This window comes from Podarcis erhardii (assembly GCF_964252035.2).
Source record: "Podarcis erhardii genome assembly, chromosome: 7".
Lineage (NCBI taxonomy): Eukaryota > Metazoa > Chordata > Lepidosauria > Squamata > Lacertidae > Podarcis > Podarcis erhardii.
Genome location: NC_138511.1, coordinates 10175789 through 10247406, shown reverse-complemented (window position 1 = coordinate 10247406; position 71618 = coordinate 10175789). Strand labels below are relative to the sequence as shown.

The 71618-nt window shown below is 45.3% G+C and overlaps 1 protein-coding gene across 2 annotated transcripts; it reads right to left on the bottom strand.

Annotated features, from left to right (window-relative positions):
* Positions 1-22495: 22495 nt before the first annotated feature.
* On the bottom strand, positions 22496-45861 carry LOC309347769 (maestro heat-like repeat family member 5). Of its 2 annotated transcripts, none has more exons than XM_081872541.1 (19): positions 45560-45861; positions 28879-28946; positions 28565-28733; positions 27345-27486; positions 27148-27266; positions 26885-27034; positions 26329-26471; positions 26061-26175; positions 25817-25953; positions 25506-25625; positions 25260-25374; positions 24858-24992; positions 24533-24697; positions 24081-24240; positions 23868-23972; positions 23645-23750; positions 23344-23406; positions 22915-23097; positions 22496-22825 (listed from the first exon to the last, which is right to left on the bottom strand). In XM_081872541.1, the coding sequence occupies exons 3-15, from the start codon at positions 28634-28636 to the stop codon at positions 23905-23907; spliced, it is 1641 nt and encodes a 546-aa protein (XP_081728667.1). In that variant the 5' UTR covers positions 28637-28733; positions 28879-28946; positions 45560-45861; the 3' UTR covers positions 22496-22825; positions 22915-23097; positions 23344-23406; positions 23645-23750; positions 23868-23904. The 2 variants fall into 2 exon arrangements, with proteins under 2 accessions (XP_081728667.1, XP_081728666.1); XM_081872540.1 differs by lacking the exon at positions 45560-45861 and adding an exon at positions 29319-29347 and having other exon boundaries at positions 28879-29117.
* Between the last annotated feature and the right edge of the window lie 25757 nt (positions 45862-71618).

Genomic DNA, 71618 nt, shown 5'->3' with positions numbered 1-71618 from the left:
CAAGGAGGTTTGAATCTGCAAGGGTGTACCAAATACAGACCCTTCCATCGGGGTTTGGCTCTGCTGGTGGCACCTCCCGTTTCGCTCTGAGGTGGCATCTATTCTCCTACTTTCCCCAGTGGTGAAGAGGATCATTAAAAGATGCCTGCAATCTTGCCACGTGGGCAGATGGGTTACCACGATTGAGGCCATTAGGTCCTGCATAGCTTGAGGCTTTTCAGAAAAAGGCAGGGTATGGGTTTGCCAGTTTAGCAGGTCAGGAGTAGTGAATGGCACATATTGCATGGTAACAGGCCTAGACCAGTACAAACCTGCCTAGACTGGTTCACACTGCCTAGACCAATTCCAACCAGCTTGAACCTGTTTCTAACAACTTGGCCTGGTTTAAACCAGCCTAGACCTGTTCCAACCAGTCTGGGCCAGTTCCAACTGGTCTGGGCAAGTTGGAACCTGCCTGGGCATATTCCACCCTCTACCACAAGGATGGCATGCATCTTTCCAATGCGGGAAACAATGTTTGGTTGGCTGACATATCTGCGGGGATTAGGGATTGATTGCAGGTCTGAGGGTACTGGCGGCGAGCTTGCTCCCCCGGATATTGAAGGGTAGTCCGACAAAGGATTCTGGTTTTTTTTTTAATAATGTTTATCGAGCCTTGAATGTCCTACTGTATGTGGACGATGCCGCCCTATTAGCTACCTCCCCCATCAGATTAAGGAGGATGCTTCGAGCTCTTCATGAATATGAGACCCAACACGAGCTCCAACTAAATTATGCCAAGACCAAAATAATGGTCTTTGCTGCTCGACTGAAACCTAATTTATGGTCAATTAATGGTATTCCTTTAGAGCAGGTCAGTTGCTTCAAATACCTGGGTGAAGCCTTTAGGTATGTGGCCCTGAAAGCGAAGTTATGGCTATGGCTCAAGCTCTGTTTCAGACCGGTGGGTTTGGCCCCCTTGATTCTGAGGGATAACCTTAAATCTCCATGGGAAGGGGAGATAGTGGAGGAAGTGCAGAAGTGCGGGTTGTCCTCCCTTTATATAGAGTCCATGACATATAGCCGCGCAAAGGCAGTGATCGCCCAAAGATTAAGGGATATTGTCAGACAGGAGGACATAGCCTGTGTGAAACCTGGGTTGTTTCTTGGGGAGCAGATGTATCGGGCTGCTCCAGCTCGCTACCTGGCGGATATCCACTACGTGGAATACCGCAGACTATTTACTGCGGCTAGGCTGAATGTTCTTGACTCGGCGGTTCTGAAGGGAAGATATGGAGGAGTCCCATATGACCAGAGATTATGCCATTGTGCGTTGGGTGAGGTAGAATCCACAGAGCACATTTTACTGAGTTGTCCCTTCTACGACGATTTAAGACAGTATCTTATAACTCCATACTTACCCCAGCTCAGTCCCCGACAAAGAGGAAAGCAGACAGCATATCTGCTAAATAAGTCTTCTGGGGAAACAACTTTGTCAGTGGCTAAATTCCTTTTCCTGGCACTCAAGTGTCGGAAACGTATAACTGAATGCTTTGATGTGGGTTATCTGAGAGAGGTTTAGTACTGTGGCCCTATCTTATTTATGTACCCCTATGATGTTTTAGTCGATAATTCTGTATTGTGTTTTATCTCTGACTATCGGTCAAATAAAGGAAATTGATTGATTGATTGATTGAAGCAATAATGTTTATTCAGAATTTAAGAATTACAAAAAGAAAGAAGAAAAATACAAAAAAACAAAAAATACAAAGAAAAAATATAATCATTAAAAAAGGGAAGAAAACCAGATTAAACCTTAACTTAACTTTCTTCCTTTACTTATTTCCTTGACCTCCTCACACCTCCCATTTTTGTATTCTAGTTCAAATTGTTATTTCAGCAAATCCTTCCAACCTTGTTTTTAACTTAATAATTTATCTTAATATATTATTATTTTACATTCTCTCTTTCATCAATTTCATCAATTCATTTTTACTTAATCCTTTATATCATTTCTACCAAAACCATATAATTTTCTTTTTCCAGCATCCTTCTAACAATCCTTAATTTTACAATATTTTTGAAGATATACTTTAATTTTTTTCCAATCTTCTTCCACCGACTCTTCTCCTTGGTCCCGGATTCTGGGGGGCATGGCCCCGTCCGAAGCCTATGGCGGCCAGGATCCAAGGCACGCCCCCGAGCGGTGACCCTGGGGGAGTGCCTAGTTGATGTGCATCAGCAGGGCTCCCCCTGCTGGTGTTAACCTTTCTGGATTTTCAAACAAGCAGGCTGAAGCCAGATGGTGGGATAGGATTAATGCCTAAGCCAATAGCACTCATCACCTGTAACCAATAAAGTTGTGGCCAATTTTAGCCCATTAACCTTAAAATAACGGTGTCATGTGTCTTTATTCCTACTGGTGGGAGGCGGGAACTCGCCACGCAACCTGGCTTGGCCAATTCAGCTCACAATGCGTTCTCAAAGTCTCTGGGGTCAGTTTGACACCATAGTCCCCTGAGAAAGCCCTTTTGAAATTTGCTATCATACAGCCTGGTGGAGTGCTTGAATTACAAGCTGTTGAACACTCCTCCCACATCGCTATGTCCCTTGCGAAGTGCTTCTCACCAGATTATCAGAGATTCGCTTCCCTTTGTTCCCGATCAAAATGCAGTCACCTGATTTGGAAATGCGGTACTGAAAGGTCCACATTCAGTGCCCTGGCGCCCTGGTACCATCAATTCTGTTGGAACTAGTCCAAGCCAGTTGGAACCACCTGAAACCAGTTGGGAAAAGTCCATGCGGATTCTAACTTGCCCAGACCAGTTTGAACTGGCCCAGACTGGTTGGAACTGGCTCAGATTGCTTGGAACAGGTCTAGGCTGGTTTGAACTGGTCCAAGTCAGTTGGAACAGGTCCAAGCCGGTTGGAACCAGTCTAGGCCAGTATGAACCGGTCTAGGCAGGTTTCTGCCGGTCCAAGCCAATTTGAACCAGTCTAGGCAGGTTTGTACCGGTCTAGGCTGGTTTGAACCGGTCCAAGCTGGTTGGAACTGGTCTAGGCCAGTTTGAACCGGTCCAGGCTGGTTTCTGCTGGTCCGAGCCAGTTTGAAGGGGTCTAGGCCGGTTGGAACAGCTCTGTGTCACTTGGAAGCAGCCCAGACCTGCTGGGTGTTGGAAAACAAGCCCCCTCGAGAGAGGCTGGGCCCCCTCGTTGGTTCCCGGAACTTGTTTACCGGTGATCTGCCCTGGCTGGCATCCCCGAAGTCAAGGAAGATCTTGATAGGCAACATTTCCCAGCATGGAAAATGCACACACCCTCCCTCCTTGCTTCCCTAGCAGGGAAAAGAGATAGTCAGAAAGTCTATTTACATCTCTTTATTTCTGACTTTGCAGCACTACAGAAAACATGTCCGAAGAGTTCAGTGTTCAGCAAGCAAGTGACAAAGACGTCCTTCACATACGCAACTGGAAGGTCTCATATTACACACTGCACAAATCTTTGTGAAGCCTGTGAACTTCCGGGAAGATTCTTTCCCACAGCTAGCCACATCATGTGATGTTTTCACCAAGCTGCAAGTTTGCAGCTGCATTGCTCTCATATCGTAACATCCTCTCCCATATGAATCAACGTTAGCTGCAAACAAAGCTTGATCCAGAGAAGAAAACAAACAGTTGTTATACACGTAACAATCCCCTGTTGTTTCAGTTCCACCATTGGAACTACCCGCCACTGTTTTCACCAATGTAACTCTCTGGTTGTCTGTTTTCCAAGGAATGAGTGCATCTGCATTACCTTGGCTAGGGAAGGTAGTGTTACGCTTAGCAACTCCCTGTCGTGTCTTTGTCTCTGACTTAGACACACTTTATTATTATTATTATTATTATTATTATTATTATTATTATTATTACCAGGCTTGAGTTGTCAACAATAGTAACACATGCAACAGCTGAATTAGCAAACTCTTGAGAATACCTCTTGGGTGGTACGCCCTTTGTGATTCTCTCAGACCTGCGAATGAGGTGCTGATCCTCTCTGCTGACTGGTTCATCTTCAGGACCTTTTGGAGAACCAGTTCCAACAGTAAACAGTGGTTCAACCTTAACCTGTGAAGGTCTAGCCGTTGTGTGTGAACCTCTCTCAATGACTGTGTCAACAGAACTTCCTGAGCTTTCTGTGTCACTCTCAGTACCAGAATAATCATAATCATCATAATCATCATCTGAATTGTCATCAGTGGGAAATGTGTGAAAAACCTCTGTCTCCTGTCTCGGAGTGCTCTCTAGAAACTTTGTGAGAATCACCTGACCAGATTCAGACAAAATTACTCTGTAGAGACCCTTTTCATAACCCACAAAAAATGCCTCTGGCATTCTTTATCCCATCTGGAGTTTCTGTCTGGATGTGAGATCCAAAAACCTTAAAATGCGTTACAGAAGGTTTCCTGTGGAATAGCCTCTCAAAAGGAGAACTTTCCATACCTTTTGAAACCTTTCTCACCCAAGTATAACAAAATGCCAATAAAGATTCAGCCCAATACTCACGTGGCAAATGTGAACTCAGCAATTGTGCATCCATGCCATTTTTCAACTCTTTGTTCACCTTTACACACACGCTTTTGTTCCATGCAGCTCCTGAGACAGCAATCTTATGCTCTATCCCTTGTCTTTTGAGGAAATCCTGAAAATCCTGTGAAAGAAAAATTGGCTTCTCATCTGTGAAAAGATAATCAATATTAGCATCATGAACACTCTTAACCTTATCACAAAAATCCTTAAACCTTGCTAAGGTTTCTCTGGGTGATTCCAATATATATAGCCATACATATTGAGAATAGTGATCAACCAATACAAGGTAGTATTTTGCATTGCCTCTAGATGGTGCTAGAGGACCAATTACATCAGCATACACTCACTGAAAAACACTGGTAATCTTAGGTGCCTTTTTATCCATGGCTCCGTCCGATATACCTACAAGAGAAAGCATTTTAGACTCACATGCAGTACAACTTTTGTAATCATTCTTATCAAAAGTTAAGAGATACAGTCTGTCTTTCTCTGTGGCAGAAAGATACAGTTCTCCATCTTTAAAGATTTTGCAACTCTGCTTATCATAGGACAACAGTCCTTTCTTTGTCATCTGAGATACACTCAACATATTGAACTTTAAATCAGGAACAAAATACACATTGTTTATAGTCAAGTTTAGGCTTTCCAAATATACAGTCCCGATCCCTGTCGCTTCCATCTCCTGGCCATTGGCCTGTTTCACAGTGAAGCATTGCTTCTCAAACGTAGAAAACAATTCCCGGCGCAATGCCATGTGCTGGGTCGCTCCCGTGTCCAAAACAAATGCGTTTTCCACCGAAAATGCGGCTTTTGTCGACAGCAAAGCCTTAGCTGGTTCTGCCTGGGACTCGGCTTGACCTTTGCCTGAAGCCTCAGGCTTTGCAGAGCTCCCTCTAGCTCCTTTCTGTTGACATGGCTTCTTACAGTTCCTCCAAATATGCCCAGTCTGGTCACAATTGTAACAATGAACAGCGTTCAGAGCTACAGCTTGCTGCTCTGTAGCAAAAGTAGTGGGGGTGCTTGATTTCTGAGCTTCACTCCCCCCATCAGCAACAGCTATTGCAGCAAGAACAGGAACAGCAACAGCAACAGCAGCAACAGTCCCTTCACTCCCTCGTGGGGGCTCAAAGCTCCTCCCAGCTTTTGATGAGCTCTCAAGAATCTGGCCAGCGCCATCTTGGCTCTCCCCCTCTGGTGCAACCAACTCTCGGCCCTTGCTTCCCACTCCAGGTTCACAAGCTTTCCGGAGGGATTCCCAAGCAACCCTTGGTTCTTTGGCACCCTGTAGGACTGGCACAAGATAAGCTTCCACACTTTCAGTCAGAATTCTGATCATACGCTCCTCCAGCTCACTTTGAACTGCAGCCTTCTTCCCCTGTGCTTGCACAGCAACAGGCTGTGGGGGTTGCACTAAGTGCCAAAGCTGCTCTCCCACCAGCAGGTATTCCATTGCAAAACACCATTCTTCCCAGTTTTGCCCACTCAGTTTCTGAGAGAACAGAGCCATCTTAATTCCAAGCTTCAGCTTTCAGCTACGAGCTGGAAAATCCAAAAGTCTATAAGCTGTTTTCAAACTGCAAGCATCTGGCAGCTAGCTCAGCTTGGAAAGTCTCTTCCAACAGTTCTTTGCAGCCTCTGAGCTAATTTTACTGCTCCGGCTTGTTTCCCTTTGCCTTTGAAGCTAACGAGCTCATAAATCAGCCCCAGAAAGTACTCACGTCGTCGCTAGGCAACGGCAGTTATCAGCTCTCCCCTGGAATGCTTGGTATGTGGCTCCGTTTTAATCCAAAAACAGCATCCCTTTTGAGTGAACTGGAGAATTTTTAATCCGCGTACACCATCCAGCCATCAAACAGCAACCGTCAGAGGTCCGTGGAACATTGTAAGTCATCAAAACACGTTTCCACCAGCCGTCCTTAGTCGTTGCTTTGTAGCCACCATCCGCGTGCTACCACATTCTTTGCAGAGGATGTTTACGATCCATCGACCATCCTCTGCTACCACATGTTGGAAAACAAGCCCCCTTGAGAGAGGCTGGCCCCCCTTGTCGGTTCCCGGAACTTGTTTACTGGTGATCTGCCCTGGCTGGCATCCCCGCAGTCAAGGAAGATCTTGATAGGCGACATTTCCCAGCGTGGAAAAAGGACACCCCCTCCCTCCTTGCTTCCCTAGCAGGGAAAGGAGATAGTCAGAAAGTCTATTTACATCTCTTTATTTCTGACTTTGCAGCACTACAGAAAACATGTCCGAAGAGTTCAGTGTTCAGCAAGCAAGTGACAAAGACGTCCTTCACATACGCAACAGGAAGGTCTCATATTACACACTGCACAAATCTTTGTGAAGCCTGTGAACTTCCGGGAAGATTCTTTCCCACAGCTAGCCACATCATGTGATGTTTTCACCAAGCTGCAAGTTTGCAGCTGCGTTGCTCTCATATCGTAACACTGGGACCCATTCATACTGGTTGGTTCCAGTCCAAGCCAGTAGGAACCAGCCCAAAGCAGTTTGAAAAAGTCCAGGCGGATTCCAAGTTCCCAAGACTGGTTTGAATGGGTGGAACAGATCCAAGCCGGTTTGAACCAGCTGAAACCAATTGGGGAAAGTCCAGGCAGGTTCCAACTTGCCCACACCAGTTTGAAATACCCCAGACTCGTTGGAACTGGCTCAGACTGCTTGGAATAGGTCTAGGCTGGTTTGAACCGGTCCAGATCGGTTGAAACAGGTCCAAGTCGGTTGGTTTAGGCCACTTTGAACAGGTCTAAGCCGGTTTGTGCTGGTACAAGCCAGTTTGAACCGGTCTTGGCTGGTTTGAATAGGTCTAGGCCAGTTTGAAATGGCCCAAGCCAGTTTGAGCAGTTCTAAGTGGGTTGGAACTGGCCTAGACCTGTTCAAACGGGCCTAGACTGGTACAAACTAGCCAAGACCGGTTCAAACCGGCTTGGACCAGCACAAACTGGCTTAGACAGGTTCAAACGGGCCAAGACCGGTTTTAACCGGCTTGGACCTGTTTCAACCGACTTGGACCGGTTCAAACCAGCCCAGACCTGTTACTAGGCAGCAAGGTGACCCTCTACCACGAGGATGGCGTGCATCCTTCCAATGCGGGAAACGATGTTTGGTTGGTTGACAGATCTGCAGGGATTAGGGATTGGTTGCAGGTCTGAGGGTACTGGCGGCGAGCTTTGCTCCCCCGGATATTGAAGGGTAGTCTGATAAAGGATTCCAGGGGCATGGCCCTATCTGAAGCCTATGGAGGCTAGTGCCTAAGGCACGCCCCCGAGCAGTGACCCTGCGGGAGTGCCTAGTTGATGTGCATCAGCAGGGCTCCCCCTGCTGGTGTTAACCCTTTCGGATTTTCAAGCAAGCAGGCTGAAGCCGGATAGTCGGATAGGTGGGAGGTGGAAACTCGCCAAACAACCTGGCTTGGCCAATTCAGCTCACAATCCGTTCTCACAATCCGGTCCAGCTCACAATCCGGTCCAGGTCGGTTGAAACAGGTCCAAGCCAGTTGGAACCGGTCTAGGCCGGTTTGAGCCGGTACAAGCCAGTTTGAACCAGTCTTGGCTGGTTTGAATAGGTCTAGGCCAGTTTGAAACAGCCCAAGCCAGTTTGAGCAGTTCCAAGTGGGTTGGAACTGGCCTGTTCAAACTGGCCTAGAACGGTACAAAACAGCCAAGACCAGTTCAAACCGGCATGGACCGGCACAAACTGGCTTAGATAGGTTCAAACGGGCCAAGACCGGTTTTAACCGGCACTGGTTCAAACTAGCCTAGACCTGTTTCAACCAGTCTGAGGTCTAGGCTGGTTTGAACAGGCCCAAGCAAGTTTGAACAGTTCCAGACAGCTTCAAGCAGGTCCAGGCCAGTTGGAACAGATGGATGCCATTTGAAACTGGCCCAGGCTAGTTAGATTTGGCCTACCGGAAGGGCGTGGACTTAATGTGGAACATTTTCAATGATTTTGATGATCTGAGGATTTCTTTCCCAAATTTAGTCATAATTTGGTCACCACTGTTGGAAAGGCGCACTTGGAGGGACTGCCAATGTCCTATTGCTATAAACAAATCCAGAAAGATCCTGGAACGCTCAGTGGCTCAAAGAGTGGCAGCACTGGGGGGGGGGGGCAGGACATTGACCAGCCCAACATCCAGTTCAGGAAGGTGACCCTCTACCATGGCGTGCATCTTTCCAATGCAGGAAACGATGTTTGGTTGGCTGACAGATCTGCGGGGATTAGGGATTGGTTGCAGGTCTGAGGGTATTGGCGGTGAGCTTTGCTCGAGTGGTGGTTAGGCACTGGTATGTGTATTATTATGTAGATGTATGGGGGGGAGCGCCATCACCTCCCCCGGATATTGAAGGCTAGTCCGGTAAAGGATTCGGGGGGGTGGCCCCATCCAAAGCCTATGGAGGCCAGGGCCCAAGGCACGCCCCCGAGCGGTGACCCCGGGGGAGTGCCTAGTTGATGTGCATCAGCAGGGCTCCCCCTGCTGGTGTTAACCCTTCCGGATCTTCAAGCAAGCAGGCTGAAGCTGGATAGTCAGATAGGACCAATGCCTAAGCCAATACTGCTCATCACCTGTAATCAATAAAGTTGCAGGCAATTTTACAAGTACTATTACAAATATTGTATCAGAAGGAAAGTCTGTAGAGAACCCTGTGGACATAAGAAGATGCTTTCAGAACTGTATAAAAAGGGTAAAGAAGATAAAGCTAAAATTGAGCAATTTATCAGAACTAATGGTTTGCAGACGATTCCCAAAGGTAAAAGGATCCTACTAAATGGTTTAATCACAAGACAGGAGGTGGAAAGCGCAATAAATTTAATGCAACTTGGCAAGGCCCCAGGACCAGATGGTTTATCAGCAAAATACTATAAGACATTGAAAGACTGGCTTATCCAGCCATTGTTAGAAGTTTGCAATAAGATTATAGGAGGGGACAAAGCACCCGAAACCTGGAAGGAAGCCTATATTACTCTGATTGCAAAACAAGATCAAGATAGATTGAACGTCAAAAATTATAGACCAATTTCCCTACTTAATGTGGATTACAAAATCTTTGCCAATATATTGGCCAACAAGCTTAAGAAGGTCTTATACATGAGAACCCGACAGGTTTTCTGCCTGGAAGACATATCAAAGATAATATCAGGAATATAGTAGATATTATGGGAAAATTGGAAGCAAAAAAATCTGTAAAGCAATGTTAATGTTCATTGATGCGGAGAAGGCCTTTGACAATGTATCTTGGAATTTTATGACACAAAATTAAGAAAGTATTGGGGTGGGTCGGGAATTCTTAAATGGTATCAATGCAATTTATCATGAACAAAAAGTTAAAATTAAAATAAATAATGTGGTATAGGAGGAAATTAAAATTGAGAAGGGAACCAGGCAAGGGTGCCCACTTTCCCCTCTGCTTTTTATCTCGGTCCTTGAGGTCTTGTTAAGTATGATAAGGACAGAAGAACAAATTAAAGGTATAGTAGTAGGATCCTAACAATATAAATTAAAAGCCTTTGCTGATGACTTGGTGTTGACGCTTCAGTATCCAGACTCCAGTGCAGTAAAAGCACTGGAGATGATACAGGAGTTCAGACAGGTAGCAGGATTTAAGTTAAATGAGAGCAAAACCAAAGTATTAGAGAAAAGTCTGGACAATGAGGAAAGAAAATTATTACAAAAAAAGACAGGCCTAGTCTTTGTGAAAAAAGTTTAATATCTGGGGGTTAATTTGTCGGTGAAAAATTTGAACTTCTACAAAGATAATTATGAGAAATTATGGAATGAAATCAAGAGAGATCTGGAGATTTGGTCAAATGTAAAATTGTCATTAATAGGTCGGATTTCTGTGGTTAAGATGGATGTATTGCCAAAGATGCTGTTTTTGTTTCAAGTCCTCCCAATTATTGAGAATGTGAAATGTTTTAAAGAATGGCAGAAAATTTTATCTAGGTTTATCTGGCGGGGGGGAAACCCAGAATTAAGTATAAACTACTAACGGACTCAAAAGAAAGAGGGGGATTCTCCCTGCCAGATTTGAAGATTTACTTTGAAGCTGCAGCTCTTTGTTGGGTTAAGGAATGGATACAACTGGTCGAGGCCAGTTTGTGCCGGTCCAAAGTTTAAACTGGCCCAGACTGCTTGGAACAGGTCCAGGTCAGTTTGAACAGGAGTCTCTTGGAACCAGCCCAGACCTGTTGGAAACAGTTGATAATAGTTAGATCCAATCCAAGACGTTTGGAACCAGACCAAACGAGTTGAAAAATTCCAGGCGGGTTGCAACTTGCCCAGACTGGTATGAACTGGCCCAGATTGGTTGGAACAGGGCCAAGCCGGTTGGAACAGGTTTATGTCACTTGGAACCAGCCCAGACCTGTTGGAACCAGGTCATACTGGTTGGATCCGGTACAAGCCGGTAGGAACCAGCCCAAACCAGTTTGAAAAAGTCCAGGCAGACTCCAACTTCCCCAGACCGTTTGAAGTGGTTGAAACAGGTCTAGGCTGGTTTGAACCGGTCAAAGTTGAGTGCAACAGGTCCAAGCCAGTTAAAACCGGTCCAAGCCAGTTTGAACCAGCTCAAACTAGTTGGAGAAAAGTCCAGGCAGGTTCCAACATGCCCAGACCAATTGGAACTGGCTCAGACTGGTTGGAACTGGTCTAGGCTGTTTTGAACCGGTCCAAGTTGGTTGAAACAGGTCCAAGCTGGTTGGAACCAGTCTAGGCCAGTTTGAACCGGTCTAGGCCGGTTTGTGCCTGTAAAAGCCAACATCCAGTTCAGCAAGGTGACCCTCTACTGCGAGGGCGGCGTGCATCTTTCCAATGCGAGAAACGATGTTTGGTTGGCTGACATATCTGCGGGGATTAGGGATTGGTTGCAGGTCTGAGGGTATTGGCGGCAAGCTTTGCTCGAGTGGTGGTTAGGCACTGGTATGGGTATTGTTATGTAGATGTCTGGGGAGAGGAGCGCCATCACCTCCCCCAGATATTGAAGGCTAGTCCAGTAAAGGATTCCGGGGGTGGGGGGTGGCCCCGTCCAAAGCCTCTGGAGGCCAGGGCCCAAGGTACATCCCCGAGCGGTGACCCTGGGGGAATGTCTAGTTGATGTGCATCAGCAGGGCTCCCCCTGCTGGTGTTAACCCTTCCGGGTCTTCAAGCAAGCAGGCTGAAGCTGGATAGTCGGATAGGACCAATGCCTAAGCCAATAGCACTCATCACCTGTAACTAATAAAGTTGCAGGCTATTTTAGCCCATTAACCTTCAAATAACGGTGTCATGTGTCTTTATTCCTACTGGTGGGAGGCGGGAAATCGCCACGAAACCTGGCTTGGCCAAATCAGCTCACAATGCGTTCTCAGTCAGTTTGACACCATAGTCCCCTGAGAAAGCCCTTTTGAAATTTGCTATCATACAGCCTAGTGGAGTGCTTGAATTACAAGCTGTTGAACACTCCCCCCGCATCGCTATGTCCCTTGCGAAGTGCTTCTCAACAGATTCTCAGAGATTCGCTTCCCTTTGTTCCCAATCAAAATGCAGTCGCCTGATTTGGAAATGCGGTACTGAAAGGTCCACATTCAGTGCCCTGGCGCCCTGTTACCATCAATTCTGTTGGAACCGGTTCAGACCGGTTGGAACCGGTCCAAGACAGTTTGAACCAGCTGAAACCAGTTGGGGAAAGTCCATGCGGGTTCCAACATGCCCAGACCAGTTTGAACTGACTCAGATGGGTTGGAACTGGTTCAGACTGCTTGGAACAGGTCTAGACTGGTTTGAACCGGTCCAAGTCGGTTGAAACAGGTCCAAGCCGGTTGGAACCAGTCTAGGCCAGTATGAACCGGTCTAGGCAGGTTTGTGCTGATCCAAGCCGGTTTGAACTGGTCAAGGCAGGTTTGTACCGGTCTAGGCTGGTTTGAACCGGTCCAAGCCGGTTGGAATTGGTCTGGGCCAGTTTGAACCGGACTAGGCCAGTTGGTGCTGGTCCAAGCCAGTTTGAACAGGTCCAGGCTGGTTTCTGCTGGTCTGAGCTGGTTTGAAGAGGTCTAGGCCGGTTGGAACAGCTCTGTGCCACTTGGAAGCAGCCAAGACCTGCTGGGACCTGTTCATACTGGTTGGATCCGGTCCAAGCCAGTAGGAACCAGATCAAAGCAGTTTGAAAAAGTCAAGGCGGATTCCAAGTTCCCAAGACCAGTTTGAATTGGCCCAGACTGCTTGGAACTGGCTCAGACTGGTTTGAACAGTTCCAAGAGTGAGACGGGTGTGCGTCTACCCACGCCGACACATGCGCAGTTCTGCTTGCACCTGGCTTTAGAGCTACTACAATTGGTGGTAGTTTCAATTCTGCCTATTTAGGCGTGAAAGCTATTTGAGCTTGAATTTTAGATAGAAAATCACATCCCAAAAGGGAAATTGGACATTCTAGTACATAAAGAAACTGATGAGTGAGGGTCCTCCCTGCAATCTGGCACTCTTGGAGTTGCTGAAAGGCTTTTAGGGTTTTATTGGCGGCTCAGACTGGTTTGAACAGGTCTAGGCTCGTTTGAACCAGTCCAAAACCGGTTCGAAGTGGTTCAGACCGGTTGGAACCGGTCCAAGCCAGTTTGAACCAGCTGAAACCAGTTGGGAAAAGTCCAGGCGGGTTCCAACTTGCCCAGACCAGTTTGAACTGGCCCAGACTTGTGGGAACTGGCTCAGACTGCTTGGAACAGGTCTAGACTGGTTTGAACCGGTCCAGGTCAGTTGAAACAGGTCCAAGCTGGTTTGAATCGGTCTAGGCCAGTTTGAACCAGTCTAGGTCGGTTTGTGTCGGTCCAAGCCAGTTTGAACCAGCTCAAACTAGTTGGAGAAAAGTCCAGGCAGGTTCCAACATGCCCAGACCAATTGGAACTGGCTCAGACTGGTTGGAACTGGTCTAGGCTGTTTTGAACCGGTTCAAGTTGGTTGAAACAGGTTCAAGCTGGTTGGAACCAGTCTAGGCCAGTTTGAACCGGTCTAGGCCGGTTTGTGCCTGTAAAAGCCAACATCCAGTTCAGCAAGGTGACCCTCTACTGCGAGGGCGGCGTGCATCTTTCCAATGCGAGAAACGATGTTTGGTTGGCTGACATATCTGCGGGGATTAGGGATTGGTTGCAGGTCTGAGGGTATTGGCGGCAAGCTTTGCTCGAGTGGTGGTTAGGCACTGGTATGGGTATTGTTATGTAGATGTATGGGGGAGAGCGCTATCACCTCCCCCCGGATATTGAAGGCTAGTCCGGTAAAGGATTCGGGGGGGGGTGGCCCCGTCCAAAGCCTATGGAGGCCAGGGCCCAAGGCACGCCCCCGAGCGGTGACCCTGGGGGAGTGCCTAGTTGATGTGCATCAGCAGGGCTCCCCCTGCTGGTGTCAACCCTTCCGGGTCTTCAAGCAAGCAGGTTGAAGCTGGATAGTCGGATAGGACCAATGCCTAAGCCAATAGCACTCATCACCTGTAACCAATAAAGTTGCAAGCTATTTTAGCCCATTAACCTTCAAATAACGGTGTCATGTGTCTTTATTCCTACTACAATTGGTGGTAATTTCAATTCTGCCCCTTTATTCGTGAAGGCTATTTGAGCTTGAATTTTAGATAGAAAATCACACCCCAAAAGGGAAATTGGACATTCTAGTACATAAAGAAACTGATGAGTGAGGGACCTCCCTCCAGTCTGACACTCTTGGGGTTGCAGAAAGGGTTTTAGAGTTTTATTGCCAGCTCAGACTGGTTTGAACAGGTCTAGGTTGGTTTGAACCGGTCCAAGCTGGGTGGTACAGGTCCAAAACTGGTTGGAAGTGGTTCAGACCGGTTAGAAGTGGTTCAGACCGGCCCAGACTGGTTGGAACAGGTCTAGACGGGTTTGAACCGGTCCAGGTTGGTTGAAACAGGTCCAAGCCAGTTCGAACCAGTCTAGGCCAGTTTGAACCGGTCTAGGTCGATTTATGCCGGTACAAGCCAGTTTGAACCGGTCTTGGCCGGTTTGAACAGGTCTAGGTCTGAAACGGCCTAAGCCAGTTTGAACAGTTCCAAGTGGGTTGGAACTGGCCCAGACAGGTAGGAGCAGGTCCAGACCAGTTGGAGCAGGTGCAGGTCTTTTGAAACTGAATTTGACCGGTTCAAACCAGCCTAGACCAGTTCAAACCAGCTTCGACCGGCACAAATCAGCTTGGACTGGTTCAAACCAGTCTAGACCTCTTCCAACCAGTCTGAGCTAGTTCCAACCAGTCTGGGCAGTTCAAACTCATCTGAGCAAGTTGGAACCCGCCTGGACCTTTTCCAATTGGTTTGGGCTGGATCCAACTGGTATTAAATGATTCCAACTGGTCTGGGCTGGTTCCAAGTGATATTGACCTGTTCCAACCAGCCTGGACCTGTTCCAACCAGCTTGGGCCAGTTTCAAATGACCTGCACCTGTTCCAACTGGCCTGGACCTGCTCCAACCTGTCTGGACCAGTTCCAACCCACTTGGAACTGTTCAAATCAGCCTAGACCCGTTCAAACAGGCCTGGACCGGTTCCAACCAGTCTGGGCGAGTTCCAAATGGTCTGTGCAAGTTGGAACCCGCCTCGACCTTCTCCAACTGCTTTGAGCTGGTTCCAACCGGTGTGAACCGGACCCAACTGGTATAAATTGGTTCCAACTGATCTGGGCTGGTTCCAAGTGATCTAGTCCTGTTCCAACCGGGACCTGCTTGAAGCTGTCTGGAACTGTTCAAACTGGCTTGGGCCAGTTCAAACCAGCCTAGACCTCAGACTGGTTGGAAAAGTTCTAGGCTGGTTTGAACTGGTCCAAGTCGGTTGAAACAGGTCCAAGACGGTTAGAACCGGTCTTGGCCCGTTTGAACCGGTCTTGGCCCGTTTGAACAGGTCTAGGCCAGTTTGAAATGGCCCAAGCCAGTTTGAGCAGTTCCAAGTGAGTTGGAACTGGCCCAGACAGGTTGGAGCAGGTCCAGGACGAGTTGGAGCAGGTGCAGGTCATTTGAAACTGGACCAAGCTGGTTACAACAGGTCCAGGCCGGTTGGAACAGGACTATGTCACTTGGAACCAGCCCAGACCAGTTGGGACCAGTTGATACCAGTTGGGTCCGGTCCACACCGGTTGGAGCCAGCCCAAAGTAGTTGGAAAAGGTCGAGGCAGGTTCCAACTTGCACAGACCACTTGGAACTGGCCAGACTGGTTGGAACAGGTCTAGACTGGTTTGAACCAGTCCAAGCTGATTTGTGCCAGTCGAAGCCGGTTTGAACTGGTCTAGGCTGGAATTGAACCGGTCAAATTCAGTTTTAAATGACCTGCACCTGCTCCAAGTGGTCTGGACCTGCTCCAACCTGTCTGGGCCAGTTCTAACCCACTTGGAACTGCTCAAACTGGCTTGGGCCATTTCAAACCAGCCTAGACCTGTTCAAACTGACTTGGACCGGCATAAATCGACCTAGACTGGTTCAAACTGGCTTAGACCGGTTCGAACCGACTTGGACCAGCTCAAACCGGCCTAGACCTGTTCCAAGCATTCTGAGCCAGTTCCAACCAGTCTGGGCCAGTTCAAACTGGTCTGGGCAAGTTGGAACCCACCTCGACTTTTCCCAACTAGTTTCAGCTGGTTCAAACTGGCTTGGACCGGTTCCAACCAGTCTGAACCAGTTCCAACTGGTTTGGACCCGTACCACCTGGCTCGGACCGGTTCAAACCAGCCTAGACCTGTTCAAACCAGTCTGAGCTGGCAATAAAACCCTAAAACCCTTTCTAGAACCTCAAGAGTGCCAGATTGGAGGGAGGTCCCTCACTCATCAGTTTCTTTATGTACCAGAATGTCCCATTCCCCTTTTGGGACGTGATTTTCTATCTAAAAAGCAAGCTCAAATAGCCTTCACGCCTAAAGGGGCAGAATTGAAATTACCACCAATTGTAGTAGCTCTAAAGCCAGGTGCAAGCAGAACTGTGCGTGCGTCGGCGTGGGTCTCGCTCTTGGAACTTTACTAATTAGAAGCCTGAAAAACAAATAACTCTGCAAACTGATAGCTGAACTAACTCACTGAAAACTGGTCTTAGGTCCAAGTCCTGGATTGGGGTGATTTAGTGTTTAAAGCGGTGGTTTATCTATTTATTTGGGAAAGACTTGAGAAGAACTTAACAAGATGGCCAAGTCTTTGAAAAAGCTGGGTGAAATGATTCAGCGTTCGGAAGCAAATGTCCGCACTGATATGCAAGACTTGAAAGGAGAGATGAGAAGAATGACTGCTACAGTAGAAAAAGTTATGAAAATAGCAGAGTATGCAAAAGAGGTAGCTGATGCAAACGTAAACAAAATAGAATCTCTGACAAAAAGGATTTCACAAATGAACGATAGACAGCGCAGAAGGAATTTAAAATTCTCTGGTATTTCTGAAGATATTGGGAATACAGACCTGGAAAAGCTCTCTACAATCATAAAATCCTCTTTACCTGGGCCTACCCTGCTACACTGTTGGTTTTTAAAGACAGCAGGAAATATTCTGCTAAGAACCCTGGTGAAGCAAAAAAATGCTAGCTGATTTAGGAGTTGGATTACAATGACAGACTGAGCAAGAACTCTCATGTTCGGAAGAATTACAGTTGGACCAACAGGGAGAGTCGAGTGAAGAATCTCAAGAATCTCCAGTGCAGAGACAAGAGAATAAAAGAAGACAGAAGTCAAGAGGGGAAGGAAACAGCAAGAAATAATATATACTAGCGACATCTAAAATGGTCTTTTGTAAATATATATATGTTGCTTTTTCTGATATAAACTTTCCAAGAGCGAAGGGAGAGGAGTGTGGTTCTCCAAGATACCATGAGACAGGGATCATGGAGATCCCTAACTGAGTCTCAGTGGGGAGTTGAATGGGCCAGAATTGAAAATATAATATATGTACACAGAGGGATTCAAAAAACAATCAGTAGCTGGGATAATGGATAGATCTTTAAAGGTTTTATCTTTAAATGTTAACGGGCTGGCCTCAAACACCAAACGCTACAGGGTACTGACATTGTCAAAGAAAATGAAAGTGGATATACTATGCCTTCTGGAGACTCATAGAGCCGAAGCAAACAACCGACCTTTGTTATGCTCTCAGCAATGGGGCCTAATAGCAGAATCGAAAGCGACGAACAAGGCTAGAGGGGTCGCTATACTATGTAATGCAAATCTTAAGCCGGAGGTTCTGAGCCAGAAAAAAGATAACGATGGTAGATTTATATTCTTAAAAATTAAAGACACAAGACTTTCTCTTATATTGACTACGAGCTAATTAAAGAAGGGAATGAAATCAGTGTTAGAACAGCAAAGACTATGGGAATATGGATTTCAGACCATACTCCACTATTTGTGGAGCTGGGACTGGAAGAGGATGGAAAAAGTAGGAGATGGCGGTACAATAACCTAATAATGGCAAAAGAGATTGACAGGGAATATATTAGGAAACAGATTGGTTGGTATTTTAAAGAAAACAATGCTTCAGCCGAGATCCCGGTAGTATGGGACGCTTTCAAAGCTGTTGTAAGAGGACATTGTATCCTGAAAGAGATTGCGATTAAGAAGGATTGGTACTTGGGGAGACAAGAAAAAATTAAATCTTGCAACAGCAACAGGTTAAATTTCTAAGGAGAAGACAGGAGCAGTTAAGAAAGTTAAAACAGGAATTGGATGAGCTGGATATAGCTGGAAGAGAGATAATATGATCCAAAATTATTTTCAGAGAACCTCAATAGGATCATATAAGAGACTGGCAAACTATTTAAAGAAAAGGAGGGATAAACAGAGGGTGAAGGCCATTAAGACCAGAAGGAAAATACTTACACAAAGCTCTAGAGAAATAAAGAAAGAATTTGCAGAATTCTATCAATCTTTATATAAAGAAGAAAATAAAAATATAAGTAGGGAAAGTTTAGGGTTTAAAATCGAAGAAACTGATAGATGAAGACTGAAGGAGGAAATTTCTCTGGAAGAAATAGAGAATGTAGTTAAATCATTTAAAAGTAAGAAATCCCCAGGATTAGATGGAATTACGGCAGACCTTTATAAAGAAACAATTGATATCCTGGGCTCAAAACTGAAAAAAAGTATTTCATAATATCTTAGAAGGGGGGAAAGCCCCAGATACTTGGAAACTAGTGGAAATAGTAGTAATTGAAAAACTACAAAAGGACCCTACAGAGGTGGGGTCATACAGACCAATTAGCCTATTAAATCAAGACTATAAGATATTTACAAAGATCCTGGCAAGGCGACTGGAAAAAGTACTACCTAAAATAATTAAGGAAGATCAATATGGATTTGTTAAGGGAAGATACATAGGCCATCATATAAGAAATGTGTTTTAATAAATACATTTAATAAATATATATTTTTTATTTTTTTATTTTTTATTTTTTATTTGTTTTTTTATTGTTTTGTTTTTTTATTGTTTTATTGTTTTAATAAATAAATTTATTAACAAGCAGGGTAAAAGGAAAATTGGTGGTCTTAAAATTGGATGTGTATAAGGCCTTCGACACAATTAGACATAAATTCTTATGGAATATTATGCAGGAGGTAGGATTAGAAGAGAACTCTGTCGAAGCAATCCGGGAATTGTATAGAAAACGGAAGGCTGTGGTCAGAGTGAATGAGGGGGTTCCAGATCAATTCAATATACAAAGAGGAGTTAAACAAGGATGTTCACTCTCACCACTACTATTTGCATTGGGTATGGAGTACTTGGCAGACAGAATTCGAAACTCAGTAAGGATAAAAGGATATAAGAAAGGAAAGGAAGAAATTAAGTTAAACATGTATGCAGCTGCTATCCTATTATTATTTACAAACCCCTTAGAGGGTGTAAGAGAACTTATGATAATCCTGAAGGACTTTAAAGAGGAGTCGGGGAGTAAATTTGGAGAAGTCTGAAATTTTATTTTGGGATGTAAAGAAAGAGGAGAAGAAGGAAATTGCAAAAATGACAAAGATGGATATCAATAGGAAAAAAATTGAATACTTGGGGTAAATGTTATTAAAAATAGTGCTAGGATTCCAGATGTAAATTACAAAGAAGCGTGGAGAAAGATCAAGAAGGATATAAAACCATGGAATAATAAGAATTTATTTATTCTAGGTAGGGTTAGAGCAGTTAAAATGTTTTTGGTACCGAAATTATTATATTGAAATAAATATAGTAATAAGGTATAAAGTAATTACACTACCCATTAGGAAAATATGGTTCAAAACATGGAATAAGGTATTTTAAAATTGGATTTTTGGAAGTAAAAGAGTTAGAACCCCAGACATAGTAAATTATTCATCTCAAGAAGAGATGGGATGGGGAATACTGAACTTAGAATTTTACTATGAAACGTTCCAATTGAAAAATCGAATAGATATTGGATATAAGGAAGGGATTAAATGGATAAGACTGGAGAATGAAATAAATGAAAGAATAGGAAGAGAAGGGCTATTTAACAGAGATATTAACACAGCTTTTAAGAAGACAATAGGACCAAGGAAAACTGTGTTAGGAATCTGGAAGAACTGGAATAGAAAATGGATGCCAACATACTCAAGGTGGATGCCGTTAAAATATATGTAGGAGGGTCAAAGGGAGCCTAGTTGGTGGAAGAAATTAGAAGATCAGGGATTTTATAAATTAAAAGATATGTTTGATGAAGAGGGGTGCGGCTGAACAGAGGGTTGGCTCACTCTCCAGGTATGCTCTGGTCTTGGTTACCTCCAGTTCTTCTTACAGTAATAATAGCTGTTCTCCTTCTTATCTTCTTTTACTACCCAGGAGGAATTGTTGGTAACCTTGGGCTCCTTGAACCCATGGAGTTCCTTGATCATGATGAAGTTGATGTTAACCCTGATGTGACCTTGAGGAGACCAATGACAAAAGAAAATGTTTTTGTAAAGAATGCTAAGCAGATGCTTCAAATATATGGAGAAAATGTCACCCTTTATTATGAACACCCTAGAAAGGTAGCTGACATATCCCAGGACTAATCAGGGACCCTGACATTGTCTTGGCAGGCCTACTGTATAATCAAAGTGGCCTTTTCGTGACACCTCCTTCTGAAATGAATGATACCTCCTACCAATATTTCCGGTTCTCCAGAACCACCCAGGGCTTGTGCTTTTGTTGTTATGCCTCTGGATCATGGAACGCCAAATGGAAAGATTGGTCGCATGTCCAGCACCACCAACATAAAGGTTGGCTGGGAAATTACACACAGTGCACTGCTAAGTTTTGGTTGTGGGGTTCCTTCAACGCCTTTTACCAAAGAAACACCACATCCTCAGATCTGTATCCATACTTTCCCCAATATGCAGTCAACTTCACCGGACAGGGATCCATCTGTTCTGGCTGGCTGATCAAGGACCCCAATCATTGGTTCTTGTATAGTGGACTAGCCACTAATTACCACCCTGGTAATTATCAGTGTGTGGGAATAGGTGCCTTTACTTTCCCTGTAACTGTGGAGGCTTTTCCTCCTCTACCCTCTCTTAGAAACAGAAAGAGGAGAGAAGTCCAAGGGGAACAGTGCAGTGATGAGATTTTCCTGGCCTGGTCTGTGGGTGCTGTTGGTGGAGGCTTCGTTAGCATCCTCACCATCGGCATACATCCGGGAGTTGTGGCTGAACAAAACCGTGAAGCACTATTTGCCCTAACATGCAGGTTGGAGAAAACCATCAATGCCACTACACATATCCTCCGACAGTTGCAGTCTGAGATTGAGGATTTGAACCAGATAGCAGCAGCTAATAGACTTGCTCCTGACTATCTCCTCGCCAAATCAAGAGGTTTTTGTAAAATAGTCCCGGAAGGCAAATGCAGAGTGAAGTTTCATGACCTCAACAACACTACTGAGGATGAGTTGCCAAAATTACAGGCCCTTATAAATGATAACCATTGCTGCGTCTGTCGATTCTTGAGCATATTTTAAATGGGTAACAGGTATTCCTTATAGGTTTGCAACATACGCTTCTGGTTTCTTATTGAATGGTTTTTAAAAAAATCTTAATGATTTCTTCATGAACTTTGTTCCAAAAGCTTTTTATCTCCTTACAGCCCACCATATATAGTACATTGTTCCTATCTCGGTGTTACATCTCCAGCACACATTGTTTTTTTGCTTATAGTTTTTTGCCGATTCCTTGGGGCAGGGGTTAGGTATCATCGGTAGATCATTTTCATTAGATTCTCCCTTATTGTATAGCATGCTGTGAACTTGATGTCAAATTTCCACAGCTAACATTATGTTGTGGCCAAAATCCTGTGCCCACTTTATCATAACGTCCTTTAGCATCTCATCCTTGAGTTCCCATTCCAGAAGTAGATCATACATCCTAGATAGGGTCTTTTTATTAGTTTGTACTAATAATACAAGTCATTTTGTAATAATGACTTCTTTTCTCTAAAACCAATTTTCTTATCCTGATTAAATATATGCACTATTTGGTGATACTGAATCCAGCCGTTACAATACTGTTTAATTTCTTCATACGATTTTTAATTGGCCCAGTTCTACCTTTATTAATTGTTGGTAAGTTGCCCAATTTGTGTCCATGTTTGTCTTTTTTACCGTTATCATCTCCACTGGGGATACCCACCAGGGTATTTGGGGCTCTAATAGTCTGTGGTACTTATCCCAGACCTTGTATAATGAAATTCTGACTATATGATTTTAAAAGTCCTTATGCACTGCCACTTTGTTGTATGATAGGTAGGCGTGCCATGTAAACCTTGTATTCCAACCTTCTAAATCTAATATATCAGCCTTCTTCAAGAAGGTGGGGTTGTTTTAAATGGTTGTTAAATGTGTTACGTTGATTTAGATTTTGTATTGGTGGGCTGGAGTGTTGTTTCAAGGCTTTTTTATTGTTTATTAGTGTGCATACATTAGTCTTGTGGCTCTTTTTAGTATGTTTTTATTACTTTAATTTATATTATGCTCTGATATTTTTATTATGAATTTTGTGCAGTGATTATTCTTATTATGTATTTTGTGCTTCGTATACTTGGTGTTGTGAACCACCCTGAGATTCAAAATCAAAAAAATCAACAATCCAAAACAACATCAACCAGAAACACAACAACAACAAAAAGGTTTCCTACCGCTGTGTACGGAAGGTCGTGAGGGCAGCACCACTCCTCTTGGGCCATCCTGATGGCGCTGATGTTCCTGGCGCTGGTCCAGACTGGATCCCGCGGAGAGCAGAAGATGGTATCACTGCAGCACAACTCTGATGTCACGTTGCCTTGGCCTGGCGCTACTCCGGATGTTCTGTCAGGAGGAGAAAGAGGCTCCTTGAGAAACGTCCCCTCCAGACATTCCACCAGGTGTCCCAATAGCCCACCAGATGCCTCACTCACCTGGCATGCAGCTCAGGAAGTCCTGCGGGTAAGGCTCCCTGTGAACGCAGTGGAGCAGCCTCCTCAAAAAGCGCTGGACCCTGCCTTTCTTCCGATGTTTATAGGCCCGCTGCATGATGTTCAGGCAGCTCCTCCCTGTCTGCCTGAGCCCTTCTTCCTCGTGCTGCTGCATCTCTTCCAGCCCTGAGGGGCAAGGGAGAAAGGTTGAGCAAGGCAGAGATACACAGGAAAAGAGCCATCCATCAACAATATGAAAACAGCCGTCAGGTGTGTTTGGGTGTGAGAGAGAGCAGTGAAGTCACATGCCAATTCTCTTTGCATGTTCATCTTGTGGCACCTCTGTCTGAACATACATCTGAGAATTTGCCTTCCCCTGAAGACCTTTCTCAGCAGAAGCATCCCTCCCTGCCCTCCGTACGTCTCACTCACATGTTCCATAGGATGCCATGTCGTGATGGTGGATGAAACTGGCATCCCGGAAAGCCAGATGACCTAGAGAGAGAAAGAGGCAAGAAAAGGGACGTCATCTCGGTGCAAAGCAAGTGGAGACAGAGGCAGCTCGGCAGGAGGACAGGTATGCTCTAGAGGTCTCCACGCTCACTCAGAGCAAGATCTGGGCGCAGATGGAGGCCTACCTAGCAGGTGGCCTGGGGACATGTCCATCCTCCCAGCCATCGTTACCAAGATGTTTCTGTCCATCCCTACCAGGGAAGAACATTGCTTGACTTACCCAGAAGCAGAGCTGCCACCCTGGAGACTGATGGCAGCCTGTTGGCGGACGGCTTCGTACATGTCAAGGCAGCACTCCGAAGGATGTCCTTGCTGAAGGTCTTGCTCTGTGGGCAAAGACAAAGGAGAATTGGCATCAGAGAGGCTTGAGAGTGTGGCAGAAGAGCCTTGCAGTCCCAGAGACATGCCTGGGCAAAGCTGCAAACAAAGCAGAGGGACCTTACCAGATGCTTGGCAGCCTGGTGGAGAGCAAAGTGGAGGCTAAATTTGTTGGAACGAGCCCACCACTTCACTTGTGGGGCTAGATGGCAAAGAGCCCTCCTTGCGGCCTGCAACACAAGAAGAGAAGAGGGTTACAAATTGCGGTACATAGTCTTGTAAGCGCCTGAGAACAATCCCTCCCTCCTACTGTGTAAGTCCACCTCTTTGGCCCTCACCTTGGCCACCACGTCCTCGTCTTCGAGGTGAATGAGGACCACAACCAGTTCGTGAATGGCTTCCTCCTTCTGTTGTTGTTATGGGAAGCCTTTGGTCTCTCACCCAGCCCCGAAGCAGCCCCAGATGTTCGATGGCTGATGCCCGGACGGAGGCTTCCTCCTGTAGGCAGAAAATATCAGAGGTTATGTTTCTCAGCAGATCACCTTCCTTTCTCCTGCCCACTGGGTGTTTTGAGGCTGCTCAGCCCCCTATCCTCCTCCTGGGGGAGACTGGGGGCAGGGGTGGCTCTCCCCCTGCGTTTTCCAGGCAGGCTTCCAAGAGAAGGTGCTCCAGAGGAACACCCTCCTGAAGCCAGAACATCTCCGCTGCATGCCAGTCTAAACCCCACCCTTCCTCTTCCAAAGCATTCCTCCTCCACCGGGTGTGATGTCATGTTTTCCCTAACACTCACATGGGCAGCCAGACCGCAGTAAGTTGCCGCCAGCATCTTCAGGTCTTCCTCTCCCAGCTCCCTGGAATGGTAGGCTTGGTCTACTAGCTCTATCAACTCTGGGAGGACATCGGCTTCTGCAGAAGGGAGGGAATCCAGCAGCAACAGCCGCAGAAGTGAAGGGTCCTACACAAAAGAGAGAATCTTTTCAAAGGTCTGAAAGGCCTCACGCCTTTTAGCACAGGCCCTTCAGTATTGTGCCAGCAAAAGAGTGCTGGACCATGATTAGAATCGAGATCTGTACCCCCCCTCCCTCCCTCCCTCCCTCCCTCTGAGCATCACTTGCCATGTCAGAGTCCAGAAGCAGGGATATCCCTCTGACGCTGAGCTTCCGGACTTGCAGGTGGTCGTGTTCCAGCCAGTTGAGGAGCTGCTCCAGTGTATCTTCACAGGGATAGACCTCCAGACGGCAGCTGAGCAGCTAAAGAGGCCCAAAGAGAAAGAAACTCTTCAGGGATGAGAGGCTGAGGCAGGTTCTCCTTTTACCCACCATTTGCAATTCTGCACAGAGCAAACCCACTGAAGTGAATGTACCAAAGTTTGTCATGTACATCAAATCCAATGGGTCTACTCTGAGGAGCACTAAAACAGGAAACAGTCCTTAGGCTCAAAGCAGCCCAACACTCGGCAGAAACCAAGCCAGGGCCTCCTTGCTGCACCCATTTCCTCCCGCGTCAGTCCCCCTCACCTCGATGTAGATAGCTGCCGCGACTTGTGGCATTCCGGCAAAATCCTGGTCCTCGAGAGCAGCGATGATGCTTTCCACCATGGGAGGGATCCACCAGCGTCGCTTTCCGACAGCTCTGAAATGGAGAAACAGATCTTGGTAAGGAAGGCAAAGACACCGCAGGAAGCAAACGGGCACAGTCCGATCCCGTGCCTTCAGCTCCGTTTGCCAGACCACTGGGGAAGGTCACCGTGGTCTTCCTCTTACCTCACCATGGCAGACAACCCCTGGCTGAAAGTCTCCCGGCAGAAAAGTTGGTCAACGATGGCCGCCTCCACTTGCTCTCCAGTGGTGCCAAGAAGGAGGTGCAGAACTTCCTTAGCCCCTCTGCAACAAAAGCAAGGCCAGTTTTACCAGGAGGGTCATTGCCATACGCTCAAATTCCTTCCCCATCCCTCCTCCCTAGCAGCCGCCTGAAGGAGAGCCTCCCTTGCAAAACCAAGCTGGACAGGAACCCCCCCCCCCCCGAGGCTGAAGGGGAAAGGACTCCATTGGTCCCTTTGCAACACACTACTCACCCGAGGAATTCCAGGTCGTAATGGAAGTTGACAACCATCCCCAGGAGAGCGATGAGCAGCTGTGGGAAGTTCTGGCGCACAGCTGCCTTGTAGTCCTCCATCCTGAGGATGGCGTGCAACAGGCTGGTGAGATGTTGCTGGAAGAGAGAGGGGTGCAAGTCACTTTATCTGCTTTCCTGCAGAATACAGGAATCCCTAGATATTACCCTGGGAGGAAGGAAGCCAGAAAGCAGGTGGTCCTTACCACTTGGGTGGCAGATTCCGCCAAGGGGCTTTCGTAAAGCTGCTTGGCCGTAAGATGGATCAGTTGTTCTGGGTCGGCCGATGCTAACACCTCCTTCCACACTCTCTCGCAGTCTCTGTGAATGCAAAAACAAGAGCAATGGTCAGCTTCAAGTCTTCTGCTTGCTGCCATGCTCCAGAGAGAGGAAATGGCAGCAAGGGCTTTCTGAGCAAGCCCTGCAGCTTGCCAACCTCCCCCTTAGCCCAGTAGAACCTGGAGGGCTCCATACCCGAAAGGAAACTGGAGGAGATATTCAACCACTGTCGCCAGGTGGTGGTGCGACAAGATGGACAAAGCGAAGACGGCCATGCTTCTGCCTTGCACTGTAGGCCCCTGGCTGATCTTATAGAAGGCCTCCAGCAGCACCTTCACCTGTCAGAGAAAAGGAGAGAGTTGCTTGGAGAGTACAAGGAAGTGGGGCTGTCTGCAGGTGGATCCCTCCATCGCTCATTGAAAGAGGGACCCTTGACCTGTGCCACCACAGCCATCTTCCTTCCAAGGTACCACTCAGGGTCCTTGGAAGTATTGAACCCAGGCAGCTCCAGGGCGCCAGTTCCCCTATCCATTGTGGGCCAAGAGAAGAAGCTTGCCAGTCTACTCCCAGAAGGAGGAGGATTCCCCATCCCTGAATCCATGTTTCTCAGGACCCTTGGCTGCGGTTCTTGTCCTGACATTGCCAGGCCCCTCTCAACTAACATGTGTCCTGGCCACCCAATGGCATGAGGTGGCCTCCCCTACACCAAAGCAGAGAATCTTCTTCTCTCCTACCTTTGCAGATGCCTTACCTCCACTTTTGTGCCGCCAAACTGCTTGATGAATTCTTGCAGTAAGTGGGAGATATCCAGTGGGTTGAAGCTGCTCTCGACAACCAGGTCTCTGGCCAGGAAGCACATGGCCTCCAAGAGCTGCTCCGCGGGGAGAAAAGCGCCAAAGACCTGAAGCAAGAGAGGGAGGTCAGAGATGCCCACAGGGCAGGGCTGGGGAGCAGAAAGCCCAGGTGCTGCCTCTGCGGAACCTAGAACACGTGGCTTGAGAGACAGCGACTTACCCTGGCAAGAGAGTAACAATTATTCACGAACAGTTCAGGAACCGGTCCTCCGGTGGATCTGAGGACCTTCTCAGCTCTGGTGATAAGTGTTCGGTTCCATGACGTTCGTGGCAGCATCTCTGCAAAGGAAAGCCAAAGGGTTAGTTTGGGTCTTGCTCACCCCCACCCCATGCTGGGATACATTCTTCTAGACTTACCTTCGTTGTGCCGCAGGATGGGCAGAAGATGGCAGAGAGCCTCTGCTGCCCGCTGCCTGCTCTCCGGGTCCGGATCCAATGCACAAAGGCAGGAAATCGCCACCAGTTGGCCACAGGAGGATGCATGAACCGCTACCGATGGCTGAGAAGAAACCCAGAGAAGGGACTGATAAGCAACCCATCACCGTTTTTCCTATAACATTTTTATTAAATCTTCCAAACATTCCAAAACATTTAGCATCCTCTACAGAAAAAAATCCAATTCTTTTTGACTTCCCACCCCTCTTTTCCTAATGTTTGCTTTTTTCTTCTTTTCTCAGCCATTTTACTCACTATGGCCCAGCTCTGTTCTCCAAATTGAGTATGTGCTGGGATGCCTGATGGTCCCTTGGGCACCTTGCAGGGTGGGCCCAGAAGCAGCAGCCTGAAGGCCTTGACAGCCCTGCATGGTTGCAATGTTTCCCTTCAGTAACGCCACTTCTGAGCTGGAGAGGAGGTGGGGTTGTGGGCTTCATGCCCTCCCCCTACGTACTCGGGGGCTGGCTTGCAGCCCCCGCAAGAGCAGGGAATCCTCGGGCGCGTCACCTCCCTTGCCAGCCAATCGGCTGGCCTGGGAGGTGTGGCCAGCGCTATTTAGGGCCGGCGCGCCTGAGGATTTCCCTTTTTCTCCCAGTGCCCCAGCAGCTCCGGTTTTCCCACCCTTTAGGTTTGGCTCTTTGACATTGCTATGGACTTCGGTTGGTCGCCGTCAAGGGGCCTGGTAGGAATTTTTCCCGCTTGGCAAATTGGCACCAGCCATTTGGTTTTTTGCCTACCTCGTAGCAAATCATCACAACTTCCTCAGCATTGGTGGTTAGGCATTGGTAAGGGTATTGTTCTGCAAATGAGTGGGGGGCGTAGTCCGGTAAAGGATTCCGTGGGGCATTGCCCTGTCCGAAGCCTATGGAGGTGAGGGCCTAAGGCACGCCCTCGAGGGGTGACCCCGGGGGAGCTCCTAGTTGATGTACATCAGCAGGACTCCCCCTCCTGGTGGTTAACCCTTGCCGGTCTTCTAGCAATCGGGCTGAAGCCGGTTAGTCGATAGGACCAATGCCTAAGCCAATACCGCTCAGTTCCTGTAATCAATAAAGTTGTGGCCTAATTTTGCCCATTAACCTAAAATACTGGTGTCCTGTGTCTTTATTTCCATGGGGGAGGCGGGAACTCGCCACGCAACTCACATATTCCTGGATCTTCTTCAGGAGGGCGGAAAGATCTTGGAGCGCCTTCCTTCGGATCTTCCCATTCTTCATCGTTGCGACGACATCCGTAAATCTGTTCTTCAGCCGGTCCTTGCTGACGCTTTCAGGAGGAAGATCAGCCGCATCCGGAGAAGCTGTGGTTGGGATGCTGAGGGGAGAGAGGAGTAGCACTTTTGTCAAAAGGGTTTATTGCCTCCCGTCCTTCAAAGACCCCAAGCACCACACCATAGAAATGGACCGGGTTGTTTTTTAAAAGGAATTGATTATGGGGGAGGGGATTAGCACAGGATTACCTTGGAGGAAGATCCTCCCCATCTTCCAGGCTGATTTCCGATATTTGATCTTCATCAAAATCAATTCCCTGTCCATGAGAAAAGAGAAACAGGAACGTCAGAATGTGAAGAATGGATCAGACCCATTCATGATTTTGTATTGAGCAGGAAAGCACAGACGAGGTAGGTTGGGAAACAAACTGAAAATCTCTGGCCTCCATTTCCTTAGAGACCTTATTCATCCTTCTATTCATTTAAGCCTTCGGTTAAGAGTTTGGGTGTAATCCTTGACACCTCCCTTTCCATGGAAGCGCAGGTTACAACAGCCAAGGCGACATTTTTCCACCTTCGCCGCATCAAGCAGTTGGTCCCTTACCTTTCCCGACCCAACCTGGCCACAGTGATCCATGCGATGATCACCTCCAGGCTTGACTACTGTAATTTGCTCTATGTGGGGCTGCCCTTGAAGCTGTCCCAGAAACTCCAGCGGGGGCAGAATGCTGCAGCGAGGCTCCTCACGGGGTCTCTGCCATGGGAGCATATTCACCCAGTGCTTTTCAAGCTGCACTGGCTCCCGGTGGAGTACAGGGTCAGATTTAAGGTGCTGGTTTTGACCTTTAAAGCCCTTCACAGCCTAGGACCCTCGTTCCTATGGGACCGCCTCTCCCGGTATGCCCCACGGAGGACCTTAAGGTACATATATAGCAACACCCTAGAGGTCTCAGGCCCTAAGGAAGTTAGATTAGCCTCAGCCAGAGCCAGGGCCTTTTCAACACTGGCTCCGGCCTGGTGGAACACTCTGCCTCATGAGACCAGGGCCCTGCAGGATCTGATTTCTTTCCGCAGGGCCCAAAAGACAGAGTTGTTCCACCTGACCTTTGGCTTAGAATCAGTTTGATTCCCTCTTCTTAGAGCTCTCCTCCAAGTTCCCAGATTTTGTCTCAAATGCATGGATTAGATTGGAAACGGGGATGATGAGAGTGGAGGCTAGCATCTGCCTAACATCAATCTACAAATGGCTGACATTGAATCTGCTCCCCCGAGGGATAGCCCCTTTGATCCTCTCTGACCAATTCCAGTCGGGCTCGCAGACTGCAGTCCTGAACACCCTCCGGAAACTGGGTTTTGCCCCTCAAGCCCTTCTAAGTCTGGGCTTGGGCCAGGCAAATGCTACTGTGATAGGAATTGTATGGTCTTAGATATATGGCAACGTTCATAACCACACGTACATAGATCAGCACAGGAAAGCCAACCTGGAACCATTTTGATTCCTAAACTGAGCAAATGTTTCTCTGCATGGTCAAAATGGAAAAGCCTCCCCATTGTCTCTTCCTTCACAAATCCTGTCTTAATCTGTGTTTGAATAAAGGTGTGAGCCTGTGACCTGGCCCAGGAAATAAGTATTTTACCACTACAAAAGAATGGCCAGGCTCCCCAGGAAATCCAATCAAGTAACCTGCCAGACAGGAGATAAACAAGGACAAGAGAAAAACAACATTTAAATTTCTGTGATGTAGGTGGGATGTATCTGAGGGGTGGTCTTAGGTTACACCCCTTCCGTGATGTATGCATAATGTTTCTGGGGGTGGTCTTGATCTAGAGGATGGGAATTTCAAAAGTCTTTATAAGCCCTTGCACAACATTTTGGGGGGTCCTCCTCCTTTCCTGTGTGTGAGGGGAGCACCCTGTTGCAACAGATCAATAAAGATCAAGCTTACTAGCTGCTTTGCTTCTCAATATTCTCTGGTTGGCCTCTGTTATTTTCTCCTACCAATAGGGAACCTATGTAAGGACTCTATATGGGCTCTCGGATACCCCATAAGGGAAAAGGGCATATTTTTATTTACAACACTACGGTCAGGCAAAGAATATTAGACACCGAGAGACAGCAGGACTGTGCAAGGTGCCCCAACTATAGAATTGGAGAAATCGAGAGAGATATAGCCGCACCGGCAGCATATCTCTTCTTTCTTGTATCTAGGGATGCAAGAAGGGCCTTTACACTCGCCAGAAGCGCGGCTCTTCCCTCGCCGGTCCTGGATGGAGCCTTTAGAAGGGTCCCGTATGCTCAGAGACTTTGCACCTGTCCATTGGGAGAGATAGGAAGCCCAGAACACTTGTTCTTTAGATGTCCCTTTTATGAAGAGGCACGTAGTAAGATCATGGATCCCCTACTGGTGAGGCTCACCGACCTCCCACAAAAGCAAAAATTTGACCTTTTGCTGTTAGGCAAAGAGCAGAAGATGACCTGAATGGTCGCCAGATTCTGTGTACAGATCTGTAGGCGCAGACCATCGCCCAACTCAAAATAGTCCGGCATGAAAAGCCCCGTCTTTGAGTCAACTCCCTGGGATAGTCTATTGTTGCACATTTGTAATGAAGTTAAGGATTTCAAACTTTGATCAAGAAAGGAGCGGAGTATGGTGGGTAATCAAAAAGCCACAAGAGTTATGGGAAAGAGGTCTGTTGCTTTAACCCTGCAGACCGACAGTCTCCAAATGTGTAAATTGTTATCTTAGGAAGGAAGTTCTCTAGTTTGATTTGGGGGCTTGACACCTGGGGCTTCAGCTATTCACACCCACCTAGTAGAATCATAGAATCATAGAGTTGGAAGAGACCACAAGGGCCATTGAGTCCAACCCCCTGCCAAGCAGGAAACACCATCAGAGCTGACATATGGTTGTCAAGCCTCTGCTTAAAGACCTCCAAAGAGGGAGACTCCACCACACTCCTTGGCAGGAAATTCCACTGTCGAACAGCTCTTACTGTCAGGAAGTTCTTCCTAATGTTTAGGTGGAATCTTCTTTCTTGTAGTTTGGATCCATTGCTCCGTGTCCGCTTCTCTGGAGCAGCAGAAAACAACCTTTCTCCCTCCTCCATGTGACATCCTTTTATATATTTGAACATGGCTATCATATCACCCCTTAACCTCCTCTTCTGCAGGCTAAACATGCCCAGCTCCCTTAGCTGTTCCTCATAAGGCATCGTTTCCAGGCCTTTGACCATTTTGGTTGCCCTCCTCTGGACACGTTCCAGTTTGTCAGTGTCCTTCTTGAACTGTGGTGCCCAGAACTGGACACAGTACTCCAGGTGAGGTCTGACCAGAGCAGAATACAGTGGCACTATTACTTCCCTTGATCTAGATGCTATACTCCTATTGATGCAGGCCAGAATTGCATTGGCTTTTTTAGCTGCCACGTCACACTGTTGGCTCATGTCAAGTTTGTGGTCAACCAAGACTCCTAGATCCTTTTCACATGTACTGCTCTCAAGCCAGGTGTCACCCATCTTGTATTTGTGCCTCTCTCTCTCTCTCTCTCTCTCTCTCTCTTTTTGCCAAAGTGCAATACTTTACATTTCTCCCTGTTAAAATTCATCTTGTTTGTTTGGGCCCAGTTCTCTAATCTGTCAAGGTCATTTTGAAGTGTGATCCTGTCCTCTGGGGTGTTAGCCACCCCTCCCAGTTTGGTGTCATCTGCAAATTTGATCAGGATGCCCTTGAGTCCATCATCCAAGTCATTGATAAAGATGTTGAATAAGACCAGGCCCAAGACAGAACCCTGTGGCACCCCACTAGTCACTCTTCTCCAGGATGAAGAGGAACCATTGATGAGCACCCTTTGGGTCAGTCAGCCAGTTACAAATCCATTACAAATCCACTGAGTGGTAGCATAGTCAAGTCCGCATTTTACCAGCTTCTTTACAAGAATATCATGGGGCACCTTGTCAAATGCCTTGCTGAAATCAAGGTAGGCTACATCCACTGCGTTCCCTTCATCTACCAGGCTTGTAATTCTGTCAAAAAACGAGATCAGGTTAGACTTCCGGGTTGGCGCCATCGACTAATGGCGGATTCCCTCCGAGCTCCGGAGGGAATCGGCTCCGCAGGATCGGGTCTTGTCCGCGGCAGCGACGCGGGGACCCTTAAAAATCACAGGCGCGGATGCCTGTGAGCGTGGTGACTCGGCGGGCACCATTTGCGCCCCCCCAAACTGCGAAAGAGCCTTTTTAAAGGCTCCGGAACGGGGACGGGGTACGGCGTGGTGCTGTGAGTAGACTGCTCCTTCTGCGGAGCGAAGCCGCAAGCCATTGTCGGAGAAGCACTGACTTTTTCCTTGGAACATTCGGACTTAAAGTAAGAACCCGTGAGTTAATAGGGAATTTGAAATTTAAAGAAATTTTGCTGAATTAGGCACGAGCGGGGAAGGGTCAAAAAGGAAGTTCTCCCCCCCCCCCGGTTTGTAAATATTTTAAAGCAAAGAGCTTGCTATTTAATGTCGAGAAAATCTCTTCTTTTTTCTAAAAGTGTTTAACCTTCATGGTTTGACGTTAAAAGAATCTTACCGGAGGATAAAAGTAACTTTGGGAGCTAAAGTTTTACCCCCCCGAACCCGGGTGTGTCCCGCGAGACAGCCTGTGGAGGAAGTATCGAAGAACTTGACAGCTGTCAAATTAGCTGTCAAAAAGAAAGGAAAGGGGAACTTTGTTTCTGCCGCTTCTGTTGGACACATTGGTTGCAATTTCTTGATACAAACTAATTTGTTTACTTGATTTAAACGGAAAGGCATTAAAGAACTAAAAATCCCCCTGGTGGGGGGGTAGAGACATTACAAGAATGACATTACAAGGAAGTAAAACTCATACTGAACTTAACAGAATACTTGTTCTCTTGGGAAAGTTACAAGACCAAACCAATGTTTTGACTACAAGTGTGAACACTTTGGCCTTGACATTAAATAACATTGTGGAAGCTGATAAAGATTTGAAGCAAGAAGTTCTAACTGAACAGTTAGGGAAATTTGAGAGCCTTGAGATTGTGGAGAAAGAGACATATGATGCCGAAGAAAAGGAGGGAGAAGTTGCAACCTTGCAGATGTCAAAGGAGAGTTACAATTTGGGGACTGATATGAAGGCAATAAAGGAGAATAAAAGTTTGAAGTGGAAAGTTTGGTTTAAGTTGAAAGCTGCAAAATTGAGAGATCCCCTTAGGTGGGGATCTGAAGACCTAAGGATTACAAACTTGACCAATTTGGAAGTTGGAGTTTGGGGAGCTTTTGGACTTGGGAGGAAGATGAAGCCAGGTTTGGAGTACCCCACAAGCGTCAATCTTAAGGGGTTCAACATCAAGGACTGTCAAAGAGGCCGGCAGAAAGGAACTGAGGGGGACTGGAGAGCCTCGGACGTGAGATTCCCCAGGCTAAGCAGTATATTAGACTGATGAACACTTGTTGGGGACTAAAACCGGGAAAGGGGGGGGATAGAGTTTGGTAATCCAAAGGGTATATAAGCATAATTTATTTTGTTTTGACTGTTTGGTTATTTATATGGAAGTTGGGAGGGCCGTGGATGGGAAAATTCGGTCGACTTTAAGAAGTATGTTCAAGAATAAGTAAAGATGTATAAGTATTGATGTTTAGATAAGTTAAAATTGATTTTTAGAGTGGTTGAAATGAAATGAAAATAAGGCTGGCAAAAGTAAATTGAGGAAATGGAAAAAATTTAAAATAAGATTTGCAAAGATAAATTGAGGAAATGGAGAGAGAGGTAAAATAAAATTACAGTATGAAAAAATAAGATTATTACGTTAAGGTTGAGAAATAAGTAACAAGGACTTGCTGGGTTAACAACGTGAATTGGAATACAAGAAGGGGAGGTGCGAGGAGGTCGATGAAAGAAGTTGTATGAAAATTAGCATTTGAATTTTTTTGTGTTTTTAACTGTTTTCTTTTTAAGTTTTTGTTTTTGTAGTTTTGTTATCTTTTTTGTGTCTATTTTTGTTGTGTTGTTATGGAAAATGCCAATAAATATTCATTTAAAAAAAAAACGAGATCAGGTTAGTCTGACATGACTTATTTTTCAGAAATCCATGCTGACTATTGGTGATCACCGTATTCCTTTCTAGGTGCTCACAGACTGTTTGCTTAATGATCTGCTCCAGAATCTTCCCTGGTATTGATGTCAGACTGACTGGGCGGTAATTATTTGGGTCCTCTCTTTTCCCCTTTTTGAAAATAGGGACAACATTTGCCCTCCTCCAGTCTGCCGGGACTTCGCCTGTTCTCCAGGAATTCTCAAAGATGACTGCCAGTGGTTCTGAGATCACATCTGCCAGTTCTTTTAATACTCTTGGATGCAGTTCATCTGGCCCTGGAGACTTGAATACATCTAAACTAGCCAAGTATTCTGTACTATCTCCTTAGTTATTCTGGGCTGTGTTTCCTCTGCTGAATCATTTGCTCCAAATTCTTCAGGTTGGGCATTGTTTTCTTTATCGGAGAAGACTGAGGCAAAGAAGGCATTGAGGAGTACAGCCCTTTCTGTGTCCCCTGTTTGCATTTCACCATCTTCTCCTCTGAGTGACCCCACTGTTTCTTTGTTCTTCCTTTTGCTATGAGCATACCCATAAAAGCCTTTTTTGTTGCTTTTAACCTCTCTAGCAAGCCTGAGTTCATTCTGTGCTTTAGCTTTTCTGACTTTGTGTCTACACGTGCTGGCTATTTGTTTGAATTCCTCTTTGGTGGTTTCCCCCCTTATGCATTTTTTGTACACATCCTTTTTTAATCTTAACTCAGTTAAAAGTTCTTTAGATAGCCACCCTGGCTTCTTTAGGCACCTTCCATGTTTCCGTCTCATTGGTATTGCCTGAAGTTGTGCTTTTACTATCTCCCTCTTAACAAACTCCCAGCCATCATGAACTCCCTTTCCTTTTAGTATTACTGTCCATGGGATCTCACCCAGCACTTCCCTAAGTTTTATGAAGTCGGCTTTCTTAAAGTCAAGAAATTGAGTCCTAGTATGCTTGGCTGCTCCTTTCCACTGTATAGTAAACTTCAGAGGAGCATGATCACTCGCGCCTAATGATCCTTCCACTTCTACCCCACTAACCAGGTCATCAACATTGGTTAGGACCAGATCTAAAATGGCTGTTCCTCTTGTTGCTTCTCCCACTTTCTGGACAACGAAGTTGTCTGCAAGGCCAGTGAGGAATCTGTTTGACCTTATGCTCTTGGCTGAGTTTGACATCCAGCAAATATCCGGGTAATTGAAGTCCCCCATTACTACTATCTCCCTTCCTTTTGCATGCTTGGCCATCTGTTCCAGGAAGGCATCATCTATGTCCTCCGTTTGGCTTGGGGATCTATAGTAAACTCCCACAATGAGGTCCCTGTTATTCTTTTCTCCCTTAATTTTGACCCAAATGCTCTCACTTTGGCTTTGAGGTTCTAAATCTTGGATCTCTTCACAGGTATACGCATCCCTGACATATAACGCCACTCCTCCTCCTTTCTTGTCTGGTCTGTTTCTCTGAAATAGATTGTATCCCTCCATTATTACATTCCAGTCGTGGGACTTATCCCACCAGGTTTCAGTGATGCCTATTATGTCATATTTAGTTTGCTGTACCAAGAGCTCAAGCTCATCTTGTTTATTACCCATGCTTTGCGCATTAGTGTACAGACATTGAAGTCCATTAATCATTCCCCCGTGTCTCTTATTTAAGGATTTTTTCCTCCCACCACTAGGTCTGCATGCTGTTTGCTCCATTTGGTCTATGACATTTGGATGACCATCTTCATCAATTGATAGACTCCTACCTTCAGAAGCACTGTCTCCCTCCCCCACATTAGTCAGTTTAAAGCCCTCCTGATGAGGTTTCTGAGATTTTTGGCAAAAAAAATTCCTCCCAACCGTTGTGAGGTGCAGCCCATCGCTTGCCAGAAGTCCATCTTCAAGAAACTGCAGTCCATGATCTAAGAATCCAAACCGTTCCTGTTTACACCATTTGCGAAGCCAGCTGTTCACTTCCACTATTTTTCTCTCTCTCCCTGGGCCACGTCGTTCAACTGGGAGGACAGATGAGATGACAATTTGTGCATTTAATTGCTTCAATTTCCTGCCCAGAGCCTCATAGTCTCTTTTGATCTTCTGGAGGCTATTGCTTGCAGTGTCATTGGTTCCCACATGAACCAAGAGGAAGGGGTATTTGTCAGTGGGTTTTATGATTCCTTGCAGTCGTTCAGTTACGGGGGAGACAGCACACTTCCCGAAACATGTCAGGCCCACAGATCACTGCTTCTGTTCCCCTCAGTAGGGAATCCCCTATCACCACTACACACCTCCTCTTAGGTTTGGTCGGGTTTCTTCCGCGATCTGTCCGTTCCAAGGTCGCCTGCACATTCCCTGAGGACTGACTTTGCTGCTCGTCTTCATATACCTGATCGACTGTAATGAGGGAGAGATCCTCAAATGGAGTCTGCTCTTCGTCTTCCATGCTAGGGGAGAGGAGCTCAAAGCGATTGTGTATTTCTAAACAATCAGAGCAAACCCTGGGCTTCCTACTTCTTTGAGTCACGTTTCTCCATATATCTGGCTCCTGTGTTGGTGAACTAGCCTCCTTCTCAGGGGAGTCCCCTGTCTCCTCCTTGGTGGAGACGGTGTGCTCTGTTGCTTCCAAGAAGAGCTCCAGCTCTCTAATTCTTTGGAGCGTAGCTACACGTTCCTCCAGTTGCTGGACTTTGTCTTTTAAGAGGGCAATCAACATGCAATTGCTGCAGGTAAAGCTGCCTGCAACCTTTGGCAAGATGGCAAACATTGTGCAGGAACCGCAGGCAACTGCAGCTGTTCCCTCACTCTCCATCTTGAGAACGTGTCGTTGGCGGGGGCTACAGCGGTCCTCCATCATAAGAAGTGTGCAGAGGGGACTTCCGGAGGCAGCATGGCGGCTGCAGCAGCAGAAAAGAGCTCCTGAAGCCAGCCAGAGTGAAAGGCTCTGTCTGGCCGATTCCCGGGCTCCCAGGTCTGCTGCTGCCAACACTGCCAACGGAGAGGAATCGGGGGTGCCCGGGGCGTCTTTCAAGGGAGCCAAAACACCCCCCCACGACCTTGATTGAGCCGGAAAGGCACCCGACCCCCCCCCAACAGCCGAGAGGAGCTCCAAATCCAGGAAGACAGTGGAGCTAACGCAGAGAGGGAGAAAAAGAGAAGGGGGAAGGAAGAAGGGGAAAAAAGAAAGAAAGAAAGAAAGAAAGAAAGAAAGAAAGAAAGAAAGAAAGAAAGAAAGAAAGAGAGAGGAGCCCTAGCTTTGCCGACAAGGAAGAGGGGAGGTAGGTGAACACGGGAAGGCAAAGGACGCTGCGAAAAAACACGTGGCTGAGCCGACCGGAGCCTACCCCTCCATGCAAAGCCGCATGACAAAGGAGATCACAGAAAGGAAGAAACTACCCCCTTCTTTTCTCCTTTTTTCTATAAAAAACAACAACCAACAAACAAAATCCTTTTTTAACCCCTTCCTACCCCTCTCCCCCCTTTTTTAAAAAAGAAATTCTTTTTTATTCCCCCCCCCATATACCTACTTTTATCATTTTTCTTTTTAAAAGAGGGGCCACTGCTGCTGCAGCCACCCTTTATTTGAATCTTTATTTTTATTTCTATCTTTTCTACACACTATTTAAAGACACACTTTTCCACACACACACACCCTCAATTTAAACCTCATTTTATTTTCACCTCAAACTCCCCTCTTAAGAATTAAAATGGCACTACCCAGAAAACAGCCCTGAACCATCACAGGCCATTTCCAGGGACTGCCACTTCGCCCCAGACTTTCCACTCTCTTTTACCTATCCTCCTTTACCTATACTTTACTCATTTTTATTTTCATTTTTAAATAAAAAGCTCTATCTATCTATCTAAAGACAACCCCCCCTTTTTTTTTACCTTTAATTCTCATTTTTATCTTTTATCTGTACATTTTTAATTACTTTTCTACAAATAAAAAATAATAACAATAATTAGGGGGAAATATTATTATCTATTTTATTTTTATTTTATTTTTTTTAAAAAACCACACATTTTTTCCCCTCTCTCTTTTTAAAGCCCGTTCTTGTCTATTTGTTGGCTTGTTCTTGAGGGGGGAATCTTTCGCCCCCAGCTACGACCACCACTCTCTTTTAAAACAAAAATTTCCTCTATATCACTGCTATTGTTACTGATACTCTCCCCCTCAACTCCCCCCTTTTATTTTTCTCTCCCTTTTTGCTCTCCCCTCTCTCTCTTCACCCCTCCTCATTTTTCCCCCTTATTCCACCTTTCATTTTCCATCCCCAATTTTTTTTCTATCCCTTTTATTTTTAAAAATCAACCCCCCCTTTTTAGCCTGTCCGTCAGTTTGTTTTTGAGAGGGGAGCCCTTTCCCCCCCACCCCCTCTTTTAAAATAAGACTTTCCCCCATACCATTGCAGCAGCTGACCCTCCCTCCCTCCTCCCCTCTCCCCCTCTCTTTTCTTCTCCTTCCCTCCCCCACCCTTCCCCCTCCTCTCATTCTCTCTCCCTCCTCCCTCTCTCCATCCCCCCTTCCCCTAAAGGAAACACATACACACATTCATATCACCCTATCATAATTTGCCCCCTCATACTATAGCTAAAACTACTGCTGCAATCTAATACCTCTGATATTACTGTACTATCTCTCCTCTCTTTCAACTCTCTTTTTGTCTCTCTCTCTCTCTTACTCCAATCTCCCCTCCCCCCCGCCTCCCCCCTTCTTCTCTCTTTCTTCTTCTTCTTCTTCTTCTTCCCTTTTCTCCCTCCACCCTTTACATATAGCCTATCTGTCTGTCTCTGTTTCTAAGCGCACTCCCAACCCCAATTTCCACCTTAACTGGACCCCAGTACCCCTTTTGGGTATATACAACCCCCTCCTAAACACATATTCCCCCTGGCCCCACCCCTCTAATCTCTTGCATCTCTACCTGCTAACCCCCCTCCCTTTATATGAACTGTCTGTCCGTTAGTCTACCCACCTCTGCTTACCTGCCCTCCCCCCCAGCCTCGGCGGCACCGCTGAGGCAACTACAGAAAACCCAAGAGAAGTTCTTAAAACACAGGCTAGAAGTGACACAAATGACCGCCTAATCCAAACGCTCTGTAAAAGCCACCAGCCAACAAAGCCTGATCAGCTCAACAACCCAACAATACCCAGGAATCACCACTGGCACAACTCCTAACCACCACACGCCCTACCCCAAGTGGACGCCAAGCCAACCTCAAACCAAAACTATCAGGGAGACTGAGATGACACCAACCAGGGAGATGGCAAACAATGCTAAGATGGTAACTCCCCTTCAAGATGATGACCACCCAATAACGAAACGAGAGCTGAGGGAAATGGAAGCAAGATTAGAAGAAACACTGAAGGCCACAATGGCTCCCATGCAGGGACTAATCAACAATCTAACCTCCAAAGTAGAAGCTCTAGAGAACAAAAACCAAATGCAAGAAAAAATAATAGAGCAATACCGGGAGGAGAACGCACGTGTGAACAAGAAACTGGACGAACTGGTAAACCAAATGGAAGCAGAACACAGAGAGATGAAAATTAAGCAAGCCGACCTTGAAGATCGCAATAGACGCTGTAACATCCGCTTCCGCAACTTTCCTGAAAAAGCAGAGGAGAAAAGCCCAACAGACCTAATTATACGCTGGCTGAAAAACACAATCCCAGGCCTGAAACTTGAGGCAGATGACTTGGAGAGGGCTCACAGAGCCCTAAAACCTATGCCAAAACCCAGCGCCCCCCCAAGAGACATCATTGTATGCTTCACGCGCTACAAAAAGAAGGAAGAGGTATGGAACAACCTCAGAAACTCAACCAACCTTCGATATGGAGAAACCCCCATTCTGGCCCTACAGGACCTATCTCAGGATACTCTAAACCGGAGGAAAAGCCTGCGCCCATGCACCCAGCGTCTCCAACAAGCAGGGATCAAATACCGATGGGGCTTCCCCTTCCGTCTCATTGTAACAACCAATACAACACAACACATGGTTACCAACATACCTGAGGCCCTGCAACTACTAAAGAACCTTGAACTCGACCTCCCACCGGAATGGCAACCGACAAACCCACCAAGTGACAGCCCCAACCACGAGGAAACAACAGCAAGCAACTGGACGACGGTACAGAGCAAAAAGAAACAACAGAAGCGGCAGAACAACGCAAACCAATACAGGCAAGCACAACGCTCAGAACCGTCCCGCCGGCCATACGACACAAGAAACCAGACCAAGATTAACCAAACCAATTCATCGCAGATGGACAACCCTACAACAACAACAACAACAACAACCGCAGCTGAATGAAGCAACCAGGAAAAAAAAACCCACAAACCGAAGGACTGGTGATTTCTCCCCCCCCTTTCCCCCTCTCTCCCCCCCCAAACATAGATTTAGTTAACACCATCAACATCCCCCCCAGCCCCGCACCCCCACAGAAACCCCCACCCCAACACCAGTCCAGACGACCTCAACCACATTCCCCATCACCCACACCTTCAACATCCTCATACTCCATACTAAGGAAAAACAACTCCAACCTTAATAACACAACCCACAATCAGGCTAAAATCTGATACCCAACCAGCAATATGGTGGCACCAGAGCGTACCAGCACCCACATCCCCACCCCAACACACCAACAATGTTGCTTATAACATTGGCAACATTGCTTACGAACCTTATACCTGACAGCGACGTTACAAAGTCACTTCACACTGTCTCGCTGATCACCCCCTATCGCAGACAACAGGGGGGATGGCCTGTCCTTGAACATGGCCTTCCACACCAGCTGAGACCTAGGACCAACCGGCTAAATGCCAGATGGCCCAAAATACCCCAAACAAACACCTATATGACTACATATAGGAAACTCCCTACAACTTACCCCCTACTCTTTAACCCAAATCTCACTCTACTCCCACTAGCCCCCCACCCACCACACCCTAGGTCAGCGCAACCCCATTGGTTCTTTAAACAACACGAAGAGAGAGACACAAGACAACCCGAACGGGTTGGCAGGGAATCGCCCCACATAATAGATAAGCAAGATGGCTAACCTAAAAGCAATTACATTAAATGTGAGGGGGCTGGGAAACCCCATCAAAAGAAAACGCATCACCTCATACATAAACACCATGAAACCACACATCACCTTCCTACAAGAAATACACAACCCACCCAAAGGCAGCAAACTCCTGAGCGACCCCCGCTTCAGTCAACAGTGGGTCGCACAAGGCTCAGGGAAAGCTCGTGGTGTAGCCATAATACTCAGTAGAGACCTGAACTTCACTGCCACAACAGTCCTCAAGGACAAAAAAGGCAGATTCATTTTTGCTAAAGGGACACTAGATGGCAAAATCAAACTGACAATCGGCTCCATATATGCCCCAAACATGAAACAATTAGAATTCTTCCAGAAGACACTAAACAAATTCCTCTCCTTCTCTGAAGGGGAAGCAATCCTAGGAGGGGACCTCAATCTAAATATGAAAGGTTTATCCCTGAAAGATATCCACCCCACAACCCCATGGGCAACCTTCCTCCGAAGGAAACCCCCAACAACTAGGAACTCTTACAAGTTACTAAAAATGCTAAAAAACAGGGGTCTCTACGACATTTGGGGTGAGCAAAACCCGGGAGACATCAGCCATACATTCCAATCAGGACGCCATGATACAGTGTCCAGACTGGACAGCATTCTACTCACACAGGGTCTGATCCCCTCAGTGGAATCAACAAACATAGGTAACATTAAAATCACAGATCACGCCCCAGTAGAAGTCATCGTTAAAATAGGAGAAGGAACACAAACCACCCCATCATGGTCAAAACAAAATAAAAAAATTCCTTCCAGTAGCACCTTAAAGACCAACTGAGTTAGTTATAGGTATGAGCTTTCGTATGCATGCACACGAAAGCTCATACCTATAACTAACTCAGTTGGTCTTTAAGGTGCTACTGGAAGGAATTTTTTTATTTTGTTTTGACCATGGCAGACCAACACGGCTACCTATCTGTAACACCCCATCATGGTCCTTCAGTCCCATCCTAACTACAAACAAACAAATTAGAGAGAGTCTCACAAAAACCCTCCAAAACTACTTCAAGGAAAACGATGTAAACAATATAACAACCCCCCTCCTATGGGACGCAATGAAAGCGGTCACCAGAGGAGCTTGCATAAAAGAGAAAACATTCCTTAAAAAAAAACCTCCTCAAAAATTAGCAAAATAGAACAAGACATCACAGCCCTCTCATCACGCTACAAACAAACAGGATCTAAAAAACTCCTCAAACTTATAGAACAAAAAAGGAGAGAACTAGACTCCCTAGAAATTAACAAAACAATGATCAACATTCTATACTCTAAACAACGTTTCTACGAATATGGAGGGGAAAACTCCAGATTACTAGCAAATAGATGTAGGAAAAAAGCACTCAAAACAAGAATACACTGCATCACCAAAAAAGACGGCAACATAACATTCTCCCCCGAAGAAATAACCTCAGAATTTGCAGAATTCTACTCCAACCTATACACCTCCCATAACCCACCAGAGAAGGAAATCAGAACATTTCTAGCAGGACTGACCATGCCTACCCTAACTGATGAGGAACAGGAATTCATGGACAGCCCTATCACCCCAGAGGAAATAGATGCGGTCCTCAAAAACCTGAAACCACACAAAGCCCAGGCCCAGATGGCTTCACAGCAGAATTCTATAGGAAATTCAAAGAACCCTTGATGCCCTACATGACCCGCCTATTCAACGACATCATAAAAGGGGCCCCCATCCCCAAAACCTGGACCCACTCCAAAATAGTCTCCATCCCAAAACCACTAAAAGACAGCCTCAAAGTAGAATCATACCGCCCAATCTCATTAATAAACCAAGACTACAAGATATTCACATCAATCTTGGCCAACCGCCTAAAAATCTTCCTACACAAGTTAATAGCCCCAGACCAGACTGGTTTTGTCCCTGGCCGCAATATAACAGACCCCATCAGGAAACTACTGAACCTGATCGAACACAGCAAGGCAACCAAACTCCCATTGACAATTATGTCCCTAGACATCCTCAAAGCCTTTGATTGCTTGGAGTGGAAATACATATTAGCAGTACTAACTAACATGAAATTTGGCCCCAACTTCCTACAAATCCTCAAACAAATATACTCCCAAGCCTCAGCAAAATGCAGAACTAACAATATGGATTCTAATACTATAGCTATCCAAAGAGGCACGAAACAAGGATGCCCACTGTCTCCCTTCTTATTTATCCTGGCTCTGGAACCCTTAGCAATCCGCATCCGAGCAGCCACAGACATCAAGGGAGTGGAAATAAAAGGCAGAACCTATAAATTAGGGCTCTTTGCAGATGACCTAATGGTCACAACACCAGACCCCATAAGCACAGCAACCTCCCTAATCAGAGAACTCAACACATTTGCAATGGTGTCGGGCCTACAGGTAAATTTTACAAAGTCAGAAGCTATGTGCTTCAACACCCCTCCTCACACCCAAAAAGAACTCACGAAGGTCACCAAAATAAAACTTTGCCACACCAAGTTCAGATACCTAGGGGTACAAATAACCAGAAACCTCAATAAACTGTACCTCCACAACTACAAGCCCCTGTGGCGACAAATTAACAAAGACCTAAAGAGATGGAATAACACGAATTTCACTCTCTCAGACAAAATAGCCATGATCAAAATGATCACACTCCCAAAACTAACCTACCTATTCCAAACCCTCCCAATCTGGATCCCCTCAACCCAACTTCGCAGTTGGCAGAGAAAACTACACTCTTTCATCTTCTCACATAAAAAACCAAGAATAAGCCCCAAATACCTGCACCTCCCCACCTCAGAAGGAGGATGGGGAATCCCCAACATAGAAGCATATTACAATGCCAACCAAATACGCCATATAATCCCATATATACTAGAAGATGAGACAAAACAATGGGTACACCTAGAGAGGGACACAATTGAAAACACCTGCACCACAACATACCCACTCCTCCCAAACAAACTAAAGAAAATTCCCACAACACTTAACAGGTACACACAAACCATGCTCAAAGCATGGAAAACACAAATAGGCAAACTATCCCCAACCCCATCCCCACTAATCCCCCTGGCGTACCACCCATTATTCTACCATGCAGCACAAAACCTCCAGACAAAAACCTGGCGAACCAAAGGCTTATATCGCCTAATAGACTTTTATAAAAATAACAAACCCTTGTCAACACAAGAAATACAAGACAAACTAGAAGACACCCAAATGACCTGGTTAACACAACACCAACTACATGCCTTCTTAAACAACCCAACAGTAAAATCAGCAGCAACTAGGCCCCTGACAACCTTCGAAAACCTCCTCCTAACAACAAAGGGAAACGGTAAAGGGACGGTATCCGCAATATACAAAATACTACTCCAAAATCCCGCAAATCCCCTAGACACAATCAAAAAACAATGGGAGAATGACATAGGCTATGAGATTAACCCCACTCAATGGACCAGAATGTGGTCTAAACCCCCCTTTAAATCCATATCAACAAAAAGAAAAGAACTCACACTGAAACTCACCTACAGGTGGTACCTAACACCAAGGAAACTAGCGCTAATACACCCAGGAACCTCACCAAAATGCTGGAGAGGGTGCACCTCCTCAGGCACATACCTCCACATGTGGTGGGAGTGTCCCAAAATTCAACTATTCTGGACAACAGCCATACAAGAAATATGTAAAATAACTAAGCAAGTAATAGACATCACCCCAGAATTGGCCCTACTAAACATCTTCCAAGACAACAATGCCCATTTACACCACAAAGAACTTATAACCCACCTGCTCTCAGCAACCAGAAACATCATAACCAGACACTGGAGAGACCTGTCAGGAGTAAGCATGGACCAATGGTACCAAATAGTATGGGAAACAGCCCTACTAGAAAAATTAACTAATAAACTGAAACTGACACGGGGACAAACAGAAGAAGACGCCTTCACCCCGGTATGGCTCCCCTTTATCACATACACAGCCCAACAGGACAACGACAATAATCCACCAACAGCATACAAATCAATATGGCTAACCTGATCCAAAACACCCACCCACCTCACTCACACACGAAAACAAAGATCACCACAGCCAATCACAAGCAAACAATCACACCCTAAGCCAACCCCAACCTCTCTCACCACCAAAGGAACACAAGTGAACAACACAAGCAACGCTGACACCAAACTCTACATACATTAAACATAATAGAAACACCGCCACCCGACCCCACCCCCATCCATCCTCCCTCTCCCCACCCACCCCTTTCTTTTTTCTTTCTGTTTTCTTCTCCCCCTAATGCCTCAACAAATGAAACGGATTTGTAAAAACGTTACATGGAAGAAGAAGAAGAAGAAGAAGAAGAAAAACGAGGCACTACACTTCTGTAAAACAAGAAAATCCTTAATAAAAAATATTAAAAAAAAATAATAAGTGTGCAGACAGGACAAATAACTCCCCCCCCAAAAAAAACCCCTAGGTCTCCCCCAACAAACGTTTGAGAATAGCTCCCCTAAGTCTAAAAGATGGATCAAACTGTGCGCGCCGCTGCCCTGCAAGCTCTGATAAGCTCCTCCCACAGCTCCTCACCTGCCTCAAGAGAAACCCTGCCGCCTCTGACCTTTGCAAAGGGAGAGCTGCTAATCAGCCACCAAGAAACACACACAGGAGGAAACCCTTTTTGCTCCTTCTTCAGCTGCTGCCCTGCAAGCTCTGTGTTGTTATCAGTGTTGTTATCAGTCTTTTAATTACCTGGGAATGTGCATCTGTGAAACATCTGAGGAAAGGGGTGAGCCCTTTGATCCAGGTTCTGGGAACCTAATGAGCTCAGCTGTCACAAGTTAAAATTATTAGCCCATAAGCTGGTCATTGGTGAATTTGAATATAATCAAGAATTGGGATTGGGTCTGGGTTCTGGTTCCACGTGAGATTTGTGAGTAAAGATCCTAAGAATGGCTGAGAAAGCGCGCTCTGCAACCTGCGATTCGCCCGGCTGTTAGTGTACCACCTTTGCTGGCAGCCATCCTGTGTCTCCTTGTAATGGAGATTCCTGCTGACTTTGTAATGCGGATCTACTGAAGGACTTTGAAACTATCCTATCTCTGTCTTTGTCCTTAGATACAAAAGATGTGCCTGCTTTTTAAGCATGTTAACTTTGTGTTCTTTTAAATAAATTTTTTAAAAAGAAACTTTCTTTTGTCTTATGTGCCAATCTGAGGGGAAATCTAAGTCCAACGCCTGACTACCGTATTTTTCGCACCATAGGGCGCACCGGACCATAGGGCGCACCTAGTTTTGGGAGGCGGAAAACAAGAAAAAATTATTCTGAACCCCAGAAGCCAGAACAGCAAGAGGGATCTGGCTTCTGGGATACTGTGCGGCTGTTCTGGCTTCTGGGATAACCGCGCCAAGCCTCTTCAGGGCAGCGGGATGAAGGCTCCCCCTGCCCAAAGAGGCTGCGCAGGGCTAAGGCAGAAGCCAGGACAGGCACGTCGCTGAAGGGGCGCTGCGCCTTCACAGGAGAGGCGTTGCGCAGAGAGGCGTTGCGCAGCGCCCTTCAGCGAAGCTGGAGAAAGAACAGAAGGAGACCCTTCTGTTCCTCCTGGGGCTTCGCTGGACAGGCGCGTCGCTGCAAAGCGGGAGGAGGAACAGAAGGAGTCCCTTCTGTTCCTCCTCCGGCTTCCAGGACAGGTGTGTCGCTCAAGGGGCTCTGCGCCTTCTCTCTCTCTCAGGAGAGGCGCTGCGCAGAGAGGGAGAAGGCGCAGCGCCCCTTTAGCAAAGCTGGAGGCCTCCGGCTTCCAGGTCAGGCACGCTGCCGCAAAGCCAAGGAGCCTACATTCGCTCCATAGGACGCACACACATTTCCCCTTCATTTTTGGAGGGGGAAAAGTGCTTCCTATAGAGCGAAAAATACGGTACTTGGTTACACTATACCTGATGAATTTCTGCCTGCAAGTTTGCGGAAGCAGCTTGCAGAGTGGGGCAACTGGTAACAAAGGAGCATAGTCTTCTCCCTTGGACTGTGCCTCCTGGTGCCCTGAGACGGAGTGGTGGCAGCATTACCATTTCTGTTGCGTTTTGTTTTGTCAAAAAGCAAATGGCTGCCGGCCTCCGTTCCAGAAACCTGACCCAGCTGGAGGGTAAGGGCAGGTGAGGGAGGGGCGAGTGGCCGGAGCCCCTTTACTACAACAAATTATTTCTCAATTTATTGTTGTACATTGTTTCAATTGTCTGTTTTAACCATATTTGCGCAGCAGTTTCTAATGTTGTGAGTGTCCTCTATTTCAGAGGCTTCTACTCTGCAGCCTCTTACAGTTGTTTTAACTGCGTGTCTTTGTTTTTTAGTTCTTATCTGTTTTAATTATCAGTTTTTATCCATCCTTTATCCGTGTTTAATCTTGTATTTTATTCAGATGTTTTACCCTATGCCTATTTCTTTGTCCTCATTTGCTCTAACAATGATCGGTTTAAAAAATAATAATTCTAACTGCTACTTTATTTATATGCTCTTTCTTTTTTTTTATCCTGGTCTGTGACCATAATAAAGTTCATACTAGTAGGTTCCAGAGTTAAGTCCCCTGGCCATGGCAACCTACACTTACCTCCAGGAGTCTTCGGGACGCCATCCTCTCAGGCCACCTCTGCCAACCGTGAGATGCTGAGGAACCTCAAACGGTCACAAGCTCCGTTGCTAGGCAACAGCAGTTGGGATCATGGAATTCCCGGCCTCAGTGCCAAGGTTCTAGGAGAGGCCGTGTGGCCTAGTGGTTAGAGCAATGTTAATGCCATGCAACGCTAGGGTGATATATATATTTATATTCTTTGAAATGTACAGTTTAATACTTTTTCTATTATTTGTATCCTGCAGACTCTTGTTGTCTCCTAAAGAAGCTGACAGGATTGCTCCCCTGTACTTACTTATGTGTTTGCCGTGTACATTTATGAACGTTTATTTTATATTTGGGGCCTTTGAATTCTTAACTCTGAACTCTGGATTAATAACATTTTAGGAATCTTCCAGAACGGCTAATTCTATTGCTGGGAAGGACTCAGTGACCCCGGTCTATTTTAGGAGAGAGGGTGGTATGGGGTTGGGGGCAGGTGAGATGGAGCTGCTTGGCAGTGGCTGTGTCGTATGCCGAAAGCGTACGCTTCAATTCCCGTGACCCACCTCCTTCACTTACTAGTTTCTTGGGGTTGGGGCTAAATCCATGATGGGTCAGAGAAAAATGAGCAGTGGCAGGAACCAGTCAAAGCAAGGCAGATCTTAATTTTACTGTTGTGACAGAGTTTCTCACCTTACATGTTGCATGGAGGTGAGGAGCCAAGACAAGTGTGTGTAACAACTTTTAAAGACTTGAGAAATTGCCCATAATAACAATAATAATAATAATTTATTTTTAATACCCCCCCACTCTGGCTGGGTTTCCCTTAGCCCAGATGTTTTGGACTTTTTTGAGTCCACGGCTCCCTTGACCAACTACATTCTTTCTGCGGCAGCCCTGTGAGGCTCAGGAGCCCAGCTATGCCACCCCTTGCCAGCAGAGCTGGCAGCCTCTCGTTCTTTTTCTGACTCCTTCCTTTGTGGAGTGTCCCCTCTTCTCCTCTCCTTCGGAGTCCTCTGGACAGCCGCAGCTGCCGCCCCTTCCCTAAAGAGAGGTGCCTCCTCATGCCGCCCCACAGGGGCCTGGGAAGTACCCCCTGGCCAGCTCCAGAGCCACCGTTCGCCTGGGGAGCTTGTAGCCAACAAACAGCTGTGCAAGCCTTTGGGAGGCAGAGATGCAAGAAGGCATGGGGGGGGGAGGGTTGCTCCCAGCACCCTTGACCATCATTTAAGGCACCAAAGGGTGCCACAGCACCCTGGTTGAAAACCCCCGCCCACCCAACAAGCATCATACATGCATCACAGAAAGAGGCAGTCTTGTCTCCTGGCTTGTCTCTTGTCATGATACCTGGCAATGCTTGCTGGTTGCCCTTTCCTGACCAGTCTGAGCCTTTCCCTTGAAATGGTAAATACCTCAGTTCTTGAACCCATTGTCACAGATCTGCCCCTATTTATGTGAGATGTTTATAGCTTTTGAAGGATTTGTAAGTGAAAAGAACTATTGGAAAAGGTTTTTCCTTCAACTGCAGAGTAAATATCTGGGGTCATTAAGAGGGCTTCAGGATTGCTCTGTGAACTCAAAGAAAGTGTCTTTTTTTTCCAGGGAATATTTTATAATTTTTGAATGGTGAAGGATTGGTTTTTCTCTAGGGTGCATGTCTGCTATGTGTGCACCTTCAGATTTGTGTAACACTCATGCCCACTTCTGTTGCCCAGCGCTTGCAAGCCCCCTACTGTGACATCATAGAATGCTTGCAGTTGGGTTTCTTTTAAACCACACCAGCAACTGCTCATCAGGAGCAGAACCGAGCAGCTTCTGTGAGTGAAGTAAAGAGCTGTTTCTCAGAAGGGGAAACCCTGGGCGAGACTAGGGTTCAAATCCCTCCTTACTCAGCTATGCAGCTCACTGGGTGACCTGGGGCCAGGTTGTGGGGATTAAATGAGAAGGTAAGAACTATGTATGTCATCTTGAGCTCCTTGGAGTAAAAGATGGGATATCAATTCAGACGCCCTCAGAAGGTGGTGGACTCTCCTTCTTTGGAGGTTTTTTATACACAGAGTTTGGGTGGCCATTTGCAAGGGATTCTTGAATTGGATTCCTGTTTTGCATGCAATTGGACTAGATGCACCTTGGGATTCTTTCCAAATCTACAATTCTATGATTTTGTTTAAGTGTCATTTTATTGATTAGATAGGAAACCCCTTCAAGACTGCTCTGAGATGCCAGGTTGGATATAAGCACCATAAATGAGAAAAGAGAGAGACACGTCGGCCTGTGAATGACCCCAGGCAGCTGGCAGAAGGACTCGGACATAGAGGCAGAGGGAACCTGGAGGCTTCAGGACGAAGTTGCTGTTAAGCACTAGACGCAGTGCCGACTGGAAAGGTGAGTGGCCGTCTGCAAGATCTTTCAGAGCTCAAGAGATCTTGTGAGATTTCAGGAAGATCTCACAAGATTTTGCTAGCCTAATACTGCTATTAAACCAACTAGATTTAGTAGGATTATGCGTAGGGTTTCCATGTTGGGTTGCAGCTAGCACTGTGGGCAGGGTAAAGTCCTGGCACTTATATGACCTCCCACTACGGACATTGCTGGTGCTGGCAGGGTTGAGTAAGGTTGGCACAGTGCAAACACACCGGTGCAGCCAAACTCGTGCTCATGCCAGTGTGTTCACACCACATCAGCCTCACCTCCTTCCTCCTCTACCTGTTCCCTTTTGAGATGCAGATGAGGACATGTTTGTGGATGAACCCAGCTTCACGGCCGAAGATTCCCTGTGGTTACAGCAAAGACAATCCTAACCCAAGAAGGACAACAGGAAATGATTAATTGCATGAACATGCAATTGCCCTGCCCATTTTCTCCCCTATCTTTATAGGTATCGGTTCCAGCCTGTGACCTGGTAAGAAGTGGAAAGGAAGCCTTACCATCCCAAACCTGTGGTGGACATTGAACCTCCAAACTCTCTGGGAAGCCACCGGTCCCACAGAGGAAGATGTTCGACCGTGGATCTTACAATTTTTTGTCGGACCTGAAAATCCTATTCAGGAAACAACCAGTGGGAAGGGAATCCTCCTCCCAGGCCTTGGAAGAAACACATTCTGCTCAAGGGCCAAGTGACTGTTTCAGTACAAATAAAGTGACAGTTGCGGGTGAACCAGGAAACTGAGAAGTGGTATACAAAACTAAATATGCAGGAGAGTGTAAATGTAAAGGGACCCCTGACCATTAGGTCCAGTCGTGACCGACTCTGGGGTTGCGGCGCTCATCTCGCTTTATTGGCCTAGGGAGCCGGCGTACAGCTTCCGGATCATGTGGCCAGCATGACTAAGCCGCTTCTGGCGAACCAGAGCAGCGCACGGAAACGCCGTTTACTTGCACTTTGACGTGCTTTCGAACTGCTAGGTTGGCAGGAGCAGGGACTGAGCAACGGGAGCTCACGCCGTCGCGGGGATTCGAACCGCTGACCTTCTGAGCGGCAAGTCCTAGGCTCTGTGGTTTAACCCACAGCTCCACCTGCATTCCGCAGGAGGTGTAGATAGTCTTTAAGAAAGGATGCTCTTCAAAGGCTGGGGGGGGGTAACAAAAATTGGCAGTATTGCAGACCCTTTTTCTGACCTGAGAAGTCAATTGTCTCTTATTTAATCAGCTGAATAAACCAAGTCTGACCCCCTTTCCTGGGGGGCCAGGAGTGAATCTGGAACATGTATCCCAGGGAAGAGCAGCATAGATTTAGGCAACAGGTTGTAGGCTCCATTGCTCTTCCCCCAGCGCAGCAGCACTCTTCCTTTCCCAACGGGATTCCCCCCTCTTCTTCACAGCCTTCCAATAGACAGCCTTGGATTCAAGCGTTGCTTTCCAGCAGGGCTGTGAAGTGCTGAAGGGGGACAATTTGCAAAAGTTTGGCACCATTTTTGAGTGAATCAGATTTTTACTGAAATTGTCGCGGGTTAGGGATTTTTTTTCCCAAAAAAATGTTTTTCTGCAGGTTAAGGCCTCGAGGGCTGATTGTTTGACCTATGATATTATAGCACCCTGCTTGTGGTTAACGCTTAGCTGGAATGAAATATTCAACGCAGCAATAGAGAAATTAAAATAGTAATTTATTTGTCAGACAAATAAATAAGAGGCACAGTGGTACATGGTTACCAAGCTCTGGCCTGCCCTCCTGCCATTCTGGCCAGCACTTATATTCCCTTAATCCAGCCCCCTTTGCTCCTCCTGTGGCTGCCTCTGTCCAATCAGCCTGGTTGAAATTCCTATTGGCTGTTTGCTAGAACCAATCACAAAAGATACACCCACAAAAGATACACCCACTTCCTTGCCCTTATAAGGGAGACAAAGAGCTATATATATGACATATAAGTAATAATATATCTTACATGGAATCTTAATTACCAGCTCACCTCTTGCCCTCCTTGCCCTATTGCCTTCTAAAACAAATGTTTAATCTTACATTTTTATGTTCAACAGATGTCAAGGATCTTGAGTTTCACATCAACATTGAAAGATTTCCTTCATTTAATGTTTCTAAACAAAATGCCTGACAACTATATATCAAGACTGCTTGGATGGCGTCTTCTGTCTGGCAGGGGGGCTAGGCTCATTTGCCCCTCTGGTCTCCTATTGCAATATGACTCTATGAAATAAGAATCTAGCATTTCTTAAATCCTTTGCATAATTACATTTAAGCCAATATATTTAAGCTAATATATTTCATACATTTATCATAGGTAGCCTCTTAAAAGAATAAAGCTTTTCAAAGTAAAAAGGAAGAAACTCAGTAAAACACAGCTTTTAAAAGAAGCCTCTTCAGTGTACACCTCCCCCTTTCCAGCCTCAAAATAAAATAGGAAGAAGCTGCTTCTTCTGCCAAGCCAGTTGCCTTTCCAACATTTAACACATTTTAACCTTTTTAACTCTCTCAGTTTAAGAAACAGCTTTAGAAGAGACTTTTCAAAAATGTTCTCTTTTTCTGTCAGCTAAATGTTTTTTTTCCATTTGCTCCTGGCCTTTCAACCTTAGAAAGAAGATCTGGCTCATTTTACTGGGAGGCACATTGGTATTATCTTACCCCATTCCTAATGGTGTTTTTTCAGCCTTGGGGCAGTGTATGTAATTTCCCCTTTTTATGACTTTGAGAATTGTTTTTCTACTATAAATCAATGGGGCCCTCTTGTCTTAGGAGAATGGCCAAGGTTTTCTCTGCCTGGCATGAAACATTTGAAAATCCTTTTTAAGCTCATTTTTAAATACAAGCCTTGATTGAAATATATAGAAGCTTTGATAAAAATGCAGGCTTATGGTTAGGTGCCTCATTCCCCCCTTTCAAGCTCAAGGACCTTCATCCCAAGTGTCCTTGATAGCTTGACCTTCATCATATTCCTGAGGTAAAGCTCTGTATAGGGCCATGATATGAGGTAGAGTTTCATTTGAAACCATCTTGCTAATTGTACTTCTAAAACATGAAATGATACATGGCATCATACATAAAACCAATACTACTACTGTCAAGAAAAACAAGCAAGACAATAGTATCCCTTTGAGTCCTGTGACATTAGGTAACCAATTGGTGAGCCATCCCATATCCCATCCTTCCCATGTTTGTACTGGGACATGTGCTATATTCTCCATCTTTGTGGCCAACACACGGATTGCCTCACCATTATCAGAAATGTTAAAGCAACAGGCATTCCCTGTCAAGTTCAAGACTCCACATAGGCCTCCCTGCCTGGCAAGTACATAATCCATTCCCATTTTCAGCTGCAAAATGGCGGCTCTACTTTCATCCAACTGTTGTGCAATAAGTCTCAAACTCTGGGCCGTTGCATTGGTTACAAGTTCCACTACTGCTTGCAATCGAATTATTCTGTTTAGATTATAAATAGGATCCCGTGCCCCTTGTATGAGCTCACCAGGATTCCAGGAGGCAGGATCATAATAGGCTATAATGCGCTCTGGCGGCCAATCATCAGTACCGCTCCAACTTTGGGTACTTCCTCCTGCTATATGAGAAATATCAGCATTCCTTCGTGTTCGCCTGGCCGAACTAGTGGGCATAATCCACATTGGTGGTAATACCCAACCCAAGAAACAAGTCCCACTCCATTTGGAAGGGAGTTTCTTGTATGCCCATTCTCCACATATCCACCACAACCATCGGGTCTGAGGTTTTTGGTACGTGGAGTACAGAAGGCGAAATACCAAAAGGGGTAGAGAGTTCACAGTGCAGTATGTTAGATTGCCTTTTTCTGTCACAGTTATGTTCCACACCACTTTCCATGCGTGAATAAAAGGAGGTGCACAGGGCAAGGTATTCCGAGTTCGATAGGTAGTACCGTGTGCCCAGGTATGACTATTCTTCTTATAATCCCAAGTATAGTGACAATGAGAAGAGCCTATCATGGGAGAATCAGCTGCATCTGATGATTTATGTACACAGAATTCCCCTTGTACAGGTATAACTCGTAATGGTTTAGTTGAGTTCCATCCGGGGAAATTCTGTATTTCAGTTTGGTGTGGCATTTCGCTTACCATACCAATAGCATCTAATGGTATCGGTAATAAGGGCATACCTCCCTCTGAATCATCTGGCCCAAGAGAGCAAACAAGGCAATTGGTCCTATTTGCAACATTAGCTACCATTTCAGCTAAACCTACCCACATATTGTGGTCATGGCTGAATCCATATTTAGCCAATTTGGTCAGATTCAAGGACCCTTCCCCTTCCCAAGGGATCAGGATTAATAATAAAATCATGTTGATGTCTAATATATGCATTCCTTCCACAAAAGATTACCTTATTGTGATAGCAAATAATTATTAGCCCCAATATAATTCCCCCAGTGACAGAAATGGGGAACCACCAAGACCAAAACATATATCCCGAGGATCCCCAATGAGTAATATCTCTGATAATTGTTCCACAAGGGGGGCAGTCAATCAATTGTATTAGAGAATCTTTCCGTTCACAGTCGCTGGTTCAGACGCTCCTCAAGCTTCAGGCGTGCGCAGGTCAGCCAGCTTCCAGGTTGTGGCTGCAGCAGGCCGGTCGTCAAATGTTGCCCGTGACCTAGCCCGTTCCCGGTAGGGCTAGATACAGGGGTTTTTGGAGAGAGTTAGTTTTAAAGGATTAGAGGGGTCACCTTTGCACGTCCAACTGCCTTCGGACTTCTTCAAACGAGAGTGATGAATCCAGGGGGTCACCTCAGCTACCTTCACCGCTGTTGGAGTAGAAAGCAAGACGGTGTAAGGTCCACGCCACTTAGGTGCAAGTGGATCACGTTTCCACTCTTTCACCCATACGCTATCGCCAGCCTGGAACTGATGAATCGGCTCGGCAATGCTGCACGGCGTGCGCTCGAGGGCCCACCTGTTAAGAGAAACAAAAACACGGGAGAGAGATTGCACTTGTCCCTGTGTCACATGATCTCCTATTTGTTTAAGGTCAGCTGGAATATCCTGAACAAAGGAGGGCGGTCTCCCATACAGGAGCTCAAAAGGTGACAACTTAAGTCTTTTTGTGGGTGCACACCGAACACAAAACAGTGTTATGGGTAACACATCTACCCATCCCAATCCCGTTTCCTGGGTTAATTTTGCCAATTGGGTTTTCAGAGTCCGATTCATTCTTTCAGTTTTCCCTGAACTCTGAGGCCTATATGCTGTATGCAGTCTCCATTTTACTTGTAGGACTCGACATACATCTTGTACTACTTGATCAATGAACGCTGGCCCATTATCACTTCCAATGCATCTAGGTAATCCAAACCTTGGGATCAATTCAGTGAGGAGTCTTTTAGTTACCTCTCGTGCCTTTTCAGTTCGGGTGGGAAAAGCTTCAACCCATCCGGTAAGAGTATCTACAAACACAAGGAGATACTTGAATCCCTTAGAAGGGACCAGCTCTGTGAAGTCCACAATTAGGCTTTCCATGGGGACGTATCCCACATGCTGAATTCCAGGAGGTTGTACCGGTCCCTGCCTGGGATTGTTTTTAGCACAAAGAACACATTTCTGTGAAATGCAAGTTGCTAATTGTGATAGATTAATAATATACAACTTCCGACTGAGACTCTCTCTAGTTGCAGTACCGCCAAGGTGAGTAGATTCATGATAATTTCTTACAATTGTGCCTGCTAGATGATGAGGTACATAAATCCTATTGTCCGGCAGGATCATCCAACCGTCCTTCACAACTGCTCCTTCCTGATCAGCCCACTTCCTCTCTTCTGGGGTATAGTGAGGTTTAACATCTTCTGGAACTACCTCTGGTATGAGGGCTGCTATAAATCCTCCCACAGGCTTTTGGGCTGCCTCTCGGGCTGCTTTGTCAGCAGCATGATTTCCTCTGGTTATTGGATCCCTTCCTCGTCCATGACCTTTGCAGTGCATTACAGCAATCTGTTCTGGAGCCCATACTGCTTCTAACAGGATTTCTACTTCAGGTCCATATTTCAAAGCCTTCCCGTGGGCTCCGATTAGACCTCTTTCTTTCCATAGAGCTCCATGTGCATGCAGGGTTAAGAAGGCATATTTTGAATCAGTATAGATGTTTGCCTTACATCCGGCTGCCAATTGCAGAGCTCTAGTTAAACCTATAAGTTCAGCCTTTTGTGCTGAGGTGCCAGCAGGCAAAGCCTCAGCTTCCACAACTTCCTCATTGGTGACCACAGCATATCCTGCTCGTCTGGCACCTTCATGCAGGTAACTGCTACCATCCGTATAATATACAACATCTGGATTTTTCAATGGTTCATCTTTCAGATCAGGTCTACTGGAATAAACTTCATCCATTACTTGGAGACAATCATGTGATTCCTCATCATCTACCTCTGGTAGGGGCAGCAAAGTCGCTGGATTGAGCATATTCACTACTCGTAGATGAATCCTGGGATTTTCACACAATAAGCCTTGGTATCTAGCCATCCTTGGGTTCGTTAGCCAATAACTACCCTTATATTCCATGAGTGTCAGAACAGCATGAGGTACATTCACATACATCGTCTGGCCAAAGGTAAATTTATCAGCTTCTTTGACAAGGCTCGCAGTGGCTGCTACTGCCCTTAGGCATGGAGGCCATCCTTTTGCTACTGAGTCCAAATGTTTAGACAAATAAGCTACTGGACGGTTCCAACTTCCTAATCTCTGGGTCAGGACTGCCGCTGCAATCCCATTCTGTTCATGTACATACAGCTGAAAGGGTTTTTCCGAATTAGGCAATCCAAGGGCTGGTGCCTCCATAAGTCGCTGTTTGATAACTAAAAAGGCTTGTTGCTGCTCAGGTCCCCATACGAATGGGTCCTTTTCTGCACCTCGAGTGCTTTCATGTAAGGGCTTGGCCAGACTACTGAAATCAGGTATCCATAGTCTACAAAACCCTGCTGTTCCCAGGAATCCCCTAAGTTGTTTTCTTGTGGTAGGTTCCTTGATAAGGCAAATAGCTTCTTTCCTCTCTGGTCTCAATGCTCGTTGTTGGTGTGAGATGTCAAAGCCCAAATATTTGACCTTTTCTAAACATAACTGTGCCTTTTTCTGGGAAACTCGGTAGCCAGCTTCCCAGAGCAAGTGGAGCAGTTCCTCTGTCCCTTCTTTACAGGTATCAAAATCCTTTGCAGCTAGTATAAGATCATCCACATATTGCAGAACCACCTTTTCTCCCGGTATTGAGGGGTAACTTGTTAGATCCCTCGCCAAGGCAGTGCCAAATAAAGTTGGGGAATTTTTGAATCCTTGGGGCAATCTTGTCCAGGTTAGCTGGCCTTTTGTTCCTGTCAAAGGGTCTTCCCACTGGAAGGCAAATATAGGTTGGCTCTGTGGTGCCAGCCGGCAACAGAAGAATGCATCTTTCAAGTCCAATACAGTAAAAAATGTTGCTTCTGGTGGGATCAAACTCAGCAAGGTATATGGGTTTGGTACATTTGGGTGCAAGGTCTCGATAGCCTGGTTTACGAGCCTCAAGTCCTGCACTGGCCTGTATTCATCTGTCCCAGGTTTTCGAACAGGCAAAAGGGGTGTGTTCCATTCTGATTGGCAAGGCTTAAGCAGACCATATTTTAATAGGCGGTCCAAATGTTTCTGGATGCCCTCTGCTGCTCGCCGGGGTAAGGGATATTGCTTTACAGATACAGGGGTAGCCATAGGTTTTAGGGTTACTACAATTGGAGCTATATTCTTAGCCATTCCTGGTGGGCTATTTTCGGCCCATACTCCTGGTGGCACCTGTAGAGTTCGGAGGAGCTTGTTTAATTCTGTATCCAATGTGGGTTGGACTTGCAAGGCTGACATTAGGCGCCATGATTGTTCCTTAGGTACTGAGAGGGTAATTATTCCTGCTGCTTTTGATGGCAGTTTCATTTCTGGACCTCGAGGAGTGAAAGTGATTTGGGCCTGCAATTTGGACAGCATATCTCTGCCTAAGAGAGGTATTGGACACTCAGGTATATACAAAAACTGATGGGTTAAACGATGTCCCCCAATCTGGCATTCCAAAGGTTGGAGGAAAGACCTCTTAGCTGACTGTCCAGTGGCACTTTTAATGATTACACTTTTGGATGCCTTTTTCTGCAATAGTTCTGGGAGTACTGAGTATTCAGCCCCAGTATCAATCATAAAATCTATTAAATGGCTTCCTAATTGAATCGTGACCGTGGGCTCCTGGAAGCCTAACTTTATGGAGTCCGGTCGTTCCTAGTCTTGAGTAAAATCCTCTTCTGCCAGTCCAATGAAATTGTCTCTACTCCGTCCCTGTCGTGGTCTCTGATATCTTCCATCTCGGATCATTCCCCGTCCCCGTCCCTGGTTTCTTGGGCCGGAGCCTGAGCCTGGGCCTGGGCCTGGGCCTGGGCCTGGGCCTGGGCGTACTTCTTCCAACCTCAGGGGTTCAGGACACTCCCGCTTCCAATGACCCTCCTTCTTGCAATTTGCACATTGATTCCTTCCCAGTGGTGGATTCCTTCCTCGCCCTCGCCCTCCATTTAAGGGGCGGTGGTCTTGCTTCACTGCTGTGGCTAGCATCACCATCTTTTCCTTCTGCCACTTCTTCTTCTCTTGCTTCTCAGCCTCATCCCTATTCCGATAAACTCGGCGTGCAATGGCCATAATTTGGCTCATCAGCATCCCTTCCCATCCTTCTGATTTCTGAATTTTCTTACAAATGTCAGAAGCGCACTGGGCCACAAATGTAGCAGTAATCATTCTGCTGTTTTCAGGGGCTTCAGGGTCAAAAGGAGTCCATATACGATAGGCTTCCTGCAGCCTCTCTAAAAAGTCTCCCGGACTCTCATTTGGTTTTTGTTCTACTTCTGAGACTTTAGACATATTAGTGGGCTTCTGGCATGCCCTGCGGATACCTTGCACAAGTGTCTGGCGGTAGGTGGTAAGTCTGGCCAGGTGAATTGCATTGTTTGGATCCCAATTAGGATCTTCCAAGGGAAAGTTATCTTGGAGATGACGGTCAATATTATAAATATTTCCCACTCTGGCCTGCTCACGCAAATATATCTGTGCCTTTTCAATTATGTCTCTCCTTTCCTCAGTGGTGAACAGAGTATTCAGGAGCTGGCGGCAATCTGTCCAAGTAGGACTATGAGTATTTATTATTGAAGTCACCAAGTCCATCATAGCCTGAGGTTTTTCTGCAAAAGATGGTGTGTGTGTTTTCCAATTCATCAGATCTGTAGTTGTGAATGGAATATATTGCAGGGTCGAAGTTCGAGGTGGCCGTGGTCCGGGTTGCCCATTAACCAGCGCAGGCTCCTCAAGTGCATCAAATACTCTTCTAAGAGGGGCTACTACGTGATCTTTCTCTTCACTTTGCTCTAGGGGCCTCAAATCATAGGGGATGGTATCTGTCGCAAGGCGTTCTTTTAGCAGCTTTATACGCCTGGCTGTATTGCTTGCTGACCGAGCAAGGTCTCCCTGTAACTTCTGTAATATTTCTCTGGGACTTGGATGTACAGGGGTTTGGGGTGGGCAATCAGTTATTCCACTAAAGGAGACTGTAGATGGAGGTCTATTAGGAGTCACAGGTGGAATAACCACTTCTGCTTGGGCTTTATTATAGGACTCCAATGCCTCCTGAAGATATTTATCATAATCTATCAAGGAATCAAACTCTGTGACTCCACTCCCATTATTCATTCCAGTTTCTTGCCTTGGGGTTACAACTGGTGGAGTGTTTGGATTAAGCTCCCTTCGATGTGGAGCATAGGGTGGAGGTGGAAGCACCTCTTCCTCTGGCCCCTCAAAAATGGGTTTGAGTTTATTTGGCAAGATTCCTTTCCTAGCTTCGGCTTTTACAGCCAATAATTTGCATCGTTTGACTTTGCATTCCCTTATCCATGGAGGATTTTTATTTAATGTGCTCAGCCAGAAATCTATATATGGAAATTGTTCTGGGCACCCTCCAGTTTCTTTGGCGATATCAGTCCAAAGTTTGCTTACTAAATTTATATCAAAAGTTCCCTGAGATGGCCATCCAGTAATTTGTTTTGGCCATTCTAGTTCACATAACGTTCTCAAGCGCTCTGGCGTCATTTTGACTCCATATGCCCCTGAGAAGGCTTTCTTAAAATTATTTAACATACACTCAAGAGGTGTATTTTCCCCCTTTGAACCCCCAACTCCCATTGTATGGCCCTGTGAAGTATCCACTCAGTCACTCACAGACGCGCTTTGTGGGTTTCCTTGCCTAGTGAAGTCGCCTTACTAGGAACCGAAGTACTGCCCACTCCACACTCGGGTCAGCTACAGATTGCTCTGTACTTTCTCACACATACAATGCGCTGGATACTTCACCACACTCTACCTCCCAATCCTTCCCTTTTCCTCCACCAGACCACCATCTGATGTACCCAACCACCTAGCGTACTCAGTTTCCCCTTACTGAGACGCAGAAGTTTGATCAAGACTTCTCTTCCTCCTAATTAATTGGAGGGCCAAAAATCCCTTTGTGCACTTACCCTTGGTTGGTTCCCTGTTTCCCCCGGTCCGTCGCCGCCAGTGAGCAGGGTATCAGACAGACGAGTCTTCTGCGTTCCCCCTGGAAAAATTTACCAGTGCGCGCTTTGGGTAAGCAGTTGTCCTCTCTCTTGTACCCTGCCCAGTAGGGCGAAGGGGCTGCGTTCCAGCAGACCACTTATCCGAGTCACAGGGCACCATAAAATGTAGCACCCTGCTTGTGGTTAACGCTTAGCTGGAATGAAATATTCAACGCAGCAATAGAGAAATTAAAATAGTAATTTATTTGTCAGACAAATAAATAAGAGGCACAGTGGTACATGGTTACCAAGCTCTGGCCTGCCCTCCTGCCATTCTGGCCAGCACTTATATTCCCTTAATCCAGCCCCCTTTGCTCCTCCTGTGGCTGCCTCTGTCCAATCAGCCTGGTTGAAATTCCTATTGGCTGTTTGCTAGAACCAATCACAAAAGATACACCCACAAAAGATACACCCACTTCCTTGCCCTTATAAGGGAGACAAAGAGCTATATATATGACATATAAGTAATAATATATCTTACATGGAATCTTAATTACCAGCTCACCTCTTGCCCTCCTTGCCCTATTGCCTTCTAAAACAAATGTTTAATCTTACATTTTTATGTTCAACAGATGTCAAGGATCTTGAGTTTCACATCAACATTGAAAGATTTCCTTCATTTAATGTTTCTAAACAAAATGCCTGACAACTATATATCAAGACTGCTTGGATGGCGTCTTCTGTCTGGCAGGGGGGCTAGGCTCATTTGCCCCTCTGGTCTCCTATTGCAATATGACTCTATGAAATAAGAATCTAGCATTTCTTAAATCCTTTGCATAATTACATTTAAGCCAATATATTTAAGCTAATATATTTCATACATTTATCATAGGTAGCCTCTTAAAAGAATAAAGCTTTTCAAAGTAAAAAGGAAGAAACTCAGTAAAACACAGCTTTTAAAAGAAGCCTCTTCAGTGTACACCTCCCCCTTTCCAGCCTCAAAATAAAATAGGAAGAAGCTGCTTCTTCTGCCAAGCCAGTTGCCTTTCCAACATTTAACACATTTTAACCTTTTTAACTCTCTCAGTTTAAGAAACAGCTTTAGAAGAGACTTTTCAAAAATGTTCTCTTTTTCTGTCAGCTAAATGTTTTTTTTCCATTTGCTCCTGGCCTTTCAACCTTAGAAAGAAGATCTGGCTCATTTTACTGGGAGGCACATTGGTATTATCTTACCCCATTCCTAATGGTGTTTTTTCAGCCTTGGGGCAGTGTATGTAATTTCCCCTTTTTATGACTTTGAGAATTGTTTTTCTACTATAAATCAATGGGGCCCTCTTGTCTTAGGAGAATGGCCAAGGTTTTCTCTGCCTGGCATGAAACATTTGAAAATCCTTTTTAAGCTCATTTTTAAATACAAGCCTTGATTGAAATATATAGAAGCTTTGATAAAAATGCAGGCTTATGGTTAGGTGCCTCAATATAAACCTTTCTCTTTCCACAGCCAAACCTTTCAGGGGACAATTTGCAACAGTTTGGAACCATTTTCGAGTGAATCGGATTAACGTCAGAGAACTGGCCAAGACTGGTTGGAAGTAGCTCAGACTGGTTGCAACAGGTCTAGGCTGGTTTGAACCGGTCCATGCTGATTTGTGCTGGTCCAAACTGGTTTGAACTAGTCTAGGCCGCTTTGAACTGGTCTAGTCCTTTATTCCAACGCTTTGCAACATATATACATGCTTAAAATATTGGGGCAACTGACAAAACTGTGATGGAAAGAGCATTTAGACCAGGGATGGGAGATCTCTAAGACTCCAATTTCTATCATATACCTGCCCTTGCAGGTTGGGGTGGATAGGAACTGGGAGTCTACCAACATATGGAAATAACAGGTTCCCCACCTCTGATTTAGATCTGCACCCTCATAAGCCAAAGTGCCAATGTCAACAAGCTCTGCATGCATTACATGGGCAATGGGAAGCAACTGGCAGAGTTTAGCAACAGACCTCATTATTCTGCAAAATGCAGAAATACTTTTTACTCTGCCCAATTTTGCCATGCAGAAGATGGCTGGGGGGTGAGGAAACTGGCTATCTGGCCATGAGGGCACTCGACTGATCTTGAGACCATACCCGTTGCTAAAATGCTAATGTGCAATTTAATTTCTAAAACTGTTTTTAAAAAACAAAAACAACAAGAGCCAGATACTTTTAAAAGTTTTAGTAAAATTATTTATGTACACCAATGCATAATATTTACATTTATATAATAATACTGATGGGCAGGGGAAGAGAACCGAACTGAACCATGGTACAACAAAAAGACACACTGAAATGGTGAAGAAAGAAGATTTTGAGAGAACGACAATTGAATTTAGGATTCACAGCTACACCCATGCTGCCAGCCAGCCTCAGAACAAACTCCCTTTTCCTGGACAAGTCTCTGCTACTCTGAATAACAAACCAGACAAGCTCATATTAGCTAGTGGGAACATGATGCCCACCTTAGTGAGGGGTTGCTGAGAAAATTCCAACAGGGAAAATAAATGTGGAAAACATTGCATCAGAAAAAAAGAAACCCACCTGCATTTCCAGTTCCACAAATGATTGGCAGGTGCTGTTATGAATCTGGTACCTTTGCAAACAGGTTTTTTTCTGGCCAAAGGGAAAGTTGGAAGTTTTCCGTACACACAAATCCTCTATAGTTGCCGTCCCCAACTTGATGCCCTCCAGATTTGTTGGACTACAACTTGGGTCAGCCACACAGCATGGCCAGCTGTCAAGTTGGTTCAGCCAAACGCTGGAAGTCAGCTGCAGGAGACTTGCAAAACTCCTGGTACCACCAGATCTGGACCACTGCTTTAACAAAATTATAACAAAATGCAGTTGAACCCTGCGCAATCCGAAAGCGAAGGACAGCTTTTCTAAAACCTTATATTGCATCATACTTTAAAGGAACACAACTGGCAGCTACCTCAGGGATTCCTTTGGATAATATGCTTATGAAGGACAATCGTCTGGAATTATAGTGCTGTTTTTGGAGTACTACCACTCCCTTCTCTCACCTCATAGCATTCCATTCCCTTTCTTGTTTAGATCACTTTTTCTCTGCTTCCTTTATTATTGCTATTACTGCTTTTTGCATATTAGAAAATGAAAACTATTTTTTTAAAAAAGGATGATACAAGTTGCAGTCCAAAAAATGTGGAGGACGTGGTTGGGGAAGGTGGCTCTAAACGCATTATCCCAGAAGCACTGCCAGGGTGGAAAAACAGAAGGTTGCACAACTCATTTTGTCCCATTTTGCTTACTGCTTTCTGTCCACCCAACTCAGAAAACAGCTACTGATGCAGAGGTTTCCTATGTATGTATGAAGCTCTCTTTCCTGCAAGGGCTCCCCTAGTTTACTTCAAAAGTGACGGCAAATCTGTGCGAGTATTCCTCTGAAGTAAACAAAATACCCATGCCTAAGTTCTACACATGCTTAGTGGTTGAGCTACTGAGTGGGCTGTTGGTATTTTCAAGAATTCTTCCTCAGCAACCTACTCCCCATGGACTTGTCCGTTGAAAGCAAAACTCCTATCCAGTATCTGCCTTGCCTTGTATTGTATTATGAAACACATACTTAGAACCAAAACCAACCCAGAGATCTCAGTCATTTAACCTCCTTTAAAATAAGATATGCTGGAAGCATAACAAGGCATTTTTTTAAAAAAATAAACCCACTTAAAACAATTAAGGAAATAAAATTAATCTTTTGTAATAAAGGGGGGTGGGATAACAGCATTTGATCTTCAACCTCAAGTTGCCATACTAACCTTAATCTAATCCATTTTTTCCTTATTGTTCAAAGTGACGGATCTGGCAAGAGTTGCCAGGTCTTGTTAACCAGAGTGGTGAAAGCAAGCATTCTGGGAACTGCTTATGCTAGCGGGGAGGGGGTCAGCCACTGGAATTTACGAACAGCCTCAAAGCCACACTTGTTTCGCCACAGTCTACTCTTTGCACATGTAAGTTGTCACAGAATTTCTGCAGAAAATGGCAAGACAACCACTGTTGCGAGTTCTTCATCACACCACTGCAAGCCAGTCACTCTTAATGCCCTCCATGGGGAGAGAAATCGAGGAAAACAAAGGTGTGTGTCAAATTCTTGAAGAATACGGGTGCCAATTTTCAGAGCAGAACAATACTGAAAGGGAAGACGCTACTGTTTATTTCACTGAGAACAGGACCAGAGACATTGGCTTCTGGATAGTTTGATGTTCCCACACAGAAGTAAATTCCAGTTGACAAGCTGGTGGTAAAGATTCACCTCACCTGGAAATTTTGAAGAGCATCCAAGAGCCTTTTTTCCACTTCAGCATTGCTCTTGTAAGTAGAAGCCTCCATCTGCATTGCAGGAGGTTGGAATAGACGACCCTTTGGGCCAATTCTAATTCTATGAACCTCACTCTGCACAGCGTCAGTGAATATAATCCTGCTGTGAGCAAGACTTCAGAAGGCCCATCTTCTCTTGACATTTGGCTTGTGGGTATGTCCAGAGAAGGGCTTCTCCAATAGTTTCCTGGTGCGTGCTCTTAGTGTCCAAGTCAGATCATGAAGAAGAAGAAGAGTTTGGATTTGTATATCCCGCCTTTCACTCCCTTTAAGGAGTCTCAAAGCGGCTAACATTCTCCTTTCCCTTCCTCCCCCACAACAAACGCTCTGTGAGGTGAGTGAGGCTGAGAGACTTCAAGGAAGTGTGACTGGCCCAAGGTCACCCAGCAGCTGCATGTGGAGGAGCGGAGACGCAAACCCGGTTCACCAGATTACAAGACTACCGCTCTTAACCACTACACCACACTGGCTCTCATGGTTTTGTACTTACGCCTTGCCCCAATTTATTAGCTGTGAAGAAGCATGGAGGGTGGCCTGTTGACGCACCTTCCTACCAGCCTGATCGCCCAGCTGTCAGCGCTGAAGACCGAAACCAAAAAACATAGGGCACCCACCTGAAAATTTACCAATCAGTTTAATACTTTCCACTGGGAATTGTTGGAAAGAACTAAGAAAAAGGCTGTTACACATTGAGACAGCATCCTTGTTAGGCAAGGGTTCCAGTCCTGACTTACACAATATTATGGCAGAGGCAGCTAGTGAGCAATGAGCTAAATAGCGGTAAAAGGACAAAAAAAGTCAACAGCTCCTAAGCCTTGAAGCGGCACTTTACAGGCTAAACGGCACAAGGGATTGTACCAAAATAATTCTATAAAACCGTCATCCGTCAAGTCGTAAAACGCAAACGTGTCGTAAGATAAAAAACTAGAAATATGTACAGATCTTTGTTAAATGAATTTGTTTAAAAAAAGGAAAGTAAGAAAACCAACCTATCCAGGTTAGAGGGCTGGTTTCTGTCCTTTTTCAGCTTCAGAAGTGGGGTGGGTGGGGAAGAGGGGAGACCCAGGAGCAGCAGGGCTACCTCTGCTAGAGGCTCTTTGGGTCCCCCTCCACAGCCAGCTCTTCTGCCATCAAAGCAGCTGCCTTGGAAGAAAAGTTGCAAAGGACAATCATGCTGTTTGTATCCTTCAGTGCTAAGTTCAAGTAATTTACTGAGCTGAATGCAAAGGGCAGAGATAGAACAAGGCTAAGTGATACAGGCTGTTAACTATTTGATACAGGCAGCTGGAGGGAGAGAAGACAGCATCTGGTTATTGAAAAGAAGACAATCATAATTTGCCCCGTCTAACAGTCATGTGTTAAAACGGTACATAAAAATTATATTATATATATATATATATATATATTCTGAGGAACTGAGCTTTTAAAAAAATATTACAGTACCAATGATTCTCGTTATCTACATCTATACAGCATTTCTCAAGCTGCATGAAAATTTAAATGAAATAATTGTGATTTATTAATTTACATAAAAATACTTTTTTACATTTTAAAGGAGAAATCTCAAACGGTTAAAAAAAAGGAGGGGCGTTTTTGCTTTGTTAAGAAAAGGCAGCTCCAGCTACTGAGAGTCATGGGAGTTTGTCTGTTCTTCAATAACTTGTTTCACAATTTCTGCAAGTTTTAGTCGGTCCACTTTGTCTGTGAATCCTCTGCCTAAAATAGAAGACATGACCTTGGTTAGTCTCAAACTGGTGAAATGGGCAAAACAAAATAAAAAAAATTCCTTCCAGTAGCACCTTAAAGACCAACTAAGTTAGTTCTTGGTATGAGCTTTCGTGTGCATGCACACTTCTTCAGATACACTGAAACAGAAGTCACCAGACCCTTCTATATAGTGAGAAGGTGGGGAGGGGTATTACTCAAAAGGGTGGTGGGATTGGGTGATTGGCAGATAGCTGTGATGAGCCTGTTGACGACTCTTAACGACTGCAATAGGTCTTACAGGAAAAAGCAAGGGGTGAGAAGGTGAAAAATGGCTTTGTCATGTATAATGAGATAAGAATCCAATGTCTTTGTTCAGACCAGGTCTCTCCATGGTTTTAAGTTTGGTAATGAGTTGCAATTCAGCAGCTTCTCTTTCCAGTCTATTTCTGAAATTCCTTTGTAGTAGAACAGCTACTTTGAGACATTGAATTCTTATCTTCCAGGGGATTGTTTGCAAAAGATTGGCACCATTTTTGAATGAATTGCAGAACGTCAGATTTTTGCTGAAATTGTGACCGCGCGGCTTTGGGATTTTTTGAAAAAAAGTTGTTCGGACGTTGAGGGCTAATTCTGTTTCGATGATAAAAACCCATCTGTTTCCACCGAAAAACCTTTCAGGGGATCGTTTGCAACAGATTGGCAACATTTTTAAATGAATTGCAGAACGTCAGATTTTTGCTGAAATTGTGACGGCGCGGCTTAGGGATTTTTTCAAAAAAAAGTGGTTCAGACGTCGTCGGCCAATTCTCTTTCCGATAATAAAAACCCATTTGTTTCCACCGAAAAACCTTTGAGGGGATCGTTTGCAACAGATTGGCACCATTTTTGAAAGGAATTGTAGAACGTCAGATTTTTGCTGAAATTGTGACCGCGCGGCTTAGGGGTTTTTTTCAAAAAAAAGTTGTTCGGACGTTGAGGGTTAATTCTGTTTCAATGATAAAAACCCATCTGTTTCCACCGAAAAACCTTTGAGGGGATCGTTTGCAGCAGATTGGCACCATTTCTGTTTTGTTGTTGTTGTTTTTTTATATATATTTTATTAGGATTTTTAAACATAAATGCAAAGATAAAAAACAGCATAACATATATCATAACATACTTTCTTAACATCTTTGAACTCCCTCACACCTCCCACTCCCACTTGCATCATTGTCAATTCTTGCCCGCAATTTATCATCTTGTTTACAATCTTGTGTCACATTCATTTAAATATAGTCCGTTAATTCTCCAATAGGTTTGTAATTTTTCCTCAAACTTACTTATCATCTTAATTCCATCTAATTTAGTGGTGCATAATTATTTATGATCTAGCATCCTTTCTTAACATTCAACCAAATTGCAGTGTTTTTTTAAATAAATCTTGAATTTCTTCCAATCTTCTTCGACCCTCTCCTCTCCCAGGTCTCGGATTCTGCCAGTCATCTCGGCTAGTTCCATATAGTCCATCAGTTGCATCTGCCACTCTTCCAGTGTGGGTAGATCTTGAGTTTTCCAATTCTTAGCAATGAGTATCCTTGCTGCCGTTGTTGCATACATGAAAAATGTTCGGTCCTTCTTTAACACCTTCTGGCCAACAATGCCCAGAAGGAAGGCCTCTGGTTTCTTGGTGAAGGTATACTTAAATACCTTTTTCAGCTCATTATATATCATTTCCCAGAAGGCCTTCATCCTAGGGCAGGTCCACCAGAGGTGAAATAATGTTCCTTCATTTTCTTTACATTTCCAACATTTATTATCAGACAAATGGTATATCTTGGCAAGTTTAACTGGGGTCATGTACCATCTATATATCATTTTCATTACATTTTCCTTCAAAGCATTGCATGCAGTGAAGTTCAACCCAGTGGTCCACAACCTTTCCCAATCCTCAAACATGATATTATACCCAATGTCCTGTGCCCACTTTACCATAGCTGATTTAACCATTTCATCTTGTGTGTTCCATTTTAACAGCAAGTTATACATTCTTGAAAGTACCTTAGTCTTTGGTTCTAATAATTCTGTTTCCAACTTCGATTTCTCCACCTGGAACCCTAACTTTTTGTCATTTTTGAAGACTTCTTTAATCTGAGCATAATGTAACCAGTCTCGCACTTTATCCTTCATTTTCTCCAAACTCTGCAATTTCCAATTGTCTCCATCTTTTTCTAGTATTTCCCAATATTTTGGCCATTTGGCCTCCATATTGGGTCTTTTTCGGGCCTTAGCTTCCAGAGGTGAAAGCCACCTTGGAGTTTTATTTTCCAATAAGTCTTTATATTTTGTCCAGACATTAAACACTGCTTTTCTGACAATATGGTTCTTAAAGGCCTTATTGATCTTAACCTTATCATACCATAAGTATGCATGCCAACCAAAAGCATTGTTAAAACCTTCCAGGTCCAGTACGTCAGTGTCTTCGAGAAGTAGCCAGTCTTTTAGCCAGCAGAAAGCTGCGGCTTCATAGTACAGCTTTAGGTCTGGCAGGGCAAAGCCCCCTCTTTCTTTCGCATCTGTTAATATCTTAAACTTAATTCTGGGCTTTTTGCCCTGCCAGACAAATTTAGAGATATCTCTCTGCCACTTCCGGAAGCACTCCGTCTTGTCCACAATCTGTAATGTTTGAAACAAAAACAACATTTTTGGCAATACATTCATCTTAATAGCAGCAATTCGGCCTAACAAAGAAAGCTTCAATTTTGTCCAACTGTCCAAGTCTCTCTTAATTTCAGACCAACATTTTTCATAGTTATCCTTAAATAGACTCAGATTTTTTGCTGTTATGTTTACCCCTAGGTACTTTACTTTTTTAACCACAGTTAGTTCTGTCTCTCTCTGAAACCGTTCTGACTCTGTATCTGTCAAGTTTTTTCCCAACACCTTAGTTTTCTGTTTATTTAATTTAAATCCCGCCACCCGACCAAAGTCTTGAATCAGTTGTAATACTCTTTTTGTACTAGATTCCGGCTCCTGCAAAGTCAAAACTAGGTCATCTGCAAAGGCTTTAAGTTTATATTGTTTCGCTCCGACCTGAATCCCTTCCACCAACCGGTCCCCTCTGATCATATTCAAGAGCACCTCCAGAACCGAAATAAACAACAAAGGGGAAATCGGGCAGCCTTGTCGTGTTCCTTTTTCAATTTTGAACTCTTCTGTAACCACAGTGTTAACTATCAATTTAGCCTTTTGTTCTGAGTATATTGCATCAATCCCATTCTCAAAACCCCGTCCCACTCCCATTTCTTTTAGATTTCCCTTCATAAATTTCCAAGAGATATTATCAAAGGCCTTCTCCGCATCTATGAAGATTAACACTGCTTTTGTGTTTATGTCTGTTTGCAAAAGTTCCAAGATGTCAATAATGTTCCTTGTGTTAGCAAACATATGTCTACCTGAGAGAAAGCCTGCCTGGTCTTTATGAATTACTTCATTTAAAACTCTTTTAAGTCTACATGCCAAAACATCTGCAAATATTTTGTAATCCACATTTAAAAGGGAGATGGGACGATAGTTCTTGAGTTGTGTCTTTTCAGTTTCCAATTTTGGTATCAATGTGATAAAAGCTTCCTTCCACGATTCCGGCGCCCTCTTCCCCTCCATAATTTCGTTGCTGACCTCCATCAATGGTTGTATCAAATAGTCTTTTAATGTCTTATAATACTTGGAGGTCAGGCCATCTGGCCCTGGAGATTTGCCCAATTGCATGTTCTGAATGGCTTGTTCAATCTCTTGTCGTGTTATTTTGCTATTCAGGATTGATCTGTTTTCTTGTGACAATTTTGTTAGTCCATTTTTTTCCAAAAATTGTTTAATCTCAACCTCGTCTTGCGGCCCTTGAGTATATAATTTTTTGAAATATCTCTGGAAGCACTTTCTAATCTCCGCGGGGTTCTGAATGTTTCTTCCTTCAATTTCTAGATTTGTGACTGTGTTTAATTTTTGTCTCTTCTTCAACTGCCAAGCTAGCAGTTTCCCACATTTATTTGCCGATTCAAAAGTATTTTGTTTCATTAATTTGATCTTCCACTCTATTTCCTGGTTTATCAGTTTAGAATATTGTGCTTGGTGAAGTTTAATTTCTCTCAAAATCGGCTGTGATTTCGGATTTGATCTTAACTTCTTCTCTAATTCTTTAATTTTCTCC

Excerpts from the sequence above, each read along its gene's own strand:
- LOC309347769 (XM_081872541.1), bottom strand. The coding sequence starts at position 28,636 with ATGAAGAATGGGAAGATCCGAAGGAAGGCGCTCCAAGATCTTTCCGCC. Across the intron at positions 24,241-24,532 it reads ACTGCGGTCTGGCTGCCCAT|GAGGAAGCCTCCGTCCGGGC; the intron begins GTGAGTGTTAGG and ends TTCTGCCTACAG. Across the intron at positions 23,973-24,080 it reads ACGAGGACGTGGTGGCCAAG|GCCGCAAGGAGGGCTCTTTG; the intron begins GTGAGGGCCAAA and ends CTTGTGTTGCAG.